The sequence below is a fragment of the Martes martes genome (genome assembly GCF_963455335.1).
Source record: "Martes martes genome assembly, chromosome: 6".
NCBI lineage: Eukaryota > Metazoa > Chordata > Mammalia > Carnivora > Mustelidae > Martes > Martes martes.
In genome coordinates, this window is record NC_137893.1 from 104,803,174 (window position 1) to 104,875,262 (window position 72,089).

Consider the following 72,089-nt stretch of genomic DNA (forward strand, 5'->3'; position numbering starts at 1 on the left):
ACTTAACAATTGTTTAAACTCCTATTTTGATAGCAGTAAATAAAAGACTGGTACCGAGAGCCACAACTAACATATTATTGCTTTAAGAAATTTCCAGAAGCTTTGGGTTCCAGATGAGCACATAAGTTGAAACTCTGTTATTAAAAATGAAAATGTCTCACATAATCTTTCCCAGATTCAGAGCTAATTCAATTTTATATAGGAGTAGCACACTTAAGAGCCTGGGAGCAGAACAAAAATTTTTATCAAAAAAAGGTTTTTATTCTTCCTAAGGGCTTTCATAGGAAGCATTACTTGCATTATCTGCAAAACAAACACCAAACCTTGGCCTTATATGTAAAGCCACCCATGAAGTTATGCCTACAAAATTCTTCAAACTCATTTCAATCATCTTTATTGGGGTGCTGCTTCCTCCTGAGCTAGTTGTTCCCTGACACACCTTATGTATGGATTTCTGCCTCTCTACGTTGGCTCAGGCAGTTTTCTCTGCCTGGGAGCCCTCACTGAATGTATAAATATCTAGAGCAGTGTACATAATGGGAACTCAACACACTTTGGAAATGGCTTTCATTGCCTTCTTTCCACATTCAAACTTCCTCAGGATTATTCTGTTTAGAACTTCCATGGCTGTTACATTTCATACACAACAAAGATTATCTTTGGAGTTTCTTGTAAACACATATCATCTACACACTCTTCAAGAACAAGCCATATGTCATATATCCATGTATCCTTACGATGCCTCAAAGACATGGCATCGAATAGTGACTGATAACTTTTGTTGAGTGAATAAATGAACTGTGAACAGTCATCTACATTTTTTAGGAGTCAACCATTTCTCCTGTACTATATTTGAGGTATCTCAAATTCTTTTAGAAATGTAGAAAATATAAACAATATCCAATATGGCTTGTACTATGTCCACAGTGCTATAAAATAATTGTTTTCATTTATCTAAATCTGCATAACACTTTCTACACATTAACTGTTTAAACTTGGGTGCCAATTCTGTGGAACTATTTCTTGTTTTAAATCAAGGAAACTAAGGCTCTGAGAACACAAGTGACCTTGTGCAAGGTCACGTCATGAGACAGTGATATTCTTGGAATTTGACAAGGGCTCTTCTCACGCACATTACCCGGTCTCCTGGGAAGCTGGTGCTTAGACAGTGACGATGATAGTGATGAGCTCACCTGACAGATTGCTCCTCTTCCTCTGCAGAGACTCGCTTCAACACCAGGAACAACTTGAAAGGAATGACTCACAGTTCCCAGCAGCAATGCCAGTTCATGTGCTAGGATTCTGACCACAAGTGTAATGATCAGGCCAGGGAGTCAGATTTCTGCTGGACTTAGAAAAGCATCTATGTTTATGAAAGGAACACAATGGGCTGGTGATAGGACTGTGACTCTTGGAGGATCCCCATCCACCTCTTCACCCCAGACAGGAGCATGGCTCTGGAAGGACATAGGCGGTCAGCAGAGAGGTAAGTGTGGCTTCCCATATCCTCCCCCTTCCCATTTTCAACTAGAGTGGTTGCTGGGTAACCCAAGCCTCGGTACTGTTTCACAAAGTCTAGTGAGCCACTAAAATTCTTACCCGTCCACAAAATTTCAAACACACTAGCAACATAAAGGGACACAGTACAGACAGTACACACGGAGTATGTTTTTCTCTCTTGTTGAGCTCTCTGAAAAATAAGGTTAACATACACATTTGGTGGCACTCTTAACAGAGTAAAGAACGTGTTTTGTTTTGTTTTTTTAAGATTTTATTTATTTATTTGACAGAGAGAGATCACAAGTAGGCAGAGAGACAGGCAGAGAGAGAGGGGGGGGAAGCAGGCTCCCTGCTGAGCAGAGAGCCCGATATGGGGCTCGATCCCAGGACCCTGAGATCATGACCTGAGCCAAGGGCAGAGGCTTTAACCCACTGAGCCACCCAGGTGCCCCAACATGTTTTATTTTTTTAAAAAAGTTTTTAATAAAATTACAGAGCTTTCAGATAATTTCATAAGATACCCACCCAGGTTTCCTGGAGTCTCAAATATTATCATTAGTATCTACTTTTCTTCTATAGAATATTTGATAGATAAGATGGTCTTATTGCAAGACAAAGATTAGATTAGAGCAAAGATCAAACTGGGTAAAACTTAATTTCCAACATCATCATCAGTTCAAGTAGGCAATGTCTGTCAAACTTGTCATTGTCAGTTCTCACCCCTGCCCCTCCAGCCCCTTTTCCCAACCTCCCGGTCTTCCCCTTCCACCTTCCTCCCTTCTAATCCCCCCCTACTTCTTTCATTTTCGGGAGTAGAGACTTAACCTTGAAGAAATCGCTTTGTTTGGTCCACTTTCTCTCAAGGCTGGTCTAACTAAGCAGCCCGTCCTGTTTGCAGAAAATAAGAGTTAGAAAACTAAGTTTTGTGACCCAAGAGTGGAGGATCACGTTTTGAATGCTACTGCGTGTCCCATTCACCCTGGGATCATGCCGTCAGCAGAGAACCAGGTCCGGTTTTTCGGAGTACTCTTTCATCCACATCCACATTTTACCATATCCTGTACTGGTAAAATACGTGCTTCAGGGGAGTTGGCAGGAACTATGAGAGGGCTCAAAATTATAAATTAAGTGTAAAAATATGTTTGCAGTCACCAACAAGTTAGCGTTTCCACTCAAGAGAAATATTATATTTTGCCATTATAAATAATTATGTACTTTGGCTTTTCACCATTATTTAGATGCTTTTATGGGATTATGAGCAATATTTCATTTTCTGACAAAGAGAAAATTAGAATCATGAAGATTAACTGTTGCTGGAGATTGGGCAAAGATAATAACAGTGTAATTCCTGAAAATGAGCAGATAGAAAATCAATCCAAACAAACTGGCAGAAAGAAGTCAAATTGGAACCATGCAAAATGATGTTAACGAGGAAGAGCAATCATTAAGATAGCCATGAGGTTAATTTACTTAACACTCTTTTTCATCCACCAGAGTCAGCAGATTATCCCAAGGTGAAGAAAAGATATAGGTGTAACCTTGTAAGAGGAGAGCTGTGGGACACAGCTGCAGACAAAGCCAGCCTGAGAAAAAGGGCACAAAGGTTAATATTGAATTTATATGGTGTTACTGGAAGGCAGCCAGGAAAGGTTTGCCCTGCCTTTTATTACCAAGTCTATAGTCTAAATGGATGGCCCAAGAAGATCCTACAGGTTACCCTGAAGACCTAGGCACCCAAACACAAGATTGCTTCATAGGGGCACTCAGGCTGGTCACTCCACAACTCCAGGGGGCACCATTCACATAGGCTACAGTGTGAAAGGAGACCCCAGAATCTGTGAGATGCAGAGTTCCTTCTGTGATAACCTGTTGGAGTCATATAGAATAAGAGAAAAAAGTAAGATATAAAATCATACATAAAATATGATTACAGGGGGCACCTGGTGGGCTCAGTTGATGGAGAGTGTGACTCTTGATGTCAGGGCTGTGAGTTCAAGCCCCATACTGAGTGTAGATATTACTTAAAAATAAAGTATGATAACGATCTTCTTTTTTCAAATAAAACATATACATAGAAAAACAACCAGAAGCTACATCAAAATAAAATTTTTGGAAGTATGCATGAATTCACTTTTTCTTATTCCTAAGTCTCTATATTTTTCCATTGACTAAATTAGCAGCCTTTTATTTTTTTATTTTTTTAAAATATTTTATTAATTTATTTGATGGAGAGAGAGAGAGTACAAGCAGGGGGAGTGGCTGGCAGAGGGAGAAGCAGATTCCCCGCCTGGGGCTCTATCCCAGGACCCTGGGATCATGACCTGAGCCGAGGCAGAAACTTAACTGAGCCACCCACGTGCCCCAATTAACAGCTTTTTAATCAATTAACAACATTTAATCAATTAGGAGCTTAAAACATCCAAATTGGTACTATTTATAGCTTCAGTGTTAGAAAGTGTCAGAGATGTAAGAATTAGACGTCCACACAGATGTAAAATCCTGTAGAAAAACTGGACACTGTTTTTCTACATGTGTTTATATTTTAACTAGTTTTGCATTTTACACTATTCAATAAAATTTAAGAATTAGCTTTGCTTTTGAAAGCTTTGATTTTATTACAAATACTAAAGAGCTGGAATGCTGTACACCCAAAAATGAAAGGTTTCAAATACAGTTTCCTCAGTTCCAGTTGTTCTCCAAATGCTGGCTTACCTCTTGGGTTGGCTTCAGTTCAGATCTCAAACCTCCCCCAGCAACTGTGACCGCATGATTCCTGATTCACGGCCAATGAAAGGAAAGATTGTCAATCCCTAAACCAATGACAGCCAAGAGGAGGGGACTGGCTCCGATTAATCAGAACTTACCCCCGGGGCACCTGGGTGGCTCAGTTGGTTAAGCCGCTGCCTTCTGCTCAGGTCATGATCCCAGGGCCCTTGGATCGAGTCCCGCATTGGGTTCCTTGCTCGGCAGGGAACCTGCTTTTCTCGCTGCCTCTGCCTGTCTCTCTGCCTGCTTGTGCGTACTCTCTCTCTCTCTCTCTCTCTCTCTGGCAAATAAATAAAATCTTTTAAAAAAAATTTTTTTTAATAAAAAAAAAAAATCAGGATTTACCCTGGACCAGGGACAGTTAATATTATTGCTACACAGAAGGGAATGGGTAGAATCAAGGACAAATACAAGTTTTGTGAGAGTTGGAATTTATACACTCTAGGAGTTCTCTTTTAGTAAAACAATTTAAAAATACAAATTCATTATGAAAATGAACATTTATTTAGAATAAAAAAACGAATTGTAAATTTTTTAAACACAAGATGCCATGGACATCACCAAATCTAAAAACAAGAACGTAATTTTTTCATTAACTTCCAGACACATTTCCATTACATGTTTTCTACAATTTTTTCACCACAAATTGTTTGTCTCTTCCTATGACAAGTATATAATAGTTCACAAAGAAATAATAAAGATAGAATTCAATCTTTCCTCTAGCATATATAATTTGAAATTCTTTTCATATTGATAATTTCAGTAACTTTCTTTTAGCATCACAATTAGTTATCTGTGATGTTCTACAAATTTTCAGGAACGTTATCAGATTTGGGTAGGCTTCTATCAAATTATTTTTTTCATATATGGCAATAAAATTTGGAGGAATCTTTCACTGTCCAACTCCTGGATCTGACCTCTCAAATTTTAAATATCCTCCATTACCCACACACTACCAGCACCAGGCACTATAGGACCTCCTTATGGTTCCATACATACATCTTATGCCTCGGTTGGTACAGCACAATGGGTGATTTCTGGAAACCATTTTAAACCAAGGCAGCTAACTGTTCATGGGAGTAATTGCAAACCAGGTAAATATGTGTGCCATTAAACCCCCCCCAAAATATTCTATACTCACCATTCACTAAATACCCTCGATTGGATCTCAGAAATGCCCTAGGCTACTATGCATCCCCCCAACTGAAGGGCAAGTGTGATGGAGGGGAAGTTGGAGAGTGAATCAAAAATCAGTCCTAACCAATGAGAGTTAATGTGACCATGTTAAATCAGTATTCAGGTCCAATAACAATACAATCTCTCTGAGAAGTGATCAAAAATATTGCCTAGGAAAAAAAAGTGCACAATTTTTTTGTTATAACAATTAACTTATATGTGCTTCTTAGTTAACTAGTTAATAACTGGTTAATGTATCCCATTCCCAATGTGGTTCCACATCCAATGGCATGATGGAGGGAGAGATAGACATAGAAATATATCACCACACCTTGACTTTGAAGAACTAGTGACTGGACAGGGGCATTTATAGGGCATTCATTTTCTGCTTTAAAATACTTGGTAGATTAAAAATAAACAATAAATTAAATATATGTTGACATTATGAACATTGTAGTTTTATATTGTACACATTAATTACATGAAAAAAATAAAGGCTACTATACAACTATTTGAAAATGAGTTTTGTTGGAGACTCACACTGACTCTGTGGAAGGAACAGTGCCTACCCAACTTTAGTGTGCATTGTTTCATCTTGGATTCAAAGCTATTTAACATTTTCATCACTTGTGTGGTTGATGGACTAGAGCGCATGATGATTAAATTTACAGATAATAGTAAATTGGAATAAGTGGTTATTGCTTTGGAGGACAGGATTAGAATTCTAAATGACCTTGCAAAGCTGGAAAGCAGAGTCATATAAATAGACTGATGAGCAATTGTGTGGAGAAATGTGTGAGGAAGTACACTTAGGATTTTTTTTTTAACTACACAAACAAAATGTACCAATTTCTTGAACAAACATTTTTTAAATGCAGCAACCACTATCCATCACAAATTGAATACACACCAGTAAGTATAGCAATTACATTTCTAAAATGTTTCATTTTGAAGGTGATTTTAACAACAGTGTAAATGGAAAGAAAGAGAAAATAATATATTTTCCCACTACGTCTGGTACCAGGCAATCTCTCATGGATCAAGGTTTACTTTAATTCAGGAGATAATGATTTTCTAAGGGCATTTGGCTACAGAGTTTCTGCATCTGTTAGATTTCTCCATTGGGTGGAAAGAATGTCGAAGTAGTGTCAGAGTAGTGTCAAGAGGGCCTAAAATTGGCGTCTGTTCAATCAGTACTCATAAAACATTTATACATAACATTGTACTAAATACTATAGGCAATAAGATACATAGGGTATGATGTCTCTGGGCGAAGGAGGATTTGAAAGGATTAAAAACACAGAAATAATATGCATTTTCTTCCTTAATTATGTAGCAAAAAAATTTCACTTATTCCATAATTAAAATTGGTGGCATTTGTCAATTATATCTATCATTACAATTTCTCCAAGGTTAATGTTATGAGATAAACTGGATATTAATACAAATAAATATAGAACTATTTATGAAAATAAGTCTGATACTCAGAGCAACATCACAAACCCACTTAGAATAGCTTTGATGAGTTAGTCACAAGCATTGTGCCCCACACATATCAAAGGATCAGAAAGCTGACAGCCTCCAAAACATTATGGTGAGTTAAAAATCAATACATGTTTATTTTTGGCACAAGTCATTTTATTACTCTGTTTTGCTAGTATTTGAAAGCCAGGCACAAAAGTTTAAGGATGTCTCATTAACTTTGCTGAGAGAGCAAAATACATAAAAAAATTTGGTTTAAAACCGTGGAATTAGAAAATATCTGAACCCAGGAACCCCATAGGAAATAAATCACTGTTTATATTTTATTCACATCATTTTATCCAGTTTTAAGCTATGAATGATTTATAGTATTCCCCACTGTAACATATATGTTTGCTGTGTTTTAACCTCAAAGATAAAAAAATGTTCTAAAGAAATTTTCTACTTTCTACAAAATAAGCATCAAGGAAAAAACAACTGATGGGGTGCCTGGGTGGCTCAGTGGGTTAAAGCCTCTGCCTTAGGCTTGGGTCATGATCCCAGGGTCCTAGGATGCAGCCCCGCATCGGGCTCTCTGCTCAACAGGGAGCCCGCTTCCCTTCCTCTCTCTTTCTGCCTGCCTCTCTGCCCACTTGTGATCTCTGTCAAATAAATAAATAAAATCTTCCAAAAAAAAAAAAAAAAAAAGAAAAGAAAGAGAGAAAGAAAAGAAAAAAACAACTGCAAGAAAAAAACAACTGTAATTTTTATTATATTTTTTAAGTCATCATAGTAAATTTAGTTTAGAGTATACTGTTCTTAACAGTCTTAGCTCTCTGTACAGGGCTCTTCTGTAATTTGAAGTTCCTCCCCAAGCACTCCAGATTTTAAATTCTCCTCTGAGCAAACTCTGTGACTGTAACTGTCAGGATTGATGTTCCTATTTCAAATGGCATTTTTAAAGATTGTATTTCTGTATTATTACAAAAGGTTGCATATCAATGAGTTAGAGGAAGTACCTTTGGTGAAGGAGGAAGGAATGAGAGTAAAAATTACAAATTAAGGTAAAAAATTTAAAAACTAAAATAAGAGGAGCTTTCATGGACTGATGATGAAAAAGTAGAAGGAAATATGGAGAATACTGTTCTTTTTTTTTTAAAGGTTTTATTTATTTATTTGACAGAGAGAGATCACAAGTAGGCAAGGAGGCGGCGGGGGGGGGGGGGGTTGTGGCAGGGGGAGCAGGCTCCCTGCTGAGCAGAGAGCCCAGTGTGATGCGGGGGCTCAATCCCAGGCTCAATCAGATCATGACCTGAGCTGAAGGCAGAGGCTTAACCCACTGAGCCACCCAGGCATCCCGAGAATAATGTTCTTAATCATTCTAAAGTTTAAAAATAGTTTTTTAAACATTTTATTTATTTATTTGGGAGAGAGTGACCCGATCACAAGCAGGGGGAGGGGCAGAGGAAGAAACAAACTCCCCACCGAGCAGGAAGCCCAACTCAGGACCCATCCCAGGACTGTGGGACCATGACCTGAGATGCTTAACCGACTGAGCCACCCAGGCACCCCTAAAAAGGATTTTTTTAAAGGGAGGGTGGCAGTATTTCATGGGTGAGACAAACATTATCTAATAGCGGTTTTCAAGTTTTCACTAGGGAAGTGGTTCTCAGAATGTGGTCCCTGGACCAGCAGAATCAGCATCCCCTAGAAACTTGTTAGAATTGCAAATCATCAGGCCCTATTCCAGACCTAATGGGCCAGCAGCTAAGGGGTGGGGCCCAGTAATCAACTTTTGACAATGCTCTAGAGGTCATTCTATGCATGATAAAGGTGGAGAATCATATTAGTAACCCCTGAGAGCTTTTAAAACTACCAATACCCAGGCCCCTTCCCAGACCAACTATATCAGAATCTTTAAGGATGGGGCCTGGCCATCAGTATGGTTTTCAACACTCCCTGTATGCTTTCTATGTTGGGTAGATTTGGGTAGAGAAGCTGCCTTACAGAGCCCTTCTTCAACCCCAGAGAAAGGAGCCAACTGGCTGAACTCCCAAACTAACCCTCCTTCCACAAGATTAGTCAAATCTCAAACCCATTTACTTCTTTTTCAATGACAGATGTTCTTAAAAGAACTTTGAAAACCACAGGTTGAATGCAGTCAGGATTGATTGATTCTATTTAAATCCATTAACACCTTTGTCAGCAGATCCTAAAACCAAGGCAATAAGGACACTACAGTTTCATTTGATGAAAGTAAGAGGGGAAGGTGACCATCCTGACCCATGGGGTACAGTGAGGACACCTCAACAGCCAAGAATCTGGAGGAAGGGACACAGCCCTAGTGGAGGGGAAGGTAGGAGAGAGTCCTACCATAGGAGTCCGAGCAGGCCCAGACAGGGATTTAAAAGAATAAAAAGCGGATATGCTGTCACAGACAAATCTCATTGGCGTCAATCAGAGTTTACCTGAGGCTAACCTTGTACAGCCAAATGGAGATTAGTCAGATATAGAGATAAGTTATCTCTGAAATTATTTAGCAAATAGTGGGGAAACTTTTAAAAATTTCCTGACATTAGATGTACATGCAAATTCCAGGCCCTCTCTCAGCAGAACTCTGCTCAATCATCTCCATTAAAGGTTCCTCAGAAAAGGAGCTGGTATTCACTAACAAAATGATGGGTTTTTCAAGAGACGCTGTTTGTGGGATGCCTGCGTGGCTCAGTCAGTTAAGCATCTGTATGTGGCTCAGGTCACGGTCCCCAAGTCCTGGGATTGAACCTTATGTCAAGCTTTGCACTCAGTGGAGTCTCCTGTTCCCTCGCCTCTGCCCTCCTCCACTCCCGCAACACTTGTGCTTGCTCACTCTCTCTCAAGTAAACGGGTAAAATCTTTAAAAAAAGAGAGAGAGAGATGGTGTTTCCTGGGTTTCCAGTTGGAAGCTGGTATTAAGGGAAAGACACAGAAACTCCCAGAACCATTCTATTAGTTTTCTCTGGCACCAAGATTTCAAAAAATTATACTGAACGTTTAGCAAACATTGTTAGAGGAATCTCCATTCTTCATAAAAAAAGAATAGACATACAAAAACTGAGACAATAACTTATTGATTAAATTATAAAAGATGAGTGTTGAATATTCTGAGTTAAAAGAAATTACACAGAAATTAGATTGGTTTAACTTTCAGTTGAGGACACTTAGTGATGAAGTTACATGTCCCAGCACTTAAGCTGTGGCATTATAGAAGCAATACATAGCGTAAAAAATTTTGAAATATGGTCCAGGCATATAAAATACCTCAGATACCAAGTAATGACATTCAAAAAATAAAATCAAAAAAAGTAAATAGCTGAGGGTCTCAAGAGTAAAATTTCTAATTTTTAAGATAGCATAAAATGTGCTTTGGTTTTTCCCTAGAACAATAGTTCAAAAACTTTAACTGTCCCAGAATCATCTGGGAGCCTTGATAAAACAGATTTCTGGGCCTTCCTTCCCTCCAGAGTTTCTGAGTTCAGAGTTCTGGAGTGCAAAATTTAAGTTCTCTGGTGATGCTAGGCTACTACTCTGAGAACCACAGTTTGCGAAGCACTGATTTAGAATACTAATTAAATTCTAGCATGTGCGATATGTTTAAAATTATAACACGTATGTAACACGTAAGATTTATAAAGAGATAAAGAATAAGTCAATAAATATACTTGACCTACCACCCAATCTAAGAAATTAAACACTGCAGTTGAGTTCCCCTATTTATTTTTTCTGGATTCTATTCTCTTCCAACTTACCTAGGGGTAATCATTATCTTTCATGTTTAATCATGATTCTTTATGGTCTGCAAAGAACTGCAAATCAACAAGAAACAGGAAAGGTTTTTTTTTTTTTTAAAGATGCAGAACATAATTGGGCTATTTTCAGAAGAAACTCAAAAGATGATCAGCAATTATATGAAGTCATGTTTGAACTTACCAATAATCAGAAGAATACAGGATTTTTTAAAACTATGAAATAACACTTTACATCCATTTAATGGGCAAGAATTAGGAAGCTGGGTGATTTCACGTGTTGGAGGGTTTGCGGTGCAGAGTGAGATAGGAATGTCTGTGCCTATTGGTGCAGCTTTCTAGAAAATAATCTAATTTCTTGGTCATATCAGTATTGGTATATGCACAGTGTCCCCTGCAATTTAGGTCCTGACTATCCTTCCCTAAAAAAAGAGACCTTTTTAAAGATTGTGCTGAAAGTCAGCGACAATCTAGTGTCTACAACTGGAGAGGTAGATAAACAAAATGTGGTAGAAGCAATCACCCCTTGAACTACCATCCCACAATTAGAAGAAACGGAAGACTACATTTACACATACAAACACAGATTAATCTTTAAATCTAGTCCTGGTTTTTAAAAAGACACAAAATGAGGGCTGCCTGGGTTGCTCAGTCGGTTAAGCATCTACCTTCGGCTCAGATCACTATCCCAGGGTGCTAGAATGGAGCCCCACATCGGGCTTCCTGCTCAGTGGGGAGCCTGTTTCTCCGTCTTCCTCTGCCTGCCGTTCTTTTTGCTTGTGCTCTCTGTCAAATAAATAAATAAATAAATAATAAAAATAAAAACACAAAAAATGAAATTTCTATCACAATGCCATATGTATACATATTATTTTACTCTCTAAACTGTTTGAGGGTAAACTGCAGACATGATACACTTAACCCCTTATTGTCTAAACCCCAGAGTCCTAAATAGAGAATAAGAACATTCTCTTCCATCATTGTAGACAATTATAAAAACCAGGAAATTAGCACTGACATGATTATATTAGCTAATTCACAGACTCTCATATTTTTTCCAATCATCCCAATAATGTTTATAACAAAAGAAAATCCCAGGTCATAGACTGTATTCAGTTGTCATGTCGTGCTGCTTTAATGATGAGTACTGTAGTCCCCACTTGTCCACAATTTCACTTTCTGGGGTTTCAGTGACCCGCCTTCAACTGTGTTCCAAAAGCAGACATCCTTCTGATGTACAGTCAGAAGAGCAGTAGTAACCCCACCCACATCACAATGCCTAGGTCATTTCATCTCATCACATAGGCATCAGGTTCAGTGTTATCTTATCTGCAGTTTCATGTGTCAACTGAGGGTCTGGGACCCCCCCCCAAAGATAAGGGGAGACTACTGTACAAGTAATTGTTTTTAGGATAGCCCTCAGTTTGGGTTTGTCTAAAGTTTTCTCATGATTACATTTGGGTTATGCATATTTGGCAAGAATACCCTTGAAGGCACTTGATGTCAGTTTTTCCCATTATTGGTGATACTAATATTGCTCATTTTGTTAAGGTGGCAGGTTTCCCTCGCTAAAGTAACTACTTTTTCCTTTGGAATTAATAAGTGTCTCTGGTGGGACGCTTTGAAACTATATAAATATCCTATTACACATCAAACATTCGCCCACTACTTTTAGCACCTATTGATTATTTCCTGAATTGTTATTATGATAGTTGCCAAATGGTGATTTGCTAATTCCATTTCTTCCACATGTACTAAATGGCATTCTACAATAAGGAAGATCTTTCTCTACTCCCTTGTTTATTTAAGTAGGGCCTCATGGATTCTCATTTTATTCAGTGGGTTATAATCTGTTATTATCCTTACTTATTTTGATACCAAGTTGTCCCAGATTTGGCCAGTGAGAGCCCCTGTAAGTTGGTTTCTGACTTCTGTTTATACGTTTCCTTTCATCTCTGAGTACTTTTTAAATTTCTAGCTCAAGATGTTCCAAACCCATTTTGTATTTTCCCAGATTCAGCCCAGGAACCATTCATTTCTCCAAGGAGACCTGTTTCCCTTTAGAGGAGAATGCTTTTCAGAAACCAAAATCTGGACATTAAGTGTGCTTGATATCCAATCCAATATCCCAGCCTTCCCATGTTCCACACTTGCAACTCCCCTTTCCCGGCAGCAAAAAACCTGGTTCCATTATACAAAATATATTTACTTATTTTTTTTAATTCAAGAGTATTCAGAAAATAGTTTCAGAGTACTGAGATAATCAAGGCTTCTAACTACACTTCAATATTTATTTAGAATTTTTGTCTTTGTGAAGTGTTCTTGAGTAAGGAGTGACAAAAAGATAATAGTCTCCCTGAACCAGGAGGTGGTCCCATATAACCCTGTTTCTCCAGCTGTCACAAGAGCCACACATCCAATTGACTCTTGATAATGATTTATTAAGTGATCCACTAGGTTTTTCTTTAATTTTTTTAAGATTTTATTTATTTATTCACTCACTTATTCATCCATTCTTTCAGTTGGAAAGAGAGGAGAGAGAGATTAGGGGGAAGAGCAGAGGGAGAAGAACAAGCAGATTCTGTGCTGGGCATGGAGCCCCACATGGGGCTCAATCCCACCACCCTGAGATCATGACCTGAGCTGAAATCAAGAGTTGGGTGCCAAACCGCTGAGCCACCCAGGCGCTCCATCCAAATAGTTTTTTGAGACTCATAAACATCTGGGGCACCTGTGTGGCTCAGTAGATTAATTATCTGTCTAACTCAAGTCTTGATCTCAGGGGCTGGAATCCAACCTGGGGTCCAGCCCAGGGTCCAGAGGGGCTGTGGCTCCACACTCAGCTGGGAGTCGGTTTCTCCTTCTGCCCCTCCCCCACCGTGCTCTTGTGAGCATGGGCACTCTGTCTCAAATAAGTAAAATCTTTAAATTTAAAAAAAAAAAAAAAGAAAAACCACTCAAAAGCATTACAGGTTGAAGTGAAGAGTGATTAAAGAAAGAAAGTTGGGGCACCTGGGTGGCTCAGTGGGTTAAGCCTCTGCCTTTAGCTCAGGTCATGATCTCAGGGTCCTGGGATCAAGCCCCACATTGGGCTCTCTGCTCAGCGGGGAGCCTGCTTCCCCCTCTCTCTCTGCCTACTTGTGATCTCTTTCTCTGTCAAATAAATAAATAAAATCTTTAAAAAAAAATAAAGAAAGAAAGGAAGTTTATTCAAAAAGATATTGCCAAAAATAAGGGTTTTAAAAGTTTTGAATTAAAGTGGTAATAGTTGACCTTCACTTATTTTCTGTCAAAAACTTTTACTTGAGAACTGTCCTTTCATAGACATCATTGAGTATAATTGACACACAATGTGACGTTAGTTCCAGGTATACAACGTAATGATTCAACTTCTCTATATGTTCTGCTATGCTCACCACAAGTATAGCTACATGTCATCATACAGCATATTACAATATCATTGTCTATACTCCCTATGCTGTATCTTTTAGTCCCATGATTATCCAATCCATAACCAAACCTGTATCTCCACTCCCTTTCACCCATTTTGCCTATGCCTTGACCACCCCACTCCCTTCCCTCTGGAAACCAGAAACAAACATTGACAAGATTTGAAGGCTTAAATTTTTTTTTTAAATTGGGAAGTAGGAACCACACAGCAAACAAACAACCCACAGTGATTGCTTTCTGAATCTATATAATGTATTCAAAACAAAGGGCTCTGTGTGCCTCTTCCTGGAGAGCTATCAACAGAGGTGTGAAAAAAAGTTCTTTAGAGATAATGTAATCAATGGGAGAGGAAAGATTTGCCCACTCCTTCAGGAGTATAAAAGGAGTTGAGAGAGGCCTGTGTGATCCACTTGGAGAGCTGAGAGTGAAGCCACAAGCTGTGGAACGGACCCCAAGAGAACACCTTCAATAGACGGTGACTGGACCCACACCGACCGGTGTATTAAAGGGTCTAAAAGTCGAGCTCCTCAGACCTTAGAAACTGTTAACAGAGCTTTGGTGGAGTGAATCTATGATACAGGTGTGGGTGGGGGAATTGTTTCTAAATATATCTAAAATGTTTGATTTTTAGAACTGTGTACATGATTATTTTTTCTATTAAAAAAAAGTTTCAGTTTGTACAGAAGGAATCTGATCACCAGATTTCACATGTGTTCATATTTTACAGTCCAAATAATCAGGTCAGTCAATGGGACAAATGTGTGACATCAGACCTATCCCAGATAATTGAGGAAACTATGGCCATAGAATTTAAATTTTAATTATTCAAGGTTACCAAACTTTGAAACAATGTCCAGTATGAGCTGTGCCAAGTCTGGCCACCGGAAGTTTAAAAATCAATTTTTTTATAATTTAAAAAATCAGTCTGATAATGGAAAGGTGAGCCACAATTATTTTTTTATAGCTTGAAATTAATTTTGCTTTGGGAATCTAATTGAACAAACTTGATCATAATTACCTGGATCTTTAAAAAAAATGTTGGTAGGAGGGTGTGTGCGTGGCTCAGCCAGCTAAGTGTCTGCTTTCGGCCCAGGGTCCTGGGATTGAACCCAACATTAGGCTGCTTGCTCAGTGGGGAGTCTGCTTCTCCCTCTCCCTCTGCGCCCTCCCTACCTATCCCTTTCCCCACCCATGGCTTGTGCTCGCTTTCTCTCAATAAATAAACAAAATAAATAAATAAATGTTGATAAGGTTCTTCTTTTATATGAAAGCAGTACAAGTCACATAGATAATTGGAAAAATAAAGTATAAAATAGAAAATAAAATGTCTATAATTTATACAACTTCAAAAATAGTCACTCTGAAAAAAAAAATAGTCACTCTGTATTTTGTTATAATTCTTTCCAGAATTTTCTTCCTTGTACATACAAACATTTTGTTTCAAAACTAGGATTATGTCATATAAAGTATATTATCTTTAACATTGTTTCATGACCAAGACCTCTTTTCAGTGAATACTCTTGGGAAATGTAATCTAAATAGTTGCATAGACTTCTTCATACAAACTTACCAAATTGTATTAAATTGGTCTGCAAAGTTCAAGGTAGTAAGGAAAAGGTGTATCTTAAAAATACTGATTAAATTCAAACAATTTTTCTCCTCAAAGTATACTATTCAACTTTAACCAACATATTTGTTTAATTAAATAAGCCCCCAGTAATCACGTGCTATGACTTAGTGAATGCAACCTCTTGATGATATCAAAGCTTTACTTTGAAAGATAAAGTTTGTTACTCAAGTCTGAGTAGAACCTGCTGTAGTAATTGAATGGTCTGCACACAGTTTAGTCCCTGCTCCATAGTGAAAACCAAATGTCAATGTGCTTCCTCCTTATAAATAACCAATTACATGGGTGACCTAAAAATAGAGTTCTTGTTGGCTAAGACAGGTTAATGACAGCCAGCTTGGAATCCTGTCATGTAGCACAGCTATTTTTGTGCCACAGTGTAGCTAGATTTGTCAATCCTCTCTGGCCTTTAGCACATATTTTAAATCTTAAGGCCCCAAATAAGGAATCACAGCTAAGGAATGAGGAGTTTACTAGTGAAGAGTTGATTTCATTATTTCTGATTAGATCAGGAGGGAATTAGAATTCCATGTTTTTGTGTAGAAGAGCAAGAAAAGGTAAAGCATGACTCAAAATTCACAAAAGCGGGGAGCACGCCTGAGTGGCTCAGTGGGTTAAAGCCTCTGCCTTCGGCTCAGGTCATGATCCCAAGGTCCTGGGATCAAGCCCCACATCGGGCTCTCTGCTCAGCAGGAAACCTGCTTCCCTTCATCTCTCTCTGCCTGCCTCTCTGCCTACTTGTGATCTCTGTCAAATAAATAAAATCTTTAAAAAAAAATTCACAAAAGGTAATAGAACAAGGGAAAGGAAGAATAAATTATGGTGTGAACAGCTAAGCAGAACTTATTTTCCATCTTGGGAGTGTAATTGTAATGGGATACAACTACCTTATTTGACTCAAAATATTTAAGAGGTAAGGGTTACAGTTATTTAAAGCAGAAAATAAGAATGAATAATAGCAGGTCATCAAAGTTACTGATGTCATATTCCTTGGCCTTATTTTAAGAAATATATAAAAACAGCTGGAAATCCAGTTATCAATCTAGAAACTTCCACAGACCATACTTTTTTTTTTTTTTTTTGGTAACTCAGTGATTTAATTTTTTTCAAAGATTTTAATTTTAAGTAATCTCTATACCTAACATGGGACTCGAACTTACAACCCTGACATCAAAAGTCACATGCTCTTCCAGCTGAGCCAAACAGGTGCCCCTAATTTTTTTCTTAAAGTAGAATACTGGAAACACAAATATTCAGATTAACAGATGGCAGACTTCACTCAGCAGAGCCAATAAAAAGACTTTACAATTCCTCTCACCAGAAATGTAGTTACAATTCGGTCTTACAGTCTTTTTTTTTTTCCAAGTACATTTCATTACAGTAGAATTTTCTCTATTCTTGTCAAGTTTCTGATAACTCTGGAAAATGCAACCATTTATTCATTCATTCATAAATGAAAACCATTTATGTTCTTTTTATCCAAATACCATTATACTGGGAGTATGTGGTTCAAAATTTGGGACAAAAAATTCTTCCATTCTTTCTTCTATACTCTAGTCCCTATTTAGGAATACTGTCATGACTTCACATCTGCTCCCCATTCCAACCTCCCAGGCAGAACTAGGCATCACCCTGCAGGTGTATCCCATAGGATACAACAGAAAACCTTCATTGTAGCTTTTATTGACAGTACTATAGCTGTTTACATACGGGTCACTTTTGAGGACAGCATCTTTGTCATGTTTGCATAGCCACCTCCTAGACCAGTGCATAGTAAATGCCAACAGAAATTCTTGTCCGAATTCTATAAGAATAAAATTGTTTCTAGGGGCACTGTGAGCAGTTCTGAAACACACGGTGTGGTTTCTGCTAAAGATGTTAACTTGTGGTTGATATTAGAAGAGAGCCAAGCAAAGCAGCAATTATTCTGTGTAGTCCTAGAAAACTTGTACCTTCATTTCTTTTCATCTCTTTACTCACTCCTGTTTACTTCTAGTAATAGAAATAGTGTTAACTGATCCTCCCTTTTTCCAAGGAGAACATAGTTGGCTCGGCAGAGAGAATGGGCTCTATAGAAACTTTAAAGGCAGTCGAGATAGGTGGAGGTACACGTATGACTCACGATGGCAACCATCTCCATCATTAAAGGACTGAGTCAGAGTTTTCAGAGTACAGACAAGGACCTTGGAAAAGTTCCCTGGAAATCAGAGCACTTAAGAATTGGGTTTTCTTGTCACACTCATTAGAGAAGTTCTAGACCTAAAGTAGGTAAAATCCTTGCAATTCCTGTCAACCAGAGTGTACCCCGTTCTCCTGTCTCTTTAGATACAGGTTTGTAGAAGTGACATAGGACCTGGGTTACCAGAATTATTACCACTACTACTGTAGCTGTCACTGCAATCACAATTTTGGAACCACAAAGAAGCTTGCATGTCCCACTGCATTCGAAATGGATGACTTTGTCTCCCTGAGTAACATACCTACCTTGTATTACCAAACGTATGCTTCCACTCTACCCACCAATGATGGCTATCTTAGAGCAGGAGCACCCGAAGCTTTTAAGATTCATGGATCCCACATTGTAAGTAATCAGAATCAGCCCAGATGTCTCTAATGGGTTTGGGATCCAGGGCACCAGAGAAGATGTGAACATTATTTAAGGGACATGTGGACTCTCAAAGTATGGAAAGAATGAGTCTGGGAACAGTTTTGACTGGCTCATTTACTAAGTGTGTTTTAACCTCTCCTTACACAAGACGGGTAGCAATTCTCCTCCCAATGCCTTGCTAGAGTAGATAAGGCATATGATCAGATAATACAAAGGAAAGTATTTGGGAAGTTAAATTGCATGGAAATGCAAGTACATTCCTGTTCAGAGGACTTCCCCCTTGGCTCTGTGATGACTACCACTATTAGTGACTTCTTGGATGAGTCATTTATCCTCTCCAGAGGTCTGTTCTCTGAGGTATAATTGGGATATCTTCCAGGCCTTTCCAGTGCTATCTTTACATGACTCTGAATTTCTTTCATCTTCTTATATTTTGGAAAAACTCCTTCCTCCAATCCCTTGCTGCATTTCCTGCCTTTCATCATTCTAACAGCTTTGGAATCTCAGTGCCTCCTAAACAGCGTGCAGATAGAAACCCTTCATCATTTCTCCCTGACAATGACCATGGCAGGCAGAGAGAGGCTGAGCCATGTAGTTTGAAAAGATAAAAGGCCCTTACCAATGAAAGATTATCATGTAGAAGCCAGGGGTCCAAGAATAAAAAATCACCAAGAACCACAAAGGGCCATTTTTAGTGATTACCATAATATCACAAATTTGGGGCATGACTGCAGGATAAAACTCTAAATAAGATGCGACTACTCCCCAAGATATTTGCCATACTGAATTAATCTGTGTATGTACAATAGTCACCTGCCGGGATTTTCCCCACTCTAAAAGGGTGTAATTAATGGAAAAGTATTAGAAGTAGTGTGAGATCTGGGGGCACCTAGTTGGCTAAGTCAGTAGAGCACGAGACTCTTGGTCTCAAGGTTGTGAGTATCTGTCCCATGTTGGACATAGAGATTTAAATAAATAATTAAATAAATAAAGGGTTGGAAATCTTCTAAATTTTTAAAAATTAATAAAAACATTGTAAAATGTTCTTAAATAATCATCACTACCACTGCCTAGTCAGCAGTTTCAGTGTATATGAAGATTACCCAATAGACAACTGAACATGCGCCATATTCTTTGCGATTAAACTTTAACATTAATTAGTATTTTTCTGGTACAACAAACAAAATAAAGACAAAGGAAATATTTCCCTTAAAATTCCAAAAAGTTAGTCCAGTCTTCCATTTCACATTTTTTGCTAATCTAAAGGTTTCATCACACTAATACAGTATAACAATTTTGAAATTTATAATAAACTTGCTTTAGGTTTGCCATGTTAAATAATTTCTCAAGCGCATGGTTTCCAACTGCTTTATAGTACGCAAATTGAAGATAATACTAGAGGGGAAGTTAAGTCTAGAATTCTCGGTTCAAGGGCTCTGCCAAAGAGATCAGCATGTCACTATCACTTTGGGTGAATCTGTACTAGATCAATAATTTATTCCTGAGTCACTGATACTATTTGTCAGTTCTTTTGCCTTGCTATTTTCAAGGAATAAAAAGTAATTTTATTCTAAACAGTAATGTAAAAGTGAATTATAGTCTTTTAGGGGAAATTCTCAAACACACACAAAAAAATAAAAATAAAAAGATAGCAAACAATCTGTCCCCTTAGGTGATACTATCCAAGATAAGTCAGCCTGTTATCATCATCACTTTCTTGATTTCACCTTCTAATCTCATTGTCTGCTGCCAGATCCTATTTCTCAGGGTTTCTGTGCCTACCAAACACGAACATTGTCCTCCAAACATCCTTAAACCAAGCATGAAATAATAATAGCACAAAACACGTTAGTTGCTCATTAAATACATACCATGGGGGTGCCTGGGTGGCTCAGTGGGTTAAAGCCTCTGCCTTCAGCTTGGGTCATGATCCCAGGGTCCTGGGATCGAGCCCACATCGTACTCTCCGCTCAGCAGGGAGCCTGCTTCCTCCTCTCTCTGCCTATCTCTCTGTCTACTTGTGATCTCTGTCAAATTAAATAAATAAAAATCTTAAAAAAAAAAAAAGACCTTAAATACATACCATGTGCCAGGTACTGTGTTAGGACCAGGGAAAATAATAGGACATGGCCTCTGCCTTGGAGAGCTTCATGGGATACGAGGGAGACAGATGGAGTTTACAAAAATGATTATCCTAATGCAATAAAGATTGCAGTTGAGGTATGTACAAGATACTATGAAAGCACAGGGGATGGAGTATCTATGTTGATGGAGAGGTTGGGAAAACAGCAAAAGATAATTAATTTTCAGGGGCATCTATGTGGCTCAGTCGGTTAAGCATCAGGTCATGATCTCAGGGTCCTGGGATCAAGCCTTGCATCAGCTTTCACTGAGTGAGGGGTCTGCTTGTCCTTCTCTCTCTGCCCTTACTCCCTCTCATTCTCTCTCTCAAATAAATATTTTTTAAAAAAAGAATTAATATTCAGGTTTTAGGGGAAGTAAAAGAATCTTCCAGATAAAAGGAATTGCAGACCAATTGCGGTCTGAGAAAGCGTATTTTTTGGAAATCATAATTGGTTTCAAAGGCTAGAAGAGTAACAGTGGCGCAGGAGGTAGGGCTGGTAATCAAAGGCATAATTTGGAGTGTCTTAAATATCTTGCTATAATTTTTAGACTTTCTCCAAAACTTAATGGAGGGTCATTGGAGGATTTTAAGTAGGAGAATGACAGAAATACAGGATGGATTATGTGGAGACAAGACTAGAAGTTATTCAATCAAGCTATTTCAATACAACTTAGTAAATATTGTTAAAGGAATTAAGGGAGGTAGTGAGAGAGGGAAAAGAGAGAAGGAAAGAAGAAAGGACGAAAAGAAGGAAACTGAGGGTAGAAATTGGAAGGAGGGGGACAATTTCCAAGATATTTAGTAGATAAACTCAATAGAAATTGATAGCCAATGAGACAGAAAGGAGGAAAAGGTAGGAGCCTAGTATGACTGCTGGGTTTCTGGCTTGGGACCCTGAGGGGCAGAGGTGCAATTTACTGGTATCAAAACAAAGTAATGAACAATCTCAAGGGAAGGAAAGAGATTATTGACTCAGCTTTGACCATGCTGAGTATGAAGTACTTGGAGTTTATCCCATGGAAATACAGATCTGAAACTCAAGAGAGAAGTCTTTACTAGAAGCACGTTTTAGTTATCATTGGATGTTTGGAAGGTGAGACCAAAGAAGTTCTCTCTAAATGGCTCTGAGACTCTAAAGTGTAAGGGAATGCCAGAGAGGAAATAAATATTACTACAAAGGCAGGAAAGTAGAGGGAGACAAGCCATCTCTGGAGCCCCCAGAGACATAAGTGAAACAAGAGAGTTTCAAGAAGGAAATAAAGATAAAAATGAGTTTCCTCATCTGGAAAGTAGGTTCTCAGATAGTGCTCAGAAAGTGTTCATCACCAAGTCAGCATGTAGTGAGTACTGAATAAATATTGCAGGATGATTAGGTTTGGGCAGGACATATTCAAGGCAGTAAGACTGGGGCAGGGTGGAGGATAATTTTGCTCCCTTTTCCCCCTCTTAGTAGAAAGAACACAGGAGGCGGACACCTACGTGGCTCAGTCAGTGAAGCCTCTGCCTTCAACTCAGGTCATGACCCCAGTGTCCTAGGATCAAGTCCCACATTGGGCTCCCTACTCAGTAGGGAGTCTGCTTCTCCCTCTACACTTCCACTCTCTTCATGATCTCTCTCTCTCTCTCTCTCAAATAAATAGATAAAATTGAAGGAAGAAAAGGAAGGAAGGAAGGAAGGAAGGAAGGAAGGAAGGAAGGAAACAGGAGAAGTGTAGCTGAGTGGCTCAGTGGGTTAAGCGGCCAACTCTTGATTTTGGCTCAGGTCATGATCTCAGGATTGTCAGATGGAGGTCTGTCTTAGGCTCTGTACTTGAGATTCTCTCCTGCTCCCTCTCTCTGCCCCTCCTTCCCCTTTCTCTCCATCTTTCTCAAATAAATAAATAAAATATTTTAAAAAAGAAAGAACACAGGACAGATGAGTCATTGCTATTCACAGAAATGAACTCGTATTTACAAATAACACACTAATAAAGAAAAATAATCTTATAACTATAAATATTCCTTTGTAACATTTTTAAAGCCATTCCAAAGTAATTAAAAGGATCATGATGACACTTGTAAACAGCAGGGACTTAAATGGAGTTAGTAGGGGAAGTAATAATGTATAAAGCTATTCCACAGAGTTCCATTTCCGTCATTACTTTTAAAACAGTGAATTTAGGGGTGCCTGGGTGGCTCAGTGGGTTAAAGCCTCTGCCTTCGGCTCAGGTCATGATCCCAGGGTCCTGGGATCGAGCCCCGCATCGGGCTCTCCGCTCCGTGGAGAGCCTGCTTTCTCCTCTCTCTCTGCCTGCCTCTCTGCCTACTTGTGAGCTCTGTCAAATAAATAAATAAAATCTTTAATAAAAAAAAAAAAAAACAGTGAATTTATTTTACACAATGAATATTACATAAAAGGAAAAAGCTTAAATAACAGTAAAAAGCAATGTAATCATTGGTCTGTAATTTGCAGACATAGTTTTCCTGTCCTCATTGTAAATATTTTCAGTCTCCTTTTGAACGCCGTGGAAGTGTGCTATAGTAACTCTAAATTGTCCTGACAGGTGCACACCAATGTAGTAACAAAAATATGTTCATATATTTGTAAAGCCACAACCATAGTTCTTATTTAAAGCTTACTGAAGGGAGCTGAGAAACGGTATTAATGGTTTCTTTCTTCCCCATGACAGAAACCCAGGATGGACAGACTAAGAATAAAAAGACTATAAAAGATCATGGAGTGGCCTCATTCATGAAAAACTAAAGAAAATACTCACAATACTGCTTTTTATAACTAATTTCCATAGTTTTCATGTGTTTGAAAATTTTTAAATGCTTAAAAATACAAATCTAATTTTTAAAATTGAATTTAATGGACATACACTAACCTTACCAAATTGCTATAAAAGTTTTTAAATGCTTGCTCTCAACTTCTGTACTTATCTCTCTCATACTTGGCACGAGTTCATAAACTACACTTTGAGTAACATTGCTCTAGAGGACTATTTCTCTTGAAATATTCATGAGAATGAGAGGTGGAGTTTTTAGTAATTTACTACATAATCATATTTTATGATTCACTCATACCAAACTCTTTAGAAAGATGACATATAAACCAGAATGCAAGTTCATTAGCTATGGGATAATCCCTTCTAGGATTAGAATATGTGGGAATCCAAATTAACAAAAGCTTATTGAGGGGCACCTGGCTGGCTTGGCTGGAAGAGCATGTGACTCTTGACCTTGAGGTCATGTGTTTGAGCCTGACTTTGGATTTAAGATATTACAAAAAATAAATAAATAAAAATAAATAAAAGTTTGTTGACCAAAGAAGCAAGGTATAAGAAATAACCAAAGAAGACAAAGAGAAAAAAAGAAAGAAAGAGAAGAAAGGAAGGAAAGGAGGGAGGGAGGGAGGGATGGCGGGAAGGAGGGAGGGAGGAAGAAAAAACGAAAGGAAAAGAAAAGGAAGGAAGGGAGGGAGGGAAAGAGAGAAAGAAAGAACAGAAGGAAGGAAGGAAGGAAGGAAGGAAGGAAGGAAGGAAGGAAGGAAGGAAGGAAGGAAAGAAGGAAGGAAAGAAGGAAGGAAGGAAGGAAGGAAGGAAGGAAGGAAGGAAGGGTGGGTGAGAGAGGAAAGGAAGGAAGGGAGGGAGAGAGGAAGGAAATAACCTTAAAGGGAGGTTTCAAGGCAAAGAGAGCAGCTTGGCAGAGTTGTGGAGACAGGGACTCTTGCATTCAAGCCACTGAGATTTGAATCCCAACTGCATCCTGTAATACTTGTGTGACCTGAAACTCTGTGAAGCTTCATGTCCTAATTTTTATAAGGGAGACACTATCAATGTGGAGAGATTTATAAAAGGATTAATATAGTGCTTAATGCAACACTCAGGGCATAGTAAGCATTCAATAAATGTCAGTTGATGTTATTAATACCATCCTATAATAATATATATCTCTACAATAACCAGCATACTTATGGTGTACAGATTGGGTGCTTCTTTCCTAGACAAAGCTGGATAAACACTGCCTTAAATCTTTAGACTTTACTGTTCTGTGTACCTAGTCATCATCTTCCTTCTGTTCTCACAATCTTCTTCTGGACAGATACAAAAAAATTGATTCTGTTTCAGTTTACGCATACCATTTTGACTTCCCTTAGATCATATTCAAGTCACCTTGACTCAAGTTTTAGATATTTCTGGGATCTGGGTTGGAGGGAGCAAAGAGTCCTGTTCTCCTCTCCCTCTGCCCCCCTCCCCTCACTCCTCTGCTCTCTCTCTCTCTCACATACTAAATAAATAAATAAATAAATAATCTTAAAAAAAAAAAAAAGAATCTTGGATATGATTAAATTCCTTTAAACATCCATTTGATCTCTCCCCACATTATAAGAGTGGCATTTTGGGAAAGAAATTAGAAGATAGAGAAAAGAAAAGGAAAAAAAAAAACTGTTCATTCCCATCTCTCAGTGACACCTGCATGGCATTTAAATGTCAGTTACAACATGGTTAACATTTTGGTTTATCTTTTTTCTATTTTTAGCTTGTAGTTTTACATAGCTGTAATTATACAAATTATATAACTTGCATTGTTTCTTTTCACTTAACATCACAAAGTAAGCATTTCTCCACGTTAAAGTCATTAAAGGATACTTCTTAATATCTGAAGAATATGCCATTATGTAGCTCTCTCAAGTGATATTACCTACTATGAGTTGGTTCTTTAAAGAATTTCTCAGAATCTGATTTTTCTAACAAGTTCAAGAAAAAATGCAAATGTGTATCTAACACAGCTTGGAAAGCAATAAGGGCATAATAAATTTTAGCTTTTATTTATTTATTTTTGAGAAAGAGAGAGAGAAGGGGGAGGAACAGAGGGAGAGAAAGACTTTTTTTTTTTAAGTAATTTATTTGTTTATTTGACAGAGATCACAAGTAGGCAGAGAGGCAGGCAGAGAGAGAGGGGGAAACAGGCTCCCCACTAAGCAGAGATCCCAATGCGGGGCTCGATCCCAGGACCCTGAGATCATGACCTGAGCTGAAGGCAGAGGCGTTAACCCACTGAGCCACCCAGGCACCCTGAGAGAAAGACTCTTAAGCAGGCTCCATACTGCAGAGCCATCTCATGACCCGAGATCATGACCTGAGCCAAAATCAAGAGTCAGACTTAACCAATTGAGCCACCCAGGCGCCCCATGCTTTTCTTCCTATTATAGATACCTATCAGGAGTTTGTTCTCTGAAAACTTAAATATACAATTTTTAGGAGTTCCTATTCTACTATGTTCCTTAAAATATTGAGAAATAGTGCCTTTCTCCACGCATGCTTTGAGTACCTTTATTTCTTTCAGGCTTCTAATGTGTTCTTCACATAGTGCTAATGAAAATCTTCATGTGAATTATGGAACTTTATGTCAGTATGCCACCACCATTCAGCATCATACTGTAAAATAGGCTTATAATAATGGCCTTACATCCTTGTTGGACATTAACAAAAATTTCTGGAAGCCATGGGGCATGTTATGATTCAAGTCTTCTCAATTCTATTTTTGTATCTCTGATCTAGCCACATTTGCCCATTTCCACCGCCCTCTGATAGTCAACACCATCATTGTCCCCATTTAGCAAGATAGGAAACAAGTCTTTGACCCCATCACACCAATTCCATTCTAGGACTCCCTCCTATCCATACTCCACAGAATAGCAGAAATTACATTCTTAAAAACATATATTTCCTTTTTTTAAAGATTTTATGTATTTATTTGACAGAGAGAGAGAGATCACAAGTAGGCAAAGAGGCAGGCAGAGGGAGAGGGGGAAGCTGGCATCCCGCTGAGCAGAGAGCCTGATGCAGGGCTCGATTCCAGGACCCTGAGATCATGACCTGAGCCGAAAGCAGAGGCTTAACCCACTGAGCCATTCAGGTGCCCCCATATATTTCCTTTTATACAGCTCTTGCTCATCATCCTTAAGATAAAAACCAAATTCTTAACAAGCCCTACAAGGACCTGCGTGATCTAGTCCCTGCCACCTCCTTCACAGCACATATTACAACTTATAATTATATTCTTTGCTTAGTCACTGTTATTTTCTCTTCCCTTGTCTGTGTATAAGTTCTATTGGAGGCAAAAACAATGTTTACGTTGTTCTTCATAAGACAGCAGAGTGCCTGGTATGTGCTAGGCAATTAATGAATAAAATAAGTGTTGAGGAGAGAGGGGAAGATCAATAGCCAAAACTGTGGGAGTAGGTGAAAACCCCAGGGAGCAGGCAGAATGGGGCCAACAAGAGGCCCTAGGGCAAAACTCTAGTGAGTACCATCATTAAAGGAGACTGCCAAGAAAATTTAGGAAGACTGGGAATGAGATGCTCCCAAAAGGATTTTAGGTGAGAAAGTAACCTATCCAAACAAATATTTGTTGAGTATCTACTATGTCTATTAATATGTCTGAGAATTCAAGGGCCATATAATGACAACTGCCCTTAACTAGACAAAATCTTAAAATGCTTCTATACTCATTTTCCTCTTTAACTGAAGTGTAGTTGACACACAGTGTTATATTAGTTTCAGGTGTACAACATAGTGATTCTACATCTCTGTACATTATGCTATGCTCGCAAGTGTAGCTACCATCTGTCACCAAACAACGCTATTACAATACCACTGACTATACTATCCATGCTTTACCATTTGTCCCTGTGACTTATTCATTTCATAACTGGAAGTCTGTACCTCTCATTCCCCTGTACCCATTGGCCCACCACCCTCCACCTACTCCCCTCTGGCAACCACTGGTCTATTCTTTGTATTTATGGGTCTGCCTCTGCTTTTGTTTGTTCATTTGTTTTATAGATTCCACATAAAAGTGAAATCATATGGTATTCATTTTTCTAGGACTTATTTTACTTTCTTCACTTATTCAGTATCTTCCAATGAAAAATGCACTAAGATAGCAATGTTTGTCCAACATGCCCAGTTTTTTAAAAAATTGTGTTAGAGTAGAGGAAAAAAGTATGACTACTTTAGCTTTTAGTTAAATAAATGTTATGTTTGCCGGAAACTGTTCAAGAACATTTCTCCTTATGTAAGGCTTACCCCAGTAATGCTGCTTAGGTCAGTGTCTGTCTGGATTATCTGCAGCCTAAATGCCAACTCTGTAAATTAAACCTGTCAAGTGACAGCTTTGCCATAGCATGCATAACCAACCTTTAAAATTTATTTATACTCCATTCCCTTTCTCTGGCCAGATTAAATTCTCCTTTCCTAAGCAATTTTTTACTCACTCCAGACTGTGGCATAATTCAACATGTTCTAAACAATTACATGGAAACTGATTTCCAATTCCCAAATCACTTTCATTCAGACTTTAGAACAGCAAAAGAAATTTTTCAAAGCTCACTAAAAATAAGGATTTTCTTAAATTCCTCCTGGTAACAGTATGTGAATCAGTCATAATAATGGCATGCTATGAAAATGTTACGAAGTACTATAGGTTCATAGTAAGTCCTTTATGCAGTGTCCCAAGGAAACAGTTCAACATGCAAATGGAAATATTCTTTTGACTAATCTGTCTATTACATTGTAATGTGCATGCTGAACCACCACAGAAGTAAATACTACATTAAGTGGCAGGATTTCTGAGGTGAAAATACATTTTCCTCCGATTTGAAGACTTCCCTAAGCAATTTCCAGGTTTATATTTAAGTGGACTAAAATTAGTCATGAAAAGTAAAGAGACAGAAAATGGACATTCTAGAGATTCCCTGGAGAGAATTATCTTTTTTAACGGACAATTTTTAAAAGTTGTTTGAAAATTGCCTTAATTTTACTGAGAAAACATTACTTCTAGTGATTGGGTTTGATGACTTAATAAAATTTTGATTTCTGATCTAGCATGATTCATTTATCTAATGATATCTACACGTTTAACACCCACTTGGGTCAGTAACTTGCAGTTCCTATGTCGGACGTATACAAAACACAACAGCCCAAGTCTACCTATTGGTCTATGGACTTTGTCCTTGAAAGCCTGTTGTGACAAGCTTAATTGTTAGAGATCTCTGTGTTTAAAATTCCCACAGAAATGATGATGTAGCACTGGCGTTTGGTTTCATTATTCATCAAACTTATTAAGAAGACTTGATATCCCCATCACAAGAAAAAAAATTGTAACTATGTATGGGGGCAGACGTTAGCTAGACTTATTATGCAAATTATCTCACAATATATATGAATATTGAATTATTAGCTTGAACACCTGAAATTAATATGATGTATGTCATTTATATCTCAATAAAATAAGTACACAGAAATATATAGATACAAAAAAAGACTACATAAAACTTTAAATTAATGTCCTAAGGGATGAAAACTTTTTAACATAGAGCATTAGTTTTAAGCATTTGTGCTGACAGTTGTATGTTCACAGAAATGTGAATGTGCTCTACATTTTTTAACATTTTTTACAACCACACAAAAAGATTAATTTTAGATATAAAATAAAATAGGCTATTCTGTAACAGCAAAAGGAAAAATAAACTTTTGCAATATTGATAGGGACTCTGTTTGTGCCCCCTGAATTTTCAGGGAATATTTAATATTGCCCTCTGCACTGGCATCCAGACACCCACTGGGGTATTTGCCTCTACTAAGTATAGCTGGCATATTATTATACCTTGCAGTTTACTGTTTGTTCCTGGGTTAGTATTGTCACATTCGATCTATCATTGCAATGGTAAAATACATACTATATTAAGTGTTCTTTTAATCAGACTTCCTCATAGCCCCAGATCATCATTCTCAGTCAATGTGAGGAGATTGAAAGAGATAAAATCCTCCATTCTTTTCATATGACTGCTTTGACTGGAATCATTCCATGTTTACTAGATCTACCGCCATTGTAAGGATTTCTCTGTTCATGGTTATCAGAATTTACGATTTGTTGTCTTCTGCAGTGTTTCATCTTCCATAAGGATCTTCCCATAATTATCTTCATAGTCATTTTTATCACCCAACTGTTAGATTTTGCATTTTGAATATGCTGATAAAAAGTCCTGTCCACCATGGTGAGCTCAAGGACATGTTTTGCTGAGAAAAGTAACTTATAGCTGGGCATCTTGTTCAGTAGGAGAAGAAGTCTTCCATCTCAGGGCTTTTTCTGGAGCTTGGAGTAAGCATTGGCTTTCAGCACTGGGTTTTCTTACCTCTGGATGTCTGGACCACTATTTGCAAGCATGTTGGCTCAGGCTGGAGACTTTCTGCTAATAAGTGTGCTGATGTTCCAAATGCAAATCTGTGGAGGTTAGGTCTTCAGACCACAGGAGTCTCGTGACCCATATTGGGATTGACTACTGTTCTCTAAGAATCAATACCTTTAAACTGCTGGGCTCAGTAGACCAGACACCCTCAGCACTGCAGTGAACTACCATGGCACAGGTCACATACAAACATGGCAGCTGCCAGAGTGACAAGCCGAGGTCTACTCAGAGAATTTGGCTGGTCAGCAAGACCATATTTATATCTTGTTTAAAGTGCATCCTTCCTCAATACCAAAACCTTTCTCTGGTTTTCCATCCTTGAACTATGTCCTTTTCAAAGTATAAGAAAGTGGTACCTCATCTGAGAGGCTAAGACCTCTGGAAGCTGATTAATGCACTTGCAAGTTTGAGCCCAGCTTTTAGAGCTTGATGAGCATAGCTGACTGGATACTTCATGTCAGCACTACTTGTGGTAATTACAAGATGTGTGCATCACAAGGCTCACAACTTGTATCACAAGTTCTACAAGAAAACTGGCTAATACTGATTTGGCTCTGCTTACCATTTGTTGAATTTGTATCTCATCCCAGCAAATTCATTTTTTGAAAAGTCATTACATGAAAAACTTCACCACTCCAAGTACCATCACTATTTGCTGACCAACTTTTGGAGTGAGAGTAGCTGATTGAATGTTTTTTAGCTATTGTATATGTTGGTCAAGCTTTTTGTTTATTATGAAGTTAATTCTGCCCATTATACACTGTTAATATTTTCTACTGGTGTGCCATCAACATTTTAACTTTATCAAAAGTTTTCATCATATATAAGTTTTTATATAATGAAATCTATCTTTTTCTTTGTGATGAGTTCCCTGACCTACTTAGGAAGGTCCCTCCCACCACAAGATTTTTTGAAAATATTTTTTTGACATAACACTTTAAAATATTTGCACCTTTTAAAGTTTATTTGTAAAAGGACATTATGTTTCTCAAGGTCTTTAGTTTTCCTTCATTTAGATAGATTCAAAAGTTTCTTACATGAGTAATTTCTTTAAAATGAAGATTTTACTTTTACTTCTGTAAAAGCCTGACCCAATTCCTTTTTTCAAAAGTGCTATTTTGTTTACAGAGCATATAAGAATGTTGAATAACTACCCAAGCCCTCTAAATAGAAGTAGTAATAAATCCTGAAATGCTGCAGTACGCTGACTGAGAACACAATTTGATCCCTAAAGCCGTCTCCAATCTACTGGTCAGTGAAAACAGCAAACAAAAGGCCTCAGTGTTAGTAGAAAACCCAGTTCTTCAAAGCAGGTAAAAGTCCTGTTTAGTCTTTCCATATAGCAGAGGAGAAAGGGTTTCCAGATTATAAGTGACAAAGTTGCCTTTGTGTAGCACAAAACAATTATGACAAGGCTTTACTTCTTAAGGGCCTAAATTATGAAAACAGTGGAGCAAAAGAACTGAAAATGAAAAAAAAAAAAAAGCTTTAGCTTTGACGCAAAGAATTACAGCAGTCCTCGACATAACCAAAGATTCTTAATTTTTAAAACGCTTCCTTCAGCAGTGACTAACCTTTCATTATCTGTGACAACACACCAAGTGAACAGCAGTACAAAGGATGCATGTGATTTCGAAATGCCACAACTGAGCCAACTGCAGTTGCCCGCGTACATAGTATGGAGGCGTGACCAAAAAAAGACTGTAGGGAGCATGGGGCTTTATCTGCCTCCCGGGGTACTCTCCCAATCTCCCACAGCAGAAGTTTGCAAAGTTTCTCCCCGCTTGGAAGGGCCCCCGGCTACAAGTATTCACCTTGTCCAAGCCTAGGGCCGTGGCATTCAAGGTGTTGAGTCACCGGGTACAGCGGTCGTGCGACGTAAATATTATTTGATGACGGAGATCGTAGTGGCGCAGGTGCCAAGGTAAACCGCTGGCAAAGAGGACTGTGGTTTAACTTAAGGCAGAATAAAGTAGGGTCGGGACTGAGACACGGTTCTGGCCCTAAAGGGATTGCATTTTAAGTTGAGGCAACTTCAAAGCTCCGCATGTGACATATGTGCACTCCTCGCCGGCTTGAACTATGAGAGCCAGGGTTTCCGGTGGTGTGATTCCTTCCAGCCGACAGATTGCAATCTTCTCCCGCTCCAGCCCCTTCCCTACCCCAGGCTCGGTCGGCCGCCGAGTCCCTCCACCGCCCCTTCCCTCCCCCGCCCGGGAGATGCTACGACTCCAGCACTTCGCCATTCATCAACCGGTTCACACCGGCAGCGGCCGCCGCGCGGTGACGTCCGCGGGAGGGGGTGGGCCTCCGCCCCCGCTCGTCGGCGAGCTGCCGGGGGCCCCCGGCCGCGATTGGTTGCCGGGAGTTTGCACGTCGCACCGGCTATAAAAGGGAGGGCTTGTGACGCAAGGGCGCCTCGCCGCGCGTATTGGCTCCCTCTACTGCGGGCCGGCTGGGCTACGCGCTCTTCTCGGAGCCGCTCACTGCATGGTAGAGTCTGGTGCCCCCGCCGCCGCCTGCAAAGCCGCCGCCGCCCCGCGACGACCACCGGTACCCCCTGCCCTGCAGCCGCCGCCACCGCCGCCGCCTGTGTCGCCGCCGCCTCGGGACCGGCTGTATGATTAGGCCACAATCTTCAATGAGTAAACATATTCCTGTGAGTATCCGTCGCTCCGCCGCCTCTGGGGCCGGGGCTCCACGACCGGCCCCCCCAATCCCCACCGTCGCCTTTGTTCCGAGCCCGGCGTCCGCTCCCCACCGCCCCGGCACGCAGTTCCGGTGGGTCCTTGGCTGGAGCGGGTCGGACTACGACCCCGTGGCCGGACGGTGGGGCTGGCTGCGGGGACGCGGACGCTGGGGTCCACCGGGTTGCGGGTTGGCGGTTGAATGCCGGAGGTACCGGCTTCCTTATCCCTGCCGAGCCCGGGGCGGCGGGGGCACTGCGGCGGGCCTGAGCGGCGGGTGGGGGCGGTTTCGGCCACCGCAGCAGGCCGGGTGGGGCGGCACAAAAGCCGCTTTGTGACCGCCGCCTCCGCCCTTGGCCCTCCGGTCTGGCGCGCCTGTCCGGGGCCCGGCGGGCTCCGCGGCGTCCCGAGGCCCCTTTGTTTGGCCGAAAGAGAGCGGCCCGCCTGGGAAGCGGGAGACGTGGCCCGGGGTGGGGCAAGGGCTGCGCGTGTCACTGCGGAGCCGGATACGGGGAGGGCGCGGCGGCGGGGTCGCCACCAAACCCGGGCCGGCGTGGGGTAGGCGGGGCGGCCGGCGAGGCTGATAACGGTCTCGGCCGAGAGGTCTCCGGGCTCGGGGGCCGGCGCGGGACAGGAGCCTGGTGCAGCCACCCCTGTGCTCCGCGGCCCGGACCGGCGCCTCAGACAAAATGGCCTCGGCGTCCGCGCCTGACTGAAGGCGCGGCGCGAACCCGTGATTGCGGCGTGGAGAGGGGGCGCCGCGGGCGGGCCCCGGCGCGCACCGCCGCGTGCGCGGAACCACGGCCCTCGGGGGCTTTCCGCGAGCTACAGCCTCGGCGGGGGCTAGAGCGAAGCTCTGCTAGGTGAGGAGATCGACTCCCTGCCCCGCCCTGCGCCCTCAGTCTCCACCTGGTAATTCGAGCTGTTCCGGATTTAACGCCCCACTTCGGGCTCTGGATAATGGGAACAAGTCGAGTCTTGTCCTTTCTCAGGGGCAAGTCGGTGGAGAAATGGTCTGGGTCTGAGCACCTTGGAAACTGCCAGGACTACTGTTGCACCGAAGCGAAGGAGTCCACGACCGGGCACCAGTATGCACTTTCCCTGCCAATCTTTGGGGCCCTGGATGGCGCCTTTTAATCGGGGACTATTTAGAACTGTTCCTGAAGTCCTTGGTATAATGTGTTGTTGCCTGCTTTTGGCTTGTGGCAACAGTAGCCGGCCAGAGCCAGAATTCTGAGGTTTATCTTCTGTCCGTGGAAGCCTTCTACGAGTCCAAGAGTATTAAGTTGTTATTTGCACTGTAGTTGGAACCGTCTACCTGCTTGGGATCCAGATTCTGAGGCAATTCTTCCTGTTTCTCTTTTTATATGAATTTCGTTTGATGGCAGTAAATCGAAGACCAAAAAGCTAGGTCATTCCCAAGAGTAAAGCAGCATTTTACGTACACTGTATACCAAATGCATTACTTAAGGTGTAGTACCTCTGGAACAAACTTTCCAACGACTTATTGGACAGAGTGGTTATACGGATTAACTGCTCTGATTCTGCAGTCTGACGAATTTTAAGCTTCTGCGTAGAAATTGCTTTGCCCAGACCTCCCTCCCACCCCCGCCCGGTGTATATTACGGTGATTATATAGAATGATAGGTGGGAAGGGGAAGAAATGCCTTGGTATTTCCGAGCTGCCTATTGTGGATAGTTTTTCCTTTGGCAAGGAAGTTGGTAGTGAGGGAATGTATTGGGCAGGACAGGTGTTAAGTAGTTGTGGTCACTGCTCTTTTGGTGGAAGTTCCCCCCCCCAGCCACTGGATGGCTCCACTAAGTGAATTATTTCTCTTGCTTTTTCTGCTTCCTGATGAACTTGCTTATATGAAGAGATACGGCCAAACTCAGCTGTAACAGGAATTTTAGCTGTTAAATGTGGAAGTTGTATTGTGAAATACTGTCTTTTTCATACATGTGCTTTCAATTGAAAAAAGATGGTATCTGGAAATCAGAATACTAAGCCACAAGTCATTGCACTTAACAGCTTTACAAATGACTTCTTCAATTCACTGTATATCATGGAAAAGCTGCCAGAATTCACTTTTTTTATTCTAAGGAACTAATATTTAGTATTTGAGGCAAAAGTACAACTGAAATTATTTTCCAGATTACTGCTGTGTTCACTGTAATAGAGCCAAGTTTACTTAATGGTAGTCACTAATGTTTTAACCCAGGTAGCAAATACATGAAGGAATAATCTCAGAGGGTTCCTTTGAACAGATTTGGAATAATGAAAGGCCTCTTTCTTCTGGGACTTGTAAGAAGTGACTCCTGAGGCTCGTTCTTTTGTTTTGACAGAGAAATGAACTAGGGTTTTGACTTGATATTTTTTACTGATCCGCTAGATCTCCATATGAATTCTTCAAAATGTAGGAAAATTATTCTAGAAACTATAACTGGTATGGTTCAAAATGCTATTTAAAGGTGCAAAATGAAAATAACAGATAGTTTGAATTTAATTTTAAGCTTTTGAAATGCTTAAATATAAACTGAGGGGAATCTTTGGTTAAAAGATTTTATTTGGTAATTTTCCCTTGAGAATACATAGAAAGTGTTTGGGGGCAGTGACTGGCACTTGGTACTCTTGTTAACCTATCAATTTTTCTTATTCCTCTCTTTATTACTTAGCACTCACAGTCTTTTTTTTTTTCCTACTTTATGAATGTTTATTCTTGTATTTCATATAACAAGTTGATTAACTTCCAGAGACTCAGATAAGGAAAATCTGTTAAAAGAGAATTGTAAATTGATATGTTGTTGGATCAAAAGATAGTGCATGTGGAAGCATTTTGAAAACCAGTTTCTTTTCTTTCTCTTAAAAACATTGGTTGAAGGGCGCCTGGCTGGCTCAGTTGGTAGAGCCTGTGATTCAATCTTAGGGTTAGGTTCCAGCCCCAAGTTGGATGTAAAGATTATTTTTAAAATAATTTTTTTTAAAAGAACATATTAGTTGAGTCTTTAGAGGAGTAAGTAAATTATGCAAGGACTAACAGCTTCCAGAGTTTCATGAAGTTTACAATATGTAAAAATACTTTATTAGCTGGAAGAACAATATAAAAAGTTGTAAGTTTTATAACATTGTAGAGCCACCAACTATTTAAAATGAAATGGGAGAGTATGTGTAAGTGATATTGTCAAAATGTAACAGTGGTGTTCTTTGAGGGGTCTCTGTATTAGGTCAGTAATTTCAATTTAAAGTAATCTACTTGTGAATGCTTGTTTTATGGTTTTTTATTTAATTTGTAATCATCCCTGTTATTTTTGTGGTTTAAATAAAAGTTTAAAAGGTGACTTGGGCCCAGATTTGAAAGGATAGTCATGCACTTAAATACTACAAAAGCATAATATGTTCCTTTGAACTGGAAACAACTTTCTTCTTCTCTCTCTTTTTTTCTTTTAAACAGCAGTTCTGTGGTGTTCTTGGTCACACATTTATGGAGTTTCTGAAGGGCAGTGGAGATTACTGCCAGGCACAGCACGACCTCTATGCAGACAAGTGAACTGTAGAAATTCATTACTACTCCACCAAGAAGCCCCCATAAAGAGTGGTTAACCTGGACACAGAAGTGTTGAATTGAAATCCACAGAGCATTTTACAAGAGTTTTGACCTGGATGGGGTAAACCTCAGTGCACTTCCTTTCTATTGCCTCAGTATTACTGGATTGAAGAATTGCTGCTTCTTGTTAGGAGGTTCATTTCATTTCCCATTACTCCCAACTTCATACTCAAAGCACTGAGAATTTCAAGTGGAGTATATTGAAGTAGACTCAGTTTCTTTGCGTCATTTCTGTATTCAATTTTTTAAATTCTTTCATAACCCTATTGAGTGTTTTTTAACTAAATTAACATGGCTCGAATGAACCGCCCAGCTCCTGTGGAAGTCACATACAAGAACATGAGATTTCTTATCACACACAATCCAACCAATGCGACCTTAAACAAATTTATAGAGGTAAGGTTTGATACTTTCTAATGTCTTAAACTGATTGCAGTTTAATGGTGGGGCTTTTTATTAATCAAAATAAATAGGTAGTTTAGAGAAATTTTGGTTGGTATGTCTACCATTCAATTTCCAGAAATGAAATACCAGTTTCTTCTTTAGGTTACAGGAAAATTATTTTGTACATTTCAGAAAGAGCATGTACTTGAATTAGTTTGGATTTATAAGATCATCTAGTTGTTCATGCTTCACAGTTTGCTTATTTAAATCTGTATGCGGGCGGTATAACAGTATGATTCTCACAAGAAATTTATAGAAGGGAGGCTGCCACTTAAAGATAGTTCATATATCTGCTTAGTCTAATGACTAATATTGTAACCAAAGTTAGTTATTGTCTTGGACCCTATTTAATGCTTAGAAGCCAATTTTTAGCTACTAATTATAATTAGTAATAATGGATTATGAGTCTTAAAGCTTGTAGTTTTAAATAGTGTGAGGTTTTTTACACTGTACTTAGAGGATTTTAGAGTCTTTGGATATACTTCTAAGGTTCTAAATTACAGTGTGTACTGCCAGTGAGCAAAAGCTTATGGAGTTAATGTAATCAAGTCAAGTCACATTACTTGTAGTCATGAGTGATTCCTTTGGGTTCTATTTACCTTTGTCTCTGAATTGCTTCTCTCCTGTTAGTTCTTCATCTCCATCCAGCTGGTGTCGCCATGACTATAAACACCTTCCATGTATGAAGGGCCACATGATTTTTTTTTAACTATATTAAAAATATGTGTGATGTTTAATATTCTCCTTTTGTGCTATGCTAGTGTTGTCATTTAAAACAGGATTTCACTTCCCAGAGTTGAGTTGTAAATGTGGGTGGTGTGGAATGAATGAATGAATGAAAACAAGATTTACTTTCCTGTTATACATAGGTTATACCATTTGTTCCGTGATTTTCTGTTACCAAGCGATACCTTTTCAACAATTGGTGAGCAATAGTATCATGGCCATAAAAACTTCATTAAGTATTTTTTATGTATGTGTTATCCAGGAACTTAAGAAGTATGGCGTTACAACTATAGTAAGAGTATGTGAAGCAACTTATGACACTACTCTTGTGGAGAAAGAAGGCATCCATGTTCTCGTAAGTGTTTAATAGTTCCTATGTGTTTGATACTGTGCTACAAAATGACCAACTTCAAAAAGCTTGATTTTTTTTTAAGTTGTTACAAAAGTATACAGCATTTTAATTTCTAAATAAAGATGAAAGCTAAGCAAAGCTTTGAAGTAATGAGATCTTTATAAAGATTCAGCATTTATTTGCATTTCATTGACAGTGGGGTTTCATAAAAGACATGTTTAAGCATATTAAAATGCTTGAGTGTTAGAAACTTAGAATTATTAGTTGGCATTTATATTAAAAAATCTAAAACGTTTATTCTTTTGACTTAGGATTGGCCTTTTGATGATGGCGCACCACCATCTAACCAGATTGTTGATGACTGGTTAAGTCTTGTAAAAATTAAGTTTCGTGAAGAACCTGGTTGTTGTATTGCTGTTCATTGTGTTGCAGGCCTTGGGAGGTAAGAGAATTTTTTAAATCCATTTAATGGTATTGGTCTTCATTCTAGTAAAAACTTGATTTTGAGTCCAAGAAAGATTCAGTTATCACTTTGTGAGTCAATTTGCTTTGTTAGGTTACATATTAAACTAAGTTTAAAAGTAGGTAAATGTAATAGAATAATATCTTCCAGTACAGCTGGAGTTTACAAATGCTGTAGTTGTAAATTATACCTGTCTCTGTGGGCACAATTACGTACAGAATTAATTGTGCTAGCTTATATCAGTGACATCAGTGATATTGGAATCATTGTCCAGGCTCATTAGGAAAAAGAATTATGAATCATTTCTAAGGTGGTTTGAGTTGCATATGGTGTGCTTTTGATAGCGTTCTTGATGCTGGAGATCCCAGTTCACTGGGAACTCATTACCCAGTAATGCCCAAATATTCATATCCAGATTTGTAACTCACTATTACTGCCCTCCATCCCACCACCAGGAAAAAGAAATTCTTTTCTAGAGGGTAAAAATAAAATGAGCATTGACCCTGGGGGGGTTTGGCATGCAACTGTGTCACGATCTCATTGATAATAAACAAAAAAGGAAGCAAATATTTCCAGAAGATCTTTAGGAAAAGGAGTTCATAACCTTTAAAAAAATTTTTTTTAAATACTATTCCTTGCTTGGATTCAGAAAAAGTTACCTGCATTTATCAAGATTTACCCCCTTAAGTTTTTTTAAGATTGCCCTCAAATAATACAAGTTTTAGTTTTTAGACTTGTAACGATTAAGGACATAGTTTATTTTTGGTTCTAGGTAGAAGTCTGAGTTTGGTAGAGAAATGCTGATGCTTTATTAATTTTTTAAAAAGTCAGCATTTACTCTAAGGTATTAATTACATAGGGAAGGTGGTAAATAATAGTACTTTTGAGTTAAGGGATGAATGTTTGAGGTGTTGAATTTTCCAGGATTGATTTATCAAAATTCTTACCCTACCAGAGCTCCAGTGCTTGTTGCCCTAGCATTAATTGAAGGTGGAATGAAATATGAAGATGCAGTACAGTTCATAAGACAGTAAGTATATAATGAATTTTCTTTTCATTTCTTCATTATCAGTGGGTTTTATTACTACAAAAACAGTTTTTCCCCCCACAGCCCATCTAACCATTACATTCAAGATAGTATTAAAACCAGGAAATAGGATCTTATTTACACTCCTTGTAAATGCTCATATTGCAGAGATTCTAAAATAAATGGTCATGTAAGTGGATCTCATATAAGTGGATATATAAATTTGACTGTTATAACCAGAACACTTAAGATTTAGGACTTTGTAGTACCCTTTTTCCATTTACACATGTATGCCTATTCATAAATTAGGCATTAAGTCATAGCATAATAATCAAAAAGGTAGATTGCCACAAGAGATAGTTGTCTATAGCATAGTAAACAGTAATATGGAGGGAGTTTGCTTTAGTAAATTCACCTTTTGTTTTTCTTCATGTAGAAAGCGGCGTGGAGCTTTTAACAGCAAGCAACTTTTGTATTTGGAGAAGTATCGTCCTAAAATGCGGCTGCGCTTCAAAGACTCCAATGGTCATAGAAACAACTGTTGCATTCAATAAAAAATCGGGGTGGCTGATGTCATTTGCCTTGGAAGTGGAATTTGAAACAGGACCTAATTTGTCATACGTATTAGCCAATATGTTGGCTTGGTGATTAAGTCTAATGAAGCTTCCATAGGAGTATTGGAAAGCAGTTTTATCAGGCCACAAGTTTGACGGGATTGCAGCCTCTGTGTTTGGGTTACAATCAACCTATTTGGACACTTGGCAAAAGATTCTTGCTTTACAGCATTTAAAATGTGCTTACCACTTGTACCAATTGACCTTTCCTGAAATCATGCAGTATTGAGTTATGTCTTTAAATTTATTCCCATGCCAGAATCTTAACAATATATAAGAAATTTAGAAAGATTAGGTGCCAAAATATCCAGCACAATACTTGTTGTATATTTTTAGTATCGTACAGAACTAAAATCCCAGGAACTATGAACACTCTGGACCTTATGTGGTTTATTCCTTCAGTCATTTCAAACATATAAATTAGGGCCTATATGGTTATTTGCCTGCTCACTTTATGTTTACATCTCCCACATTCATACCAGTATACATCAGGTTTGCTCAACTTCTTTTTCTTTTTCTTTTTTTTTTTTTTAAACTAAGTCTTACAATGATTATTTCATGTCTTTTTACAAATTTCATTTTGTGCTGTTATGGAAAACCTCCATTTTGAAAATCTACATTGTACAGAAGCACATGTCTTTAATGTCTCCAGACAAAAAAGCCTTACAGTTAATTTTAATGTTTGCACTTTGGGGTGCAACTTACAGGGAGGGCCTGAAAAAAGAACGGGAGGGGGCTATTAAGTATTTTTAGTAAAATGTTGCCTTTGTCTTGTGCAGAACATGTAGAATATGCTCTTTAATTTAGTAAATATTTTTTTAAAAGGTAGAGATGCTTTGTTATTGTAGCTAAAACAATTCTTAATCATAAAATTTCTGAAATTCTTGTAATTTTTTTTTCTTATCTGAAGTTGTTTATCAACATATTTTTGTTTGAAGTGTGATTTTTTTCTCTTCTCTTCCCAACCTCTCTTGCAAAAAAAAAAAAAAAAAAGTGGGTTTCTGCTAATGAATTGAGCAGACATCTAATATTTTATATGCCTTTTGAGCTGTGTAACTTAATATTTGGATACTTGATAATTTGTTTTATTATGTAATTGATAAATGGTGACGTGTATTAATGTTAGTTCAACCATATATTTATACTGTCTGGGAATGTGTGGTTGTAGTTCTGTGGGAGAAATAATTTGTCAGTGTTCACCAGCTTGTAAAAATCTAGTGCGAGAGCTTAAACATCTAAATAAATAATGAAATGCATTTATCATCATTGAAATTGTTTGGCTTAAAGTTAACTTGTTTTGTAAAAAATGATATAAATGAATTAGGCTTCACTTAGTGCCATTTGAAGTGTGTCCTCTTTTTTTTTTTTTTAAACAAATGAAGGATTAAATGAAGTTGACATTCAGTAAGTTTTTGATTGACACAATTTGTTACAGTCATGAGAATGCTTAACATTAAAAGTACTTTCCATTATAGATTTTCCTTTTTAAAGGTTTAAATAATTTCAAACCTGTGTACTATGCTGTATTGAGAAACTGTAGAGGAAGGCCTTAATTTGAAGCTCAGTTCCACCAAATAATAACTTGTTTTGAGCAACTTCTGAGCCTGTTTTCTCATTTGCAAATAATGGATGCCTTTACAGGTTTTGATATTGGAACATAATATTTGGCACATGAAGGCTTAATAAATTTTAAATTTCTTTCAGTAATCTAAGTGCTTCCTTTGCATAGCTCATGTTAATCTAAAAGGGACAGACGTCCTTGTCTGATTTAACAGTTTTAATAGTTAAAACTGAGTAAGATTTTTTTTTTAAATGGTACTCCACATTGTATTTTAAAGATTTTGCTTCCATCTCTGTGCCAGTTTAGCACTTAATATACACTATTCTTAAAACTTAGAGCCAAGGCAAAAGCAATAAAGAGGTCTCTGGGTACCCTTAGTTCTTTAAATCTTACATGTTTTGTAATTGGGAGTAGTTAATTACCTGAGTTTTTTTGGTGATTGTTTTGTTCTTTTTTAAATGCAGCCTTCCCCTGAAGATATTTGGTAATTTTGTAAAATTGATAACTAAATGATCATTGCTATTATCACACAGCCCATAAAACAGCATTTGTTTATTGAGAGGAGGTGCCATCATGATAAATGAAACATCTTGAGTTTGGAAACATTGTTGGTTTGCAGTATTGGATTGTATATATATGGTGCTTAAAATCAATTTATAAACCTCATCTGTACAGTATACAAATGATGAAATTTGCTTTTTATCCAAATATTTTGTGTCTTGTAAATATGACTAATTATAGATATACCCATTATACATTTTGGGAGATTCCTTATATCTAACAAGAAATAAAATAGAAATAATGAGTTGAGATCTTGAATGTAAGAAGTTACCAGATGGTGTTTGAAAATTTGGTTATTACTTGGTTTTGGATAACAATTTTCATCAATAGGATAATGTGTTAAGTAGTGACTAGTTGACTAGGCCTGTCTCTAGGAACCGTAATGCTGACAATTAAGTAATGTGATTACTAAATCATAACAAGAGACAATGCAGTCCTTTAGTTGAGAGCAAAACCTAGGTATGTATGTATTGCCAGACTAACCAGTTAATATAGCTATTGTGATAGCTACCATTTATTAAGGATCTTATTTTCAGGTAATTTTCATAATTATTTTAAAATCCTATATTTTTCCAATTTTATACATAAGGAATATAAACCTCCAGTTAGATGACTGATAAGTAGAATGCAGGGATTCAGGATACCCAGGTGGCTCAGTCAGTTGAGTGTCTGACTTCGATTTCAGCTCAGGTCACGAGTTGTTGATTTGAGCTCCCCTTTTGGCTCCATGTTCAGCAGGGAGTCTGCTTCAGAGTCCTTCCTTCTGTCCCTCACCCTACTCTCTCAAATAAAATCTTAAAAAATGCAGGGATTCAAACATGTGATTACTACACACAGCTATGACTACATATGCCTGACCTTTTTTAATGTAATAAGTTGTTAAAGGTTTTAGGAGTTCTTAAACTGCCTGTGGAACTCATTCTCTTTTTTAAAAAGTGTGAATGTTATGTGATTGTGTAAATTTCTTCATTTAGATTGAACCTTTCCCTTCTTTTACAAAACCTTTTTTGAAGTAAATCAGGATCAGCTAAGATAATGCTGCAGAAACAAGCAACCCTGAAAATAATACAGATACCTTTACTTAACCTTCATATTCATTCCACCCAAGCTGATGGAGCATCTTTTCTCTAGAAAAGTGCTAGTTGTGACAGAAAGCCAAAAGAGCTTTGATAATTAAGTTTTTGACTAAGAGATCATGCATAACACTTCTATCCAACTCATTGGATGGAACCGGTCACATAGCCACCAGCACAGAAAATGCAGTCCTATTGTCCTGAAAAGCTAGAAATACACAGCAGTAATTGCTACCACATCAGAGTTTAGAAAGTAAACTTTTTTTTTTTAAGTAAGCTGTATGCCCATGGGGTTTGAACTCACAACCCTGAGATCAAGATTCACATGTTCTACCCACTGAGTCAGCCGGGTACCCCTAACGTAAAATTTTTTTAAAGAGTATATCCACAGTAACATACAACATAACTGAAATATCAAGCACAGAGGATAAAGTTCCCAAGCAATCAAAATAGATACCATGAAGTTTAGGCGTCCAAGTGTGCTTATTAGGGAATCAAAGGTGCTTATTTAAACCTATTTAGTTTTATTTGACAGTGACTGTAGCAGCATTGGTAATTTGGTTCCCTGCCAGACTAGAGGTAGTAGATAAGATGCAGAGCATGGGGAGAGAAGCACATGGGCAAGATACATATGTCAACCTGATATTGAAAGACTTGGACTATGAAAACTAAGCTGAATTTAAAAAGCACAGCCATTTGGGACACATCAGTGTTATGGATGAATAGCTTTAGGCTTATATACCCCTGTAGACCTTCAGCCCATCAATGTTTCACACAGACCACAGAACAATTACAGATATTTATAATGATTACCTCCATCATCGAAACTATAAAACGTTAACATTCGGCTTTGTATGTTTTAAGGCAAATTTTGTTATCTAAAATGTTCAAAGGATGTTCTTAGAAAAATGGTGCCATGAATAAATAAGTTTTGCAAACATGACCTAAACTTAGATATTATTTACCGCTATATTATTTAATGCCTTTAATATGTTGATGTGAATTTTGTATCTTTCCAGAGTGTAATATAATATATAACTATTGAATAAGTCAGCTCCCAGAAGGAAACAGATGGTACATTCACAGTGGACCATTGAGAATATGTAATAGAGGGAAACCAACAAGGGAGAATGCAGTACTGTTACCATCTCCAGGCCTAAAGAGGCGAGGAAGGGGGTGGGGGGCAGTTAACAACTGGGGAGAACAGCTAAAGGGAGAGAACTGCCTCACAGAAGCTTTGACTCTAGTAGGAAGACAGCCAACTAACTTGTGGCAATCCCGCAGAAGGGAGGTGAGAGACCCAGAATAAATAGCTATCTCCATTTCCCTATCTCCTTTAATCCTCAGCCCTCCTCCCCATTAGCCCAATCCAAGAGGAAGTCAGGGCAAAGGAACCTAGAGTCTAAGATAAACCCTTTGGGCACAGAGCAGAAGGAAAACTAGTAGAGAGTGGGAAACAAAATATTCTATACAAGTGTGGGTTCCTTTTTTGCCCAGATGACTGTTTGGGATACAGTATTCTGCAGAACATGTTTTCAGAAAACTTGACATTATCCATTTATAGACATACAAACTACTACATACAAACATACTTTTTAAAAAAGTGACAGTGGAAGAATCTACACTAATATGAAAGAACTCATTCATTCAATTTCAGTTTAATCAAGTGTTGATTTTGGGAGGAGAGAATACAATTTCTCCAACAAAATGGTAAGATAAACAACATAATGTCTATTTCAATTTTGATTTATTAACTGTGATCATAGAGTTGGTCATTTTTGCAAAAATATTCCAGGGCTTTCTCCCAATGATCTTTATTAACCAGTTATTCAGATAATTTGTCTTGAAGCTACTCTGGCATCTACCATGGCATCCATATAAATTTTCTTTCTTACAATTTTAATTGACTTAACTCTACCAGAAACTCATCTAATAATAACTTTCGGGGGATGCCTGGGGTGGCTCAGTAAGTATGTTAAGCATCTGCCATCTGCTCAGGTCATGATCCCGGAGTCGTGGGATAGAGTCCCACATCAGGTCCTTTTTTCAGCTGGGAGCTTGCTTCTCCAGCTCTGCTGCTCCCCCTGCTTGTGCGCGCTCTCTCTCTCTGACAAATCTTAAAGAGAAAAAAAACACTTTGTGATGAGTTGTGCAGTTCTCCAAAAGCACTTTCATTGACTTCGTTCAACCCTGAAACTTAAATTTCACTTGCATATGTTTACATTGTGTTGGCTACACTGGCAAGAAAATGACCAACAACTTGGTTTGGATGTATTTCACAATGCTAATGTTAAACAGGGAGAAATACTGGTAGACTAATTTTTAAGTGGATGTTCATCAATGAAAATACTATATTTTGCTTCCCTACAACTTAATTTACGTAGGGAGTCAACGAATATACAGCTAAAAAAGGCCCTTAGTTTGAAGGAATAAGCAAGAGTTCAGCTTCTATTTGACCTAATGAGATCTGGATAGGTGTTGACTCTCTAAATTCTTTGTTATTCAGTCAGTGTTCATCAAAAACCTACTAGAACTGGGTGATGAACCTTAAGAAGAGCACATGATGTAATGAGCGCTGGGTATTATATAAGACCGATAAATCACTGACCACCACCTCTGAAACCAGTAATTCATTTATATGTTAATTGAACTTAAATAAATTTTTAAAATAATTTTTTTTTAAAACCTACTAGAAGTTTTCACACTAGAGGCCCAGCCAAACTGTTGCTAAGAACTTCAGTAACTCCCATATCTTGTCAGCCAAGTATTCAGTTTTGCCCAGGGAAACCAACCCATCAGCTGGTTTCTGTAATTGTCATAATGCAAAACCTATAACATGACAATACTTAATGACTATTAACTAGCCCACCCTCCACCCCGTACCCTCTTTCAACATATTTAAACCAAAGGACAGTGTTTCAGAGAAATCTCTGTCAGGGAATTTCCCTAATTTGAATTCAGTCACTTAAAGAATTAGCATACTAAGCGCTCCTGGGTGACTCAGTTGGTAAAGGTAAGGGCCCATTCCTGATTTCAGATCAAGTCATGATTTCAAGGTTGTAAGGTCAAGCCCAGAGTCTGGCTCTGTGCTCAGCCAGGAGTCTGAGATTCTCTTTATCCCCTCATCCTCTGTCCCTCCCTCATTTAGACACATTCTAAATACATAAATATTTTTTTAAAAGAACACCTTTTTTAAAAATTAGCATAGTAAGAAAAGCATACCTACAAACGTGTAAGACAAATTGTTCTGTTTTTACTAGTTAGTATTTTATGACTTATTATGTTTGCCAGGATATATTCACTTATTCAATGCCAAATGCGATCATTAGATGCTTTTTGTCAGTTCAACGCATACATATTCTTCTAGGTAAGAAGCACTGTTTCTTTTCAAAAAACAGTAGATATTCTTCTGGTTTGTTGGTGGGGCTAGGAGCAAGAAGAGAGGCAAAATTCTCCTAGCCTTGGGGTGCCTAAGTGGTTCAGTCGTTAACATTTGCCTCCCTCTCAGGTCATGATCCCAGATCCTGGGATCAAGCCCCACATCAAGCTCTCTGCTCAGTGGGAAGCCTGCTTCTTCCTCTCCCACTCCCCCTGCTTGTGTTCCCTCTCTCACTGTCATTCTCTCTCTCTCTCTCTCTTTCTGGGTCAAACAAATAAATAAAATCTTAAAAAAAAAAAAAATCCTAGCCTTGAGAGAGCTATTGAATTTTTCAATAGACTAGAATCAGGAAATTATTCATTAATTCCATAGAGGTTCATTGAGTAAGCATTATGTACCATGTACTTGGCATTGAAGACACAGTAATGAGGACCGCTTGGTCCCTGCCTTCATGGAATTTAGGCTAGAGATCCAAATTTAAACTTGCACTTTTGGATATAGTACAGTAGTGTATCTAAACAAAAATAACCTCTCCCTAAAGGTTCTGGATTACAAGAGAAGTATATTAAATTGCTCCTGTTGCAAAGGTATATTCAAATAATTTTCATGGATAGCTACCAGCTGATTGTCTTTAAAACAGATTCAAAGAAAGCAAATATTTAAACATTAATAATAGTTGTAGTTATGCCTCATACATATGCTGTGCATGACAGTTAATACCTCCAGGTTTGGTAGGGCTCTTTGGTGCATCTAAATACCCAAACCCATCACAAAAGTGCAGCTCGAACAGCAAAACCTCAACAGGATAAACTTCCAACTTGGCATTGAGTCGTTTAGCTGGTTGCGCATACAAATCAAGTTGTTCCTTATGGGGAATCTAAAATTACCAACAGTTTCTACTTGAAAAATGTTTCTGCCCACCAATTCTACCTCCTGCTGGGTGAAAAAAAACTCTACTTTGACTTAGTTCTAACAACTCTGACAGTACCATCAATGAAGACTCTTTTTCTGACTTATTGTTTATTTCCTTTTATGACTGTAAATGTAGGCAGAACTAGTACTAGTAACTTTTCGTTTGTTGACAACATACGGTGTCGTCAATTCCAAACATTCGTGACATATTGACTACAAATACAGCTTATGAATTCATCCCAGGGAAAAAAAAATTCTTTACTTGGCTTACTTTGTTGAAATCCTTCTCACTGTTTTCATTGTTCATGTGGTTTGCTTCTTAGTACTTTTCAGATTTTGGAAAGTTAAAGAGAGGCAATTTGCTTCACTTACTGCTGTGCACTCTCCTGAGAACTAATCATTTCCACCATGGTGTGGAAGGCACAGATACATTTAACAGAGTTCACAAAACTAAACAGACCCCGTTCCTTTGAAATTAGGCCTTGGGGTGATCTTTTTATCCTATCTGAAAGATACAAAAATAAATTCCCAAACCCAACAGGAAGGAAAATAGGGGCACCTGGCTGGCTCAACCAGTAGAGCATGCAATCTTGATCTCAGGATTGTGAGTTCAAGTCCTACACTAGGTGTAGGGATTACTTAAAAATAAAATATTTTTTAAAAAAGTAAAACAATTTTTCAGCCCTTCCAGCATTCTGTTTCTTTCACTTCTTTCTACAGGTTTCTTATGTTTTTAGGTTTTGCTCAAAATAAGTGATTCCTTTCTTTGATTATAACTTTAATTTTTTTTAAAGATTTAGTTTATTGGGGTGCCTGGGTGGCTCAGTGGGTTAAAGCCTCTGCCTTCGGCTCAGGTCATGGTCCCAGGGTCCTGGGATCGAGCCCTGCATCGGGCTCTCTGCTCGGCAAGGAGCCTGCTTCCTCCTCTCTCTCTGCCTGCCTCTCTGCCTACTTGTGATCTTTGTCTGTCAAATAAATAAATAAAATCCTAAAAAAAAAAAAAAAAGGGTTAGTTTATTTGAGAGAGATGGGGGGGAGCATGCAAGGGTGGGAAGCAAGGGCAGAGGTAGAGAGAGAATCCCAAATTCTAAGCAGGGAGCCTGACATAGGGCTTAATCTCAAGACCCTGGAGATCATGACCTAAGCCAAAATTAAGATTCAGACACACTGACTGAGCCACCCAGGTGCCCTATAACTTTAATTTTTGAAAGTAAATAATAATATGAGAAATTTTTAGACATGTTGAAACTACAGTAGTCAAGTGGTTTTTCTACCCTACTCTTATTCACAAAGATGGCGATTCTCAAACTTAAGCCTGCATCAGAATCACTGGAAGGCTTGTTAAAACACGGATTGCTGGGCCCTACCTCCAGAATGTCTAATTTAGTAGGTCTAGACTGGAATCTGTGTATTTGAATTTCTAACGAGTTCTCAGGTGCAGCTGCTGATCCTAGGAAAACCCTTTCAGAACCACTGCTTTAGAAAAAACTATTCAAATGCTTAAGGAAATGGGAGTGTTGACATGGATCTATTATATGCAACCTGAACTGTAGTTTCTGGGGTAATCCAGAGGACTTGCCATTTACCCAGGTATTAAGAAATAGGTTAGGGATGATAATACCACATTCTAGGATGCGCCCTGCCTAGGTGTTTTCTGTATAGAAGAAATAATACTGCAGGATACCACAAAGGAATTGGATCACCCAACCTCAAGGTGAAAAATGAGATCAGGGAGTGTTAGAGGTCAGGTGACAGTGCTGGACTGTTAGAGATAAGATAAGAGAAATTACTACAGTAAGCCACAGGGATGAAATGGTAATTAGTGTTTTGTTTCTGGGTTCTGTGATGGTGACTAGTTCATCATGGAATCCCTAGGAATGAAATAGATGGACAACTTACTAAGGTGCCACCTGACAACCACACTTTTCCACTAAGTATGGGTCTTCTTGCCAGAAAACATAATTCAAGTCCCTGTAGTGGGATTCATGATATTTTCCAATTTCCTAATCCAAGACAGTTCAGAGTTTCAAAGGACTTTGCCACTCTTCAACCAGTGTTTATGGTGAATTTTCCTTCAGACCTTCCCTAGAGTCTGTTTAACAGTCCACTCTGCACTGAAGAAAGGGAAATATCCAAAACTTCTGGGAATGTTCTTAGACAATCACTCTGAACTTACACTGAAAACAGACATATCATTGTGTTCCTCCAGTCCAGGTATGGGTTTATGAAGGCCAGAGAATGGATAGAAGCTTGACCTAAGCCAATAAAACAGTGGGTCAATGTGGTAGCCAGCTTCTAACATGGCCCTAATGATCTTTATCCCCTGTTATTTATTCCCATTAGTGGCCCCTTTTTACATTGTGCCAGGGCTGGTCTACATGACCAATAGAATGGTTGTTTAAAAAAAAAAAAAAAAAAAAAACTACAGCTACCATCTTGGGCTCTGCTCTTAGGGAAGCCAGCTGCAACATCTTGAGGACACCCAAGGAGCCTATAGAAAGTAAGAAAAGTGAGGTGTTTAGCTGCAGCCAGAGGAACTGAGGTTAGCCAACAACCACTGAGGAAACTTGAAAGCAGATTCTCCAGCCTTCTGAAGACTACAGACACCCTGAGCCAGAGCCACTGAGCCAAGTAGCCAAGCTACTTCTGGATTCCTGACCCACAGAAATGGTGAGACAAATATTGGTTGTTTTCAGTTGCTAAATTTTGAGGTAATTTGTTATGCAGCAATAGATACACCTAATACAACAATACCCCACTGGGTAATTTGAAACAACTGCCTGATAGAGCATCATTTCATCCAAATATATTTCACTGTACATTGCTAAATGGTAATTTATATTTTTGAAACATTCCAGAATCCTAGACTTAAAAATTGACAATAATTGCTTACTACCATTAAGTATCCAATGTATCCAATCACTGTTCAAATTTCCCTGATTGTCTCATGAATTTTTTTTTAAGATTGTTCAAGTTAGGATTCGCATAAATTGCATACATTTTAATTGGTTGGCATGTTTCTTTTAATTTATAGATTTTCTCTCAATTACTTTTTCATCCTTTGTAATGCATTTGTTGAAGAAATTGGGGTATTTGGCCTCTAGATGTTTCTGTATTCTGGACATTGCCGACTGGACATGGTAGCATTCGACATACTCATTTGTTTCTGTATTTTCTGTAAATTGTTAGTGATAAAGATTCATTCAAATCAAGGTTGTTTGTTTGGTTTTGGTAAGATGTCATCATAGGTACTCCTTTTAAATTCTGAACCATGTGAATATATTTAAAAATAAACATATGATTTTTTTTTAAAGCTTTTTATTTATTTATTTGACAGAAGGAGAGACCACAAGAAGTCAGAGAGGCAGGCAGAGAGAGAGGGGAAAGCAGGCTCCCTGCTGAGCAAAGAGGCCGATGTGGGGCTCCATCCCAGGACCCTGAGACCATGGCCCAAGCTGAAGGCAAAAGCCCAACCCACTGAGCCACCCAGGTGCCCCAAAATAAACATACGATTTTAAAACCAGTTTTCTTTCTGTAAAACAAAAGCAATCATGTTGCTCAAGTAAAGCATAGCCTATAACTTCTCCAATTTGCACACAGATTAAGCATGATTTCATTTTAAAAGGTGAAGTTGCTTACCAATCCTTAGAGAACTGGTCTATCAAAATTGATGATGCTAGGGGTGCTTGGCTGGCTCAGTTGGAAGGCATGTAACTCTTGAGCTTAGGGTTGTGAGTTTGAGCCCCACAGTGGGTGTAGAGATCACTAAAAAAATAAACTTAAAAAAAAGAAAGCTCTGGGGCTCAGTAGGTTGGGCGTCCAACTCTGGGCGCTAAGATCAAGCCCCCAATACGGACCAACTCCATCTCAGCAGGGAGTCCCCTTCTCAACTCCTATAGTTTGATCTGCCCCTCCTGACATTCGCATGCTCTCTCTCTCTCTCTCTTAAATAAATAAATCTAAGAAAGAAAGAAAGAAAAGAAAAAGCTATTGATGTTAATGAATGACAGGGTAAATAAGCCAATATTTTCGATTTGGTAGATTTCTGGAATGTGCCTTTCATGACTAATATTCTTAGCAGCTGGAATTGATCCTAAAATGAAGGACCTTATGTGTTTCCTTTCCTTCAAGTAACCTGTATATTGGAACACATACTTTCTTACACTCAAACTTACACTTTTTTTCTTTTCTGTGGGTCTTAACAAAAACATATTTGGCAAAGATGTAGCTGGACTGGAATACTCTAATCAAAATCAACCTCAGAACATCTTTAGCATTCTATGATTTCTTTAACTGGAATATCATCTCATCATAACTTTGACAAGGCTAGGTGAAATTTCTGAAAATCACTCAATATTTTTCCTGATAAAGGATTTGTCTGTTTGTTTGTTTATTTACTTATATATTTTTAAGATTTTATTTATTCATTTGAGACAGAGAGATACAGTGAGAGAGAGAGAGCATGAGCAGGCGGAGCGACAGAGGGAGAGGGAGAAGACTCCTTGTTAAGCCGGGAGCCCGACATGGGGCTTGATCCCAGGACCTGGAGATCATGACCTGAGACGAAGACAGTCCCTTAACAGACTGAGCTACCCAGATGCCCCTGTATCTTTATTTAGATTTTTTTAAATGTTATGCATCCCTAAAAGGAATAGTTATTTATTGAGCCCTGTGCAGCATAGTCTGGTAACACATTCAAAATGGCTTTACCTCATGTAACTAAGGAATGGAAGAAAAACTGTCATATTAAATTCCCTAGAGTTAACCAAAATGGAACATATGCTTCAAATAATATATAAAATATGGTAGGGCTTAATCATTTTATATGAAGCAAATGATGGGGATTTTTAGTCATATTCCTGTCTATTCTATAGACCATATTTTCTTTCTTTCTTTCTTTTTTTAATAGGCTCAACACCCACATGGAGCCCAGTGTGGAATTTGAACTCATAACCCTGAGATCAAGACCTGAGCTGAGATAAAGAGTTGGATGCCTAACAGACAAGAGCCTCCAGGATCATCCTTAAACGATATAGTTTAAAAAAAAAAAGAAGAAGAAAAGAAAAGAAAGAAATTTAAATCCTGTCGCCTGTCTAGCTCATTCAGAAGAGCATGGAACTCTTGATCTTGGGGTCATGAGTTCTAGCTCCATGTTGGACGTAGAGATTACTTAACATAAATAAATAAAACAGAATAAAAAGCACTAAGACACTCTTGATCGCCTACCCTACAGGCATTTCTCCCTTCTGCCTTGTAAAGACTTTGATTTTGTTTGTTATACAACATCTCCTGGGAATGAGTCATGTTTAAGCCAAGCCATGGAAGAATTTTACAAATATCAAGACAACACCCCAGAGCAATTAAATCAGAATCTGTGCAAGTTGGGCACAGGTGAAAATATGTTCTAAAAGCTTCCAGTTTGGGCGCCTTGGTGGCTCAATCAGTTAAGTGGCTGCCTTCAGCTCATGTCATGATCCCAGGGTCCTGGGATGGAATCCCGAATCTGGCTCCCTGCTCAGCCAGGAGACTGCTTCTCCCTCTGCCTGCTGCTCCCCTGCTTGTACTTTCTCTCTCTCTCTTTCTCTCTCTCTCTGTCAAATAAATAAATAAAATATTAAAATAAATAAATAAAAGCTTCCAGGTTATCCTTACATGCAGTCAGGAATCAGGACCACAGGTTTAACCCAATTATGACAATCCGCTCCATTTGTCAATGGCCAGAGGAAGGTACATTACACTGTTGTAACCAAAAAGACTTAAGGAAGATTCTGCTAAGGGCTTCTGGTAAAAAAAATTTTGTCCCTGAAATAGGAGAAGAATATAAAGAGAAAGGTTTTAAGTGCCAATACTCCTGCTTCTTGCTTGTGGGGATGTCATGTGAGAGCATAATGGTTGGTTCTAATGGCTATTTTGCAGCCAAAAGGAAAGATATTGTTGAGACAATAAAGACAACAGAGCAGAAAGATCAAAAGATTCCAAGTGTATGAATAGGAAAACAGAGCCACTGTAAATATAATGAGAATTAGGGGTTATTATAATAATTGGACCTTAAACAAATATAAGAAGAGTTTCAAAAGTGAAGGTCTGGTAAGGGAGTCAGAGAATCAGAAAAATAGGCAAGGGGTGAGTGGACAAACTGGAGCAGGTAGAGAAGTCCAACAAACCAAGCTCAACTGCTTGCCAAGTGGGACTGCAAAGGGAGCATTCATGGAGAGTTCTCTTCCAATTGTCAGCCTTAGGAAGTAGTCCGCTTTGTATAGCTATCACCTCTGGGTCTGTGCTACACATCCAGTGGTGGGTCAGGGGCTGCCGTTGGCTAGCAGCACCAGTAGGTGGCAAGAGAGGCAAGACACTGATTTGAGACAAGAAAGGACTAGGTAGGATTCACCAGGTACTTCTAGAGTCACCCAGTTTGATGGCAATGACTTTCTGAGCATTAACAGCTTCAATTTCATGCACTTTCCAAATCCCATACAAATTCTTCTTTTGTCCAATTCTAACCTGGAACCATGGGGGAAAAGGGATCCTGAGAAATACAGTTCCTAATCCTAGCCAAGAAATGGGATAAACAAACAAGCTATAATCGTTTTAGAAAGTCTAAATGTAATGGTTAAATCAATAATGTAGACAAATTTGGATGATGATACCAGCTGGCTATCTTTGAAAACCTTGCCTTTCCCAATTATTATAAATTAAAATCAATTTCCTTAAACTTAGTAGGCCCATGCCTCTTTTTGACTAACTCTGGTACTTCTCTCTTATACAGATAAATCAATAATAAGCACAGACTACAAACAATAATGGAGTAACAACAAAAATTCAAAAGCTAGGAAGAATTTTTTAAATGAAATAAATTAAAATTTAAAGAAGCAGATTGATGTTAAAAATAAAGATTAATTAAAAATTAAAAACATTCTTTAAGTGGGAAAATTAGAATGGGTGGGAAATTAAAACAGGAGGCTTCTAATTTCAAAGCTAAATGGTAAAATAGAAGAATACAAAAAAGGAACCAAAACAGCACACATTTAGATAAGGATATTAATTAAAACTGTGAAGTTAACTTGAAGAGGATTAATAGAATAAATTATTAATTCAGATTTTCAGAGGCAACTGACACTAAGAAAAATTTAAACTGACCCCACTCTAACTAATGAAGATAAGAGTTCTAGTGGAGGCTTTAAGAAGTCCTCATTATGTCAACATGTCTCCAATGAGGATTTTTGCAAGACTCACAGTGCCCATGGTAGCTCTCACAAACTTGTATGATTTGGAAAACTCATTAAACTCATAAAAGAAAATAAAAGAAGAAAACCACAAAACTTATAGTAAATATTTTTACAATTTTGGGGGAACATTGGCTATTGAATGGAGTAAGAAGATTGATGTCTACACACAATATTTATTTTAAAATTATTTTCTCCTCTGGGGCTCCTGGGTGGGTCAGTCTTTTGGGCTACCAACTCCTGGTTTCTGCTCAGTTCGTGATCTCAGGGTTGTGAGATCCAGCCCTAAGACAGGCTTCAAGTCCCAAGATGGACTCTGCTCAGCACAGCCTAGTGGAAATTCTCTCTCCCTCTCCCTCTGTCCCTTCCACTCATTCTCTCTCTCTCTCTCTAAAATAAATAAATAGGAGCACCTGGGTGATGCAATTGGTTAACCATCTGCCTTTGGTTCAGGTCATGATCTCCAGGTCCTGGGATATAGCCCAGGACTGAGCTCCTGGCTCAGAGGAGAATCTGCTTCTCTCTCTCTCTCCCTCTGCCCCTCACCCCTGCTTGTGCTAGCTCTTTCTCTCTCTCTCTCTCTCTCTCTCTCTCAAATAAATAAAATATTTTAAAAATTAATTAAGTAATTAATTTTTTAAAAAAGATTTTATTTATTTATCTGACAGAGAGAGAGATCATAAGTAGGCAGAGAGACAGGGAAGCAGGCTCCCTGCTGAGTAGAGAGTCCCATGTGGGGCTCAATCCCAGGACTTTGAGATCATGACCTGAGCCAAAGGCAGAGGCTTAACCCACTGAACCACCCAGGCACCCCTAAATAAATAAATCTTAAAAAAAATCAAGAAATCAAATAATTTTCCTCTCAATATATTTTTTAAAAATTTTATTTATTTATTTGACAGAGAGAGAGATGACAAGTAGGCAGAGAGGCAGGCAAAGAGAGAGGGGGAGGCAGGCTCCCTGCTGAGCAGAGAGCCGGATGCGGGGCTCTATCCCAGGACTCTGAGATCATGACATAAGACGAAGGCAGAGGCTTAACCTACTGAGCCACCCAGGCGCCCTCCTCAATATATTTTAAATAAATATTTAAGAATATTGATTGAAAGTGACCAACCTAAACAATAACTTTATTTGACTGGTAAACCAGCTTCGAACAGGCACTGATGGATCTGCCATGCGACTCCTCGGAAATCGATCTAGCACTTTGTACTAATTTTCAGACACACTAGAATATACTGTGTGTAACCCTGGTCACCTCCTGGAAAAGGAAATTGTATCCAAAGCACAGGAAGGAAAAGGAGGAAACTCTCACTGTTATCCCTGTATAAGTGTTGTGCCTTATGAATATGTTGCCTGCTCAAAAACAATTTTTCAACGAAACTTTTCAGGTTTTCAGCTCCTGCTTCTGAAATTGACAGTCACCTTAAGGAGGAAAGCAATCTCAAGTACCAGGCTCTTGGCTTCCCTTCGCTCTTCCATCTTGATCCACAAAGTTTTACTTCTTTTGTTGCTCTCTGATGCCTTCAAATTGACTTTCTATCAACCTCAGCTTTTTAAAAAATGTATGTAGTCAGAAGGATGAACCAAAATGGTCTACTTCGTCAGTAGCTGAAGAATTTCTCTGATCCTCTCCCCTCCCCTTACTGCCTCCGCATATGCTCCTGAAGTGGCAATATTGTTTCAGTTTCCAAGTCACCAAGATTTAGTAAATATAACATGTTAACCGAAAAATGTTCAAATTTATTGTCTCTAAAAATGAGATAGGAGCAAAGAACAAGTGTTCAATTCCACAGACGTTTATTTGTAGCTGTCATTCACTTTGTCTACTATATCAAATGCTATTAATACACCATTTTACTTCATCTTCATGATCACCTGAAAATTAGCATCAGTCATATTTTATAGATAAATAATCTCATCTCAGAGACATGAAATAATATTATATATAGCAATTGTTATATAGCAATAATCAATAGAATTTAATTCAAATTAAGTTTCAGTCTTTAAAGAGGGAGGTACATTCTACATTTTGCAGCCTCTGCAAGGTACTGTACTAGATCCTGAATCAAAACAAGCAACGAGAGCATTAAACAAACCAAAAAAACAACAGTGTGCAATGGTGTCATTTAGCTTGATATTTTCTATTCAAAATTTGTCAATATATTGAAGATACCGTTTTTGCAAGACAGAGTTTGCAATTAGGAGAAAAAATTATCCTATCCTAAAGAATAAAAAGCACCTCAAGATGGAAGTATTATTTGTTCCTCTTTCATTTCACCACAAATGATATTTCCATACTCATAATAAAAGGTAAAATCCTGAGGGTATACTAGAGGGGAATGGGAGGTATTAACTGGTTCACCCATTTGTTTCTCAGACCTGCTTCTGGATATTGCCTCTATGCTACACTTGTAGGGCCCAAGTTGGTTTCTGTCTTCTTTCCATAGTAGCTGAACTCCCTTGGTCCCCAGCTTCAAACTCAACCCTTCCCCTGGTTCCCAGGACCACCAGTCACTATCTTCAAGCATTGCAAGTTCTAATTTCTGGCAAATTCCCTTTGACACTTGCCTGCTTGAGTATTTTGTCAGTGGGTCATCCTTGGCTGTACCTCTCTGGCTTCTTCTTAGGTCGTTTTTTCTTGTTATCCCCTTTCCAAGATCTGGATTCATGACTCTGAGTCTCAGTGACTTCTACCACGATACCAAATGTCTGTTTGCTGGAACCTCTTTGTATCACTCACTTTAGACTTGATGTTTTTGCCCTATTAACTATCTGTATCCCTCCCCACCAACATTCCCATCCCCCACATAGTGGTCAATCATTATTGCACTTTGCTCTCTCCTGCAGTGAGACACCCACTGCCTTACATGTACCTTTCCTTATGCTGTTGAATGAAGTTGCTGCTTCACAAAACTATGTGAAGAATGTTTGTCTCCTGGATGAATGGATTGAACTATGACTATTGCTTTAGAAATAAACATTCATTTAAAATATTCTTAAGCCTCTCACTACTGTCAATGTTACAGGTTCTAGTAACCAGAAAAAACAAAACAAAACAAAACAAAACCCCAAGACCTAATCATAATCACGACCCTTTTGGAATTTACAGTCTACTTAGAGAGCTAAGCTCCCTAAGGAGGCAATGGAGGGCAGAATGGAAAAGTGCCGTAGGAGAACAGATGAAGTACTGTGGAATTAAAGAGAAGGATAAAGAGAAGCAGGTATGACTTAATGAGAGAGAAAAAATTTCTGTAACTGGAGATATCAAAAAAGAATGCCGTTCTCTCTGAGGATGTGAGTCCAAGAGCTGCTAATGACTATTTTCCCAGCCTTGAGGAGAAAGTCAATCTTGGGTGTGGTGTGAGGATCAACAACCAAGGAGAAGGGAACCAAGAATTAGGGAGGAAGGAAGAAAAAGGAAGAAAGGGCAGGAAGGAGACCCTAATTACAGTTGAGTCTCTGGTTCCAGACACCTCTGAGGCTAGTTTTTTTTTTTTAAGATTTTATTTATTTATTTGACAGATAGAAATCACAAGTAGGCAGAGAGGCAGGTAGAGAAAGAGGAAGGGAAGTAGGCTCCCTGCCGAGCAGACAGCCCGACGTGGGGCTCAATCCCAAGACCCTGGGATCATGACCCAAGCTGAAGGCAGAGGCTTTAACCCACTGAGCCACCCAGGCACCCCACCTCTGAGGCTAGTTGTATAGCTGATCTTGATAGGATCCATTTATACCATCCAATAAATTCCTTTTTTTTTTACCTAATAAATTAGTTCCCTAAATTAGGATTTTCTGATTTACAAACAAGAGTTATAATGAACCTATTAGACAAATATTCTGAAAATTTACCAGTTACTAATTACATCTTAGTTAACTAATCTTAATTAATCTTAGTTAAATTAATGTTTTAACTTTAATGTTTAATTTGGTCATTTTAAAGTTAATTTTTAATCCTTTTTCCTTGGATATCAAGCTTGTTAACCTTTGAAGGTCATTATTTCACATTTGAAGGATGAGAAGTAACAATACACAGAAAGAAGTTTTGGGGTATATGCAATATCTCAAAATTAAACTTGTATACTTTAAGTATACAGTGGCTAAAATTTTCAGATAAATAGGCCAGCATTTTGTTTTTTGGGTGTTTTTTTTTTTTCAAAAATTTTTCCAAAAAAGTTTTTTAAATTGTATTTATTTATGTGACAGAGAGAAACACAGTGAGAGAGGGAACACAAGCAGGGGGAGTGGGAGAGGGAGAAGCAGGCTTCCCACTGAGCAGGGAGCCCAGTGAGGGACTCAATCCCAGGACCCTGGATCATGACCTGAGCTGAAGGCAGACGCTTAACCATCTGAGTCACCCAGGCGCCCCTAGGCTAGCATTTTGAGGACAGTGTATTTACCTTTATACTGAAAAGAAAACACCATGACTCAAAAAATGAAGTTAAACTTTGAAGCCAAACTCTAGAAGGATGAGTTACCAGACCACTTTACAAAATAGGTGTGTTTCCTATTTGTGGGAAGAACAATGACTTGAAAGCAAGGGTGTGCAATATTGGTGCATTTTCCCAGAACACTATTTTGATGATGAGATGAAAGTGCTCAGTGGCTTCAGACTGCTTCATTTACTCACCAAACATGGATTGTTCCCTCTTGATGGATAAAGCTCTGCCAGGGATCAGACCAAAGCACTGTGCAAACGGAAAGATATTGGTACTATTAAACCTAAGAATTTGGAGGCTGGTAACTGGTCCTACCCTCTCTTCCACATGTTCCACTTACATATTGTGGTGTAAACAAACAAACAAACAAAACAAAACAAAAAAAGAAAAAACAAAATTTAGTAAAGCAACAGCCATTGCCTTATCTCTCATGGTTTCTGTGGATCAGGAATTCTTGAAGGGCTTGGCTCTATAGTTGACTGCAATTGCAGTCAGAGTCTAGGGCCAATGTGGGGCTGGAGCAGCTCGGGACAGGTCGTGCGTTTTTCTTTCCAAGTAGTCTCAGAGTTGTTCCTTGTCCTTCAGTGTGTGTTGGTTTAGGCTTCCTCATAGCAGGGTAGCCTCAGGGCACTTGAATTGGTTCTATGTGGATGGTGCACCCAAGCATGAGCACCCCAAGGGATCAAAATGAACATGTGTAGCATATTTATGACCTCTCCTTGGAAATCCCACAGCATCTCTGTGTCATATGCTTTGGTTGAGGCATTTACAAAGGCCTGCTGAGGTTGAAGGAGAGAAGTCATAGTCTAGATCCCATCCATCTCTCAGTGGAAGGAGAGAAAAAGTCATATTGTAAGAAGAGCAGGTAGGATGAGAGATGTTGCGGCCACCTTTGGAAAGTGTCTGTAAACTCCCATCAATCCCATCCCTATTCCCATTTGAAAGGAGCTGGAAGTAATGAGTTTTATTCTGACAGAGTAGAGACCTCTACAAACCATAGCAGTCATTTTATAGCCTATGTATCTGATATTCCTATCTTCTGGCACACATTCTGTAGATAAACCATAGTATATGCATTGAATTTTACAGCTAGTAAACAAAATTGTATCATTGAATAGACCACATTTTTATTATGAATTTCATTTTTGCATTGGTTTCTGAATGTTCCTACATTTTCAGAAATACCTTATAATGAAATCATTTAAAAAATAGCTCTTGGGACACGTTTTAGCTACCTTTTTATTTTTCATTTTAAATTGTAAAACCCTTCACATATATCGAAAAGTATGAAAATAAAAAGGCATCTACTAATGAACAACAAGACTGAACAAAAGTTAACATCTGATCAGCAGTCAAACTCCCTCTCACTCCCTTCTACTTTTTCCTTAGGTGTTTTTTTTTTCACCTTTCTGGAATGCTGCCCTTTCCTTACAGTCCGGCTTCCACATATCCTTAACAGTAGAAAATAAATAGCAAGCTATGAAAAAAAGCTATTCGACCAAATATGAAGGAAAAAATAAGAACCTAAGGAGTTACTTTTTAAAAAGGGAGCTGCTTTTGGCCAAAAACATTTTCCCAAGATCAAGGGTGAGAGTGGAATTTGGTGCCATTATGGACTGCAGGGCAGATAAATCCATCCAAATCTGGAACAGCGGTTGGGGGTTGGGTTGTGCTCTGAAGGATCATCCTTGCAATAAACAGGGACTTTTCTTTCAAACTGAGAAAGAGGCTATGTAGGGTTATAGCCCAGTCAAATTCCCTGGGACATCCAGAAAAACTCAAGACATGAACTTGGTATTCTATGGTCCAGGACTTATAACATGCCCAGACACAAATGCTAATTTTTCTGGAGAAAAGTAACTTCAAAGTGTTTTATTTTTGAACATCATGCCCAGGAAACTGACATAACCAAGTTCTACTATGAGCAAGAAGCAGGTCCTCAGACATTTCAGGTGTTGGAATGACCACTTGGAGACTCCATAAGCATGATGCTGACCATTTAAAGGAATGAATACAGCATTGAAGATATCTTCAGAGAATAGGAAACTATAAAAAGCGATACCTGGAGGGAAATAAGTGTGGAAGATAGAACAGCCTTTTAAACTTGAGCCCCTAACAGGAGAGGTGCTAGACCCTTAATGGGCTTGGAAAATGATATTAACAAGAACAGACAGAACCTGAACATTCACTACACATCAAATATTTTAGTTGGCTAGGGCTGCCAAACCAAAATACCACAGACTGGGCGGCTTAAACAACAGCAATTTATTTCTCACAGTTCTGGAGGCTGGAAGTCTAAGATTCAGGTGCCGGCTGGGCTGGTTTCTTCTGAGGCCTTACTGCTTGGCTTGCAGGTGTCTGCCTTCTCTCTGACTCTTCACGTGGCCTTTTCTTCGTGCACTCTCATCCCTGGGGCTCCTCTTCTTATAAAGACTCAGTCATACGAGATTAGGGTCCCATCCTTATTACCTTGTGTCGCATTAATTATCTCTTTAAAGATCTTAATCAAATACAGTCCCATTGAAGGTTAGGGCTTCAACGTATGAGTTTTGTTAAGAGAAATGCTTGCTAGAAAACTTTAAGAAGAATGCTATATCCATTTGGAGTGAACAGATGTTTATAAAAGCTTAAATAATAATAAAAGAACAATAGAGATGAGATTTTTGTCATCATCATAGTCATAATCTTTGTAGAACTTTGGTGGAACCATTTGACATCCTGGAATTCATAGCATCAAAAAAAATCATCTTCAAGACCTGTATTTTATTTTTAGTTATTTAATTTCATTTATATTAAAAAGGCTTTGAAGAAAAAGATCCCTTTTGGGAATTTTTTACTTCCATGAGGCAGAATTAAAAAGAACATTAATTTTGTCAACTCAGATTTGGAGTTGATTGTTTACAAATTATTCAAGCAAGATGGAATATCTTCTCTCACATGTATAAAAGGCTGATGGAACCAAAGAAAGAAAGCCTTTTAACTATGCTTTGCAGATGACAATACTAGCATAGCAGGATTTACTAACAACCACTGATTGCCTGCAAGAGTTCATTTGCTGCTGAAGAAATAAAATGATGTGCTTGGAGAAGGTAAGTCTTTCTCACGTGATACCTAGTGTAAAGACTCTCCTGTCATTTAACTCCAAGAAGATTCTGGAATTAGTATGCTTGTAATGAATGTTGAGAAGGACATGAAAATTCAGCGGTGATTCTATTTTCCTTATAGCCAAATCCATTTCCACTGCCACATGTTTAAATCCAAAATGTAAGCACAAAATGTGGAAGGGAAGTAGCTGATGCAAAAATATTTTTTTAATGTGTATATGTAAAGGCAGATTTTTAAAATTCACTTTTTATTATAAAACTTTTCAAATACAGACAGGAAAGGAAAGGACAGTATAATAAGCACTTTTGGATTTGTCTGTCACCTAGCATCTATAATTACCAGCATTTTATTGCTTATCTTTTATCTAATCTCTATTAAGTTTAAATTTTTTTTTAATTTTCTGGAGTCTTTTAAATAAAATTCCAGATATCATATGATTTCATCCCATAAATATTTCCACATGTATCTCTAAAATATAAGGATTCTTTAAAAAACTATTATCATGGGGCCCCTGGGTAGCTCAGTCATTAAGCATCTGCCTTTGGCTCAGGTCATGAAACCAGGGTTCTGGGATTGAATCCCCTATTGCTCCCTGCTCAGCAGGAAGCCTGCTTCTCCCTTTCCCACTCCCTCTGCTTGTGTTCCCTCTCTGCCAAATAAATAAAATCTTAAAACAAACAAACAAACAAACTATTATCACACTTAAAGTTTTTTAAATTTCATAAACACCCAGTTTGTGTTCGATTTTCACCAATTGCATTAAAAGTCTTTTTTGTGGTTTAGTTATTAGTTTGGCCAATTGTTTATTAGCTTGTTCAAATCAGAATCTAAGTAAGATCTACACATTGTATTTGTTTTACATGTCTTTAAGTTTCTTTTATTTTTTCTTTTATTTTTTTAAGTAGGCTCCATGCCCATCATGGGGCTTGAAGTTATGACCCTGCAATAAAGAGTTGGATGCTCTATCTACTGAGCCAGCCAGGTACCCCTAAGATTCTTTTTTTTTTTTTTTTAAGATTTTATTTCTTTTATTTGACAGAGATTACAAGCAGGCAGAGAGGCAGGCAGAGAGAGGAGGAAGCAGGCTCCCCGCCGAGCAGAGAACCCGATGTGGGGCTCGATCCCAGGACCCTGGGATCATGACCCGAGCCGAAGGCAGAGGCCTCAACCCACTGAGCCACCCAGGCGCCCCCCCCTAAGATTCTTTTAATCATAATATTTCTTCCTTCTTTTTTGTTATTTTTTTGTAATGTTAATTTGTTGAAGAAACTGGTGGGTGTTTTGAACTGTAGAATTTTCCACATTCTGGATTTGCCTGATTGTATCTACATAGTGAAGGAAACAACAATCTTAAGACTGATTCTAAAAAAATAAATACATAAATAATAAAAATAAAAAGTAAATCTAAAAGACTCTTCTAAAAATAATTAGAAACATCTTTTTCCTTCAGTTTTTAAACTGAGGGATAATTGACATACATCACCATGTAAGTATAAGAAGTACAGTAAGATGGTTTGATTTACATGTATTATATAAAGTGATTACTACAATAGGTTCAGCTAACACCCATCTTTCACACAGATAAATTAAAAAGAAAAGAAAAAATTGATTTCTCTTTGTAATGAGAACTTTTAGGAACATCTTTTTGAGGAAAAGCAAGATGTTTTATGTCATTGGATTGTCTTTAAAATATATATATGTGTGTATATATATATATGTGTATATATATATATATAAAGTATCAACCAAATCTTCAAGCCAGAAATAAAAATAAATCTTTACTTCAGTCAATTACTGCTAGAGAAGAAGGAAAGCTTAATCCCCTCAGTAGCAATATCACTGTCCCCTGTACCTACACTGACAGACTTACCCAGAAAAATCTGTAGCCTCGCTAAAGATCTCAGTTGAAAGTAAATTTAAGAACTCCAGTATGATACTTAGTCTCACAAATGCACATATAGTGACCCTAGGGGCAACATAGTTGCTGTGTGTTGAACAATAGTTTTTCCTGCACCTAAGATCAAACTGTAGCAGTACCTGGCTGGCTCAGTCAGTACAGCATGAGACTCTTGATCTCAGGGTTGTGATTTTTGAGCCCCACATGGGATGTGAAGACTACTTAGAATAAAAGTAAAATAAAATATTGAAAAAAATTAAAATTGATGGTTAATAATACTTTTTTTAAAATCAAGAAACAGACTTTTTTTTTTAGATTTTTAAAATTTATTTATTTGACAGGCTGAGATCACAAGTGGGCAGAGAGGCAGGCAGAGAGAGAGGGGGAAGCAGGCTCCCCACTGAGCAGAGGGCCCGACGCAGGGCTCGATCCCAGGACCCTGGGACCATGACCCGTGGAAGGCAGAGCCTTCAACCCATTGAGCCATCCAGGCACCTTGAATGGCTAATACTTTTAATAATAAACTTATAATAATCAAATTTTCAAAGTTTTAGATGCATTATTGTTTTCTAAAGGTTTGTTATTATTATTTTTTAAAGATATTATTTATTTATTTGACAGAGATCACAAGTAGGCAGAGAGGCAGGCAGAGAGAGAGGAGGGGAAGCAGGCTCCCCGCCGAGCAGAGAGCCCAATGCGGGGCTCCATCCCGGGACCCTGGGATCATGACCTGAGCCGAAGGCAGAGGCTTTAACCCACTGAGCCACTCAGGCACCCCGAGGTTTATTCTTTTAATATACCATTTGGTTTGACATCAGTTTTTGCTGCATATCCACTTTACCATTCAGCCATTTTTCATTTGCCTAAAATGTTAACCTCTGAGTGATTAAAACTTATTTCATTTTATTATAATGTGAAAGAGATGTCCACTTCCTCCTACCCCAGCTGGAACTGGGGTGCTCCAGTCCATCTTCAGTGTATAGGAATTCAATTTCCTTATATTCTAGCTAGTGATAACATATTTGAACCAAACATCCCTCATCACTTTTATTGGGGGGGAGGGGGAGAGAGAGAGACAGAGAAGAATCTAATGATCCCATAAGAAGTATCAATGGCCAAAATATTTGTTTTTGTTTTTTAAAAGATTTATTCATTTGAGAGAGAGTAAGAGAGAGAGCGCAGGGGAAAGGGCAGAAGGACAAGGAGAGAAAGTCCCAAGGAGACACATGCCAAGCACAGAGCCTGATACAGGGCTTGATCTCAAGACCCTGAGATCACGACCTGAGCCAAAACCAAATGTGAGATGCCCAACTGACTGCACGACCCACGCGCTCCTAAAATTTTTGGTTTAGATGTATTTGCCTTAATCTGAAGATCAGTGGGTTTCATATAAGTTCATAGTCTTCTCCTATTACCATGCCCCACTTTTTCTCATGTTCATTGTCTACTAAATCACTACAACTATGCTTGGTGAGGGGGAAGCACTGTGAAAATAGAGATGGCAGGGCTGAAGGTCGTTTCTCTCAGAGCTATTAAAACTGGGAACACTTAAGATGCTGACAAAGCACCACATTCCCTGAAGATAGACGTCAGAGCTTCTATGTTCTACTCCAGGCATGGAGGAATGTCTTTGTACCCCTTCTACCCCACACTTAGTCTTCTGGATACCAAAGAAGCAGTGCTTTGTATCTTCACATTTTATGAGCTCCTTCATTGAAAACAAGTTTGGTTTCTACCTGCAGAAGCTTTGGAACAAAATTATACTCTCCTTGGCTCGTGAGCCAATATGTTGCCCAGACACCACTATTTTTGACCCCTAGCCTGGGGGATACTGGAGTTGTGTGATTGGGGCATTGGTGGGATAAAGACAGAGGAAAGGATGACAATGAAACACAATAAAAATTCACAGAGGTTAAAGTCTTCCTGCAAATTCATTCTTGGCAGATTTAAGTCATCAGGCCATGAAATGTTTATTGAATTACTACTATGAACCAAATATTGTGCTGAGGGCTAGAGACCAAGATTTGAGCTGCATATAGTCTCTGTTCTTTTGAAGCCTGCAATCCAGAAGAGAGAAGGAACACTAAACAATTAATATACACATGCTTAATAAAATAGTTAAAAGTGAGCAGCATTAGGAAAAAGTTGAGGGGTGACCAAGAGAATATAATGGAGGACCTGTGATATAGGGAGTTAGAGAAGGTGTCCTGAAAGAAATGATGCTTAAGCTAAAACCAAAAAATTATATAGTTTCATGATTCCATTTATATGAAATGTCCAGAATAGACAAATCTACAGAGACAGAAATTAGATTAGTGAAAAGTGATTACTGGTTGCTTAGGGCTGGCAGGAGGATGGGAATTGGGTGGTGATAGCTAAAAGATATGAGATTACTTTTTGAAATGATTTAAATCTCCTAAAATTGTGGTGATGGTGTGCAACTGTGAGTGTACTAAAAATCATTGGATTACACACTTTAAATGGGCGATTTGTATAGTATGTGAATTATGTCTCCATAAAGCTGTTACCAAAACAAAACAAAACAAACAAAAAAACAAACAAAACCACCAAAACTCCATCAGATTATGTCATTCCTTACTTAACACAATACTCAGTGGAATTCAGTAATAGATTCTAAATTCTCTGCTTTAGCCTACCAGGTCTTGCCAGTCTCTCAGCTTTCTATCTTGCGCCATATGCTCCAGTCACACTAGCCTTTTCTTTTTCTAGAGCATCCCAAATTCATTACCATCATAGTCTTGAATTACCTTTTTCATTCCCTAGAGTACTCTTCCATAGTGACCTCCCTGGCTGTCTATTGTCACACAGTCTCATATGCTTACTTCCTCTTGTTTGAGGAAATCCTTTTCCCTGGTCCTCCCTTCCAACCTTTCCAATATGTGCTCTAAATTCCAACTTGGGATCAGTTAAGTTTCCTACATATTTCTTTTTTTAATTTTTCAGAAGGATTTTATTTCTTAAGTAATCTCTACATCCAACATGGGGCTTGAACTCACAACCCTGAGATCAAAAGTTACATGCTCTATCAACTGAGCCAGCCAGGTAAGTATGCCTTTCCCCCCCACTTTTTTAAAGTTACGGTTTCTTTCTTTATTCTTTTCTTTTCTTTCTTTTTCTTTTTCTTTTTTTTTTCTTCCAGTTTCCTACATATTTCTATAGAGTGAACTACCCAAGGGAACTTTTCTCATAACGCCTGTACCTTTCCAGCAAATGCTACATTTTCTTGAGGCTCTGTCTTTATAGACATTAGGTTGTACCTAATATTTTGTTACTTATTTTCTTCAGTGACAGTTTGAATTCAAACACAAATTATAAACAAGTTATTAGCTTTCGACGATATATTTTGTAAAAGTTTTAAATAGGCTATGTAGCCTAGGAATGCCAGGGCTGGTCCCTTTTGGACAAGGCCATGACTACATTTAGTACCATCAAAAAAGAAGTCCGTCATACCTCATTCCAAGTCCGTCTTGCCTCCTGGGCTTATGTTCTGTTGTAACTTGTTGAGCTTCCTGCTGAAGTTGCTTCACCTCTGGACTGAGTGACACAGACTCGGTGCATCTTGGGAAACTGCAAGCTGCAGAAGCGACTACCATCCCCTTCTTTATCTTCTGCTTGGTGTGAAGAGAGCTGTAGTCCTTCTCAAGCCTCTGGGCTATGGACCTACCCTTTTGTCTTCCCACTGTGACTGGGCCTAGTGCAGGCAGCATAATACTTCTCTTAATCATATCTGATAAATTTGGTTCTTTACAACTCAAAGCACAAATCACAGCTCTAGCAACTGGGAAATCAGTCTCTAACTAGTTGAAAGTTATATTTAACTGCCTGTCAGCAGATGCCCTTCATGCTCTTGACTTAATTGAAATCTGGTTATTCCCTGAGGCCCTTATTTGCTCTGCAACCCTCTCAAGCAGAGCTCCCTATTTTTCACACCCCTCTTACCTTGGGGTAGGCTTTCCCTTTCTCCACTGCAGCTTCTTCTAGAGCATTTATTTCTTTCCCTTCTGGGTGGGCGGGGGGAGTGCTACCACCCACTCTATCCCCCTCCTCATTGCCATCATTTATCTGTTCCTGGTCTTTTTATGATGCTTTTAGCTTCTAGCTCAGCCATTTGCACTCCTACCGTCATGTAATTCTCACAATGTTAGTTTTTGTTTAAAGGATTCATTTAATACACTGAACTCTCACATCCTTGACACTCATTTCCACTTCGTCTTCAGTATTCATTCCCACATCATATCTGAAAACTTGTCATCACTGAAATGATACCACTTCCAATAGTCTTGATTTCAGAAATTCTCAATTTGGTCACCAGCCTGGCCCTCCACCATCCTTACTCTACTATCTGTAGTATTTTCTATCTCATTCAGATTTTCTATCTCATTCAGATGCCACCCTATTCAACCTCACTACTTTCTCATTGTCTATCATATTCTTCTCGATTTTACTTCCTGTGTCCATCTGCTTATAGTCCATGGTCTATCAATGTTACTACTCCCTAAAAATTATCTACCGCTCGTTGCTTCTCTCTTCCACTATACTTGCCTGGCAAAACCTCAATGGTAATTGAATCCAGTTATCCACATTCTCAATGCCTATTACTGCATAGTAGACTGTTGCTGAGGTAAATCGCACAACCAGGCTGACTGGCTTAATTTTATCATCACAAACCTTCAACAGACACCCAACACTACCCAAAACATCTCTTCCATTTTCCTTGGTAAGCTTGCTTTTCCACCCCTAGAAACAACCACTTCATTGCTCTCCCTTTCTCCTCAAATATTCCAACATGCTTCCTTTGCTTACTATCAGTCATTAGTACCCTCTCACAACAAAAAACAACAGTTTTAACTGTAGCTTTACCCACTCCTCCCTTCTTCAAAATGGTGAGAGTATCCTTATGCTTATATAAGGCCAACCTCCAAAGATTTAGATCAGTGCTTAAACCAGCAAACTACTCAACTCAAACGCACAACTCTCCTTTGAGTAGACCTCTGTTGCTTCTTGTTGTCGCTCCATTTATATGCTTCCCTTAACGACAAAACTTTTCAAATCAGCTGCTATGCACATGAGCTCTGCCTCCACACCTATTTAGTGCTCATTACCCACTGATTCTTCTTCTATTTCTATGGAGGGAGCATTAGCTTCAAATCAACGAGGTTTTTTGTTTTGTTTTGCTTTGTTTTTGTTTTTGTTTTTTTTAGAGCAGCAAGGAGAAGTTTATTGAATGACAGTACAAAGCTCCCAAAGAGGGAATGGGATCCAAGAGGCTTGCCCTCAGTTAGTTTCTTAATATCAAGCTTGATACTACTCCTTTGTTTCTTATGTGGCAAAGACATCACTATGAATTGCACATCTTTTATTAGGCAGTATGAGTCAAAAACTGTTCTTCATGAACCTAAGATAAATTACAGAAAGAATACTCCAACAAAACAAAGCATACCCTTTGTAAAGCATAATTATAAGAGCAGCAGAAGTGACAGTGCCCAAGAGAGGGTTCAGCATGATTTGTGCTAATGCACATTGACTAAAGGTTTACATTTCAGTCTACCCAAAGTTAGTTCTCAATGTCTTAGGGTGTGCAATAGCACTCAGAACATGCATAAATATGTAAATATATCAATGTCTACTAATGGCTGCTTTAAATATACATATCTTTAAAGAAAAATATTTCAGAACCAAGTGACATAAAAATCAGTGCTGTGTGGGGCTACATTAACCAAATAAGCCAGACAATAGATGTGCTTACTGCTAGGGACACAAGAAAGAAATGATGTCTTGGTCCTCGAAGAGCTCAAATTCTTCTTCTTTTCTTTCTTTCTCTCTCTCTCTCTCTCTCCTTTTTTTTTTTAAGATTTATTCACTGACTTGAGAGACAGAGACAGAGTTCACAAGCAGTGGGGGGAGGGGCAGAAAGAGAGGAAAAGAATCTCAAGTGCACTCCCAGCAGAGTTAAGAGCCTGACTTAGGACTCAGTCTCAGGACCCTGAGACCATGACCTGCGGCAAAATCAAAAGTCAGACACTTAACCGACTGAGCCACCCAGGCACCTCTAAGAGCTCAAATTCTAATGGGAAAGACCGTAGCCTAATAAGTTCTATAACAGAAGCGTATACAGGATACAAAGCGGAGAATGAAGTATTTTGCTGTGGGAGAGAGATAATTAGGAAAGATTTTATGAATGAGACATGTGAGTAAGAGTTTACCAAATAGAATTTTCCAATAGAGGAAGCAGCATGTGCAAAAGGTATGGAAGCAGGAGATTGCCTCACAGAATTATGAGGAATTTGGTGGCGGGACCAAAGAAGCAAGAAAAGGATACTGGTAAATTGGCATCCGATCATGGGTGATCTTATAAATCATGTTAAGAAATTAAGCGTAGGATTATATTTTAGTCAGCGTGAAACTTCGAAAGGTCATAAGCACAGGAAGTAACATTATTAAATTAGCCTTGGTCTTTGAGAAAGATTGTGTCCTGGCCTGTGGTTAACAGATTGAAGGGAAACTAGATGGGCGATTACTTCCACAATAAAGTCCAGAGGAGGGGCAGATTTTGGAGATATCTAGGAGGAAGAATGGATAAGATTTGGTCATTTGGTCATTCCAATAACTTAGTCACTACTTCAGAGGAGATGTTCAAAATATTCAGAAGTTATAAATAAAATTTTACACATCCTTTGAGTAGGCTCCATGCCCAGCTTGGAGCCAAATGCAGGGCTCAGTGTCCGGCACGAGCCCATGATCCCGGAGATCGAGACCTGAGCTGAGATCGAGTCAGATGTTCAACTGACTGAGTCACTCAGGTGCCCCAAGTTTTACACGTCCTTTAAAATGTTGTTGTAGAGCAACCCTGCTGGAACCCTTTCAGTCTTGAGAGCTTTTTCTGTATCTTCTCTTACTAAGCTTCTATCACTTTACCCACAAAAATTTAAAAATAAAAAAAAAAAAGTTGTTGTAGAGCTACATGATTAACTGGGAAGAATCTTTGCTATATATAATTGATGTTTTTAAAAGCAAACTTAGAGCAACATATATAGTAAACCCATTTTGTATATAAATCTTTGCATACTCAACTTCTATTTTCTTAACATAGATTTCTAGAGGCTGAATTCTAAGGTCAGATGATTAAAAGTTTAAAATGTTTGTGGGATGAGGTGCAGGTGTGTGTGTGTCTGTGTGTGTGTGCATATACATTGTTATATAGAACAAAAGTCTGTAAGATACGTACTCATATGATGATTGAACTTATAGGTTGTTTTCAATTTTATATAATAAGCATCCCTATACATAAATCTTTAGATTCCTCTCCTATTATTTCTTTAGTTTAAGTCCTAAGAATAGAAATTCTGTATCAAAAAGTGTGCACATTTAAAGGCTTTTGGGAAAAAAAATAAAAAAATAAAGACTTTTGAGAGATGCCTGAGTGGTTCAGTCGGTTAAGTGTCTGCTTACCTCTTGCTCTATAATAAATAAATAAATAAATAATCTTAAAAAAAAAGGCTTTTGACACATCTTGCCGAATTTTTCTCTAGAAAATTATCAACTTGTACTCCATCTTTAGTATATGACAGTTTATCCACGCCCACATCAACACTGAATGGTGACTTTTTAAAATATTTTACCTATCTGTCTGATGACATATGATATGAAGTTGATTATTTTCTTTTTTTTTAAGATTTTGTTTATTTATTTGAGAGAAGAGAGAAAGAATGAGCAGTGGGGAGGGGCAGAAGGAGACAGAGAGAGAGAGAGAGGGAGAGAGAGAAGAAGACTCCCTCTATCCCAGGACCTGGAGATCATGACCTGAGCTGAAGGCAGACACTTAACTGACTGAGCCACCCAGGCACCACATTTGATAATTTTCTGATACATTTATTAGAGATTTATTTTCTTCTGGAGTCTTAAACATATCTGGAAATACCGTTAGCACAAAGCGTGAGACTGGGATTCAACTTCAGCTTTCCCCCCAATTGTTGCCATATAGCAAATAATCCTTTCCCTACAGACTTGAGAAGGCATCTTTATTAGAGACAAAAATTTTATTTATATTCATTTTTCTGCTTCCAGACTTTTTTAAAACAGCTTTATTGAGATGTACATTCACAAATCACACAATCAACCCATCAAAACTGTGCAATTTAATTGTTTTTAGTATGTTGTTAATTTTTAAAGATTGTGGTAAATTTTTAAGATTGTGGTATATGAAAATTGCCATTTTAACCATGATTCAATGTACAGCTTAGTGGCATTAATTACATCCAGAATGTTGCATTATTTCTATA

The 72,089-nt window shown here is 38.5% G+C and overlaps 2 protein-coding genes across 3 annotated transcripts; both read left to right on the forward strand.

The window, feature by feature from the left end:
• The first annotated feature begins 32,256 nt into the window (after positions 1-32,256).
• On the forward strand, positions 32,257-36,003 carry LOC308344892 (uncharacterized protein). The gene is made up of 2 exons (XM_080806718.1): positions 32,257-32,389; positions 35,867-36,003. The coding sequence occupies exons 1-2, from the start codon at positions 32,351-32,353 to the stop codon at positions 35,960-35,962; spliced, it is 135 nt and encodes a 44-aa protein (XP_080662844.1). The 5' UTR covers positions 32,257-32,350; the 3' UTR covers positions 35,963-36,003.
• Positions 36,004-36,276: 273 nt separating this feature from the next.
• On the forward strand, positions 36,277-42,016 carry PTP4A1 (protein tyrosine phosphatase 4A1). Of its 2 annotated transcripts, none has more exons than XM_080806716.1 (5): positions 36,277-36,415; positions 37,452-37,544; positions 37,853-37,983; positions 38,960-39,034; positions 39,468-42,016. In XM_080806716.1, the coding sequence occupies exons 1-5, from the start codon at positions 36,311-36,313 to the stop codon at positions 39,583-39,585; spliced, it is 522 nt and encodes a 173-aa protein (XP_080662842.1). In that variant the 5' UTR covers positions 36,277-36,310; the 3' UTR covers positions 39,586-42,016. The 2 variants fall into 2 exon arrangements, with proteins under 2 accessions (XP_080662842.1, XP_080662843.1); XM_080806717.1 differs by having other exon boundaries at positions 39,472-42,016.
• Positions 42,017-72,089: the final 30,073 nt, after the last annotated feature.

Bases quoted from the DNA above. Each gene is read 5' to 3' on its own strand.
- LOC308344892 (XM_080806718.1), top strand. From the start codon at position 32,351: ATGATTAGGCCACAATCTTCAATGAGTAAACATATTCCT. The intron at 32,390-35,866 runs GTGAGTATCCGT...TCTTTTAAACAG, and splicing joins CAATGAGTAAACATATTCCT to CAGTTCTGTGGTGTTCTTGG.
- PTP4A1 (XM_080806717.1), top strand. From the start codon at position 36,311: ATGGCTCGAATGAACCGCCCAGCTCCTGTGGAAGTCACATACAAGAAC. The intron at 36,416-37,451 runs GTAAGGTTTGAT...TGTGTTATCCAG, and splicing joins CCTTAAACAAATTTATAGAG to GAACTTAAGAAGTATGGCGT. The intron at 39,035-39,471 runs GTAAGTATATAA...TCATGTAGAAAG, and splicing joins GCAGTACAGTTCATAAGACA to CGGCGTGGAGCTTTTAACAG.